Genomic DNA, 72,089 nt, shown 5'->3' with positions numbered 1-72,089 from the left:
AAATCGACATATACAGGATCTTCAAGATGATGCATAGAAGTTTGTAGAAATGAGTAATTAGCAATTGTCCAGAAGCTCGAGTTACAAATGTGGCATTTTCGACAATACTGGTTGTCTTGAATTTTACACTTGCACATAGGTGGTAGTTGTGCCATGTCCACAAATAAGAGCTTTTTTTTTATGTCGAATGGTTGTAGCAAAGTTTGATTACAAGTTTTGCATAACTGTTTGAAATCATGTTTAGCATTTGGCAAGTCATCATCGAGATTTCATCAATAATGATGACATCTGCAGATTTGAGTTCTTGATAGCATTCATCTGTTACCAGAAGTGATGCACGAAACATGTCATGCTTCTTTGGAAGAGCGAGCTGATGATGTACTATAGTTGCTAAGCGGCTCGGTCTTAGTGCCGCTGCACCTATTGTAGCTATGAGAACAACTGATTTTCCTTGTTCTATGTACTTGTGAGTGATGTATTTGATCATCAAGGTCTTTCCTAATCCTACTGTACCACAAATCACATGAAGGCCTCCTGGTAATTTAGTAATTTTATCATAAACATCTTGTTGCTCACATGATAGAGTCACTTTCTCAAATTCCTTGAACTCGTCTATCATTCCAAGGATTGAGATTCAAGATCTATTGTCGATGTTGTTTCCTTCATCAAGATTTGTTGATGTTATACAATTTCCATTGAATGCACGTAATGGACTCTTTTGCAAAATTATATTTGTTAGTTGGTGGCGATTCTCATCAATAAGCATGTGCACCTTGGAATATTGTTCGACGATTGATTCAATGTCATCTTCTGTTTGTATGAGTTATCGTATATGGCATTCCAAGAAGTATGAGTTTGAGCGATTCGCCTGGGAAATGGGCTCATTTTCATTTATGAATGATGTGCTTCAATAGCATATTATAGAAAATTTCATCAAAATGATGAGCAGGGTAGTAATTTGTGAAGTGTACAATGTGTGTGGAGGGATATAGATAGTTACCAAAAGAATCCTTAATGATTTGATTTGAATTGTTTTTGTGCTTGCCTTTTTGAATCTCATATTTCTTCTAGAATCTGAAGAATGTGAGGTTTTCCATGATCTTTGGTCGACCATAATACGTATCTATTGGATGCATTGTTGTCACACAGTACTCTCGAAGATATCATTGGCGCAACAATGGTAGAGATGAGTCTATAAAGTATATAGCCTCGTTTCTTTGTATAGTAGGAATTTGTAAGCATGATAGTGCTGCCTCTATTGGTGATGTTGGCTTTGATAAAATACATGCAGCTATCATTTTCAACTTCAAAGGATCTAGATTGTCAAGTCCAAGAAGCTTGGCATCCTCAATGTTCAAGTTCATATGTCCCATTGGCTCTATTTTCATAGCATACTTTAAGAGATAGTATGATATGCCTATATTTGTTATTCTTTGAATGTTCATGTGTGCTTGCCACAACAATAGTATGCTAGCATGATATGGTACAACATTTTGATGTTCAAGGGATGGGCAATAATAGAGCCATCTATGTGTAAGAGGATCCAATGTTGGTCTTGTTTCTGAATGGATACCAAATGGAAATCCATATTTGCATCTATGGTTGTTATCAGAATCCATCGAATTGCATGCTACTCAGCATGTATGAACTTTCTTTCTTTTCACTAAATCATGAAGCTTCTCTTCCAAGGAATTCTCAAGCAGTATGTTTGAGTCATTCAGGTACGGTATATGTGCATCAATTTGATTTGATATCATTTCGATATCATCCTCCTCAATCCACAATATTGTATGAGTGTGCATTGATCTACGATTCTAGATCTCGTATCTCACTATGTGATTCTTGACTCTTCCTAATAGTCCTTTGTAATTAGATATAACATATCTGGACAAGAATCTTTGTAGTCGAACATGAAATAGTACTGCGCACTCAACTAGACAATCTCTCCATGTGAAATTTCGATTGATTTGTCTTGCAATTGTTTCTATCTCATCGATCTCACACCATCTTGTGTTTGATACCTCATCTGCTGTGAGTGTAAGAAATATGTTAGGAAGTCCCCATGTTTCAACCATCGCCATTAGATCTTTTAAGTTTTGATGATGCCATGAAGGTAATCCGAGTATCGACCCTGGTACTTGAAACTTGATTACCTTTTTCATTATCGCATGTTCAGATATTCTTGGATTCTATCGTCTTTGTTGATCAATATCTCTTTGTAGAATTATTGTCTCTTTTGAGTTTGTAATAATAATTGATTGTCAAATTTGGTACATTAGTAGCAAGTATGGCTTGTAGAGTGTGAATACTGAGAAGAGACTAAGAATAGTGATCCTATTCTCATTTTTGAGTACACATTTAAGAATAGCTTACTTGTTAGAGCTATATATAGCTTGCCCTAACTCAGCCTAGTCCTTAACTATATATATGCCTATGATCTATGAATAGAATCACTTTCTTGGGAGCAACTCTTATGTCGGTCTCTCTCCTCTTTCTCTTCCTCTCAACACAACTCTTGTGTCCATCTCTCTCCTCTTTCTCTTTCTCTCAACATTACCATCATGGCTACCATGTCCAAAAGGGTACAAAAACAAACCTATTGCCAATGATGTAATTTCTTTAGAAATATTGAAAGATACATCAATGACTGACAACAGTTGCATTTAAAATATGTCAGCAATTAGCATATTTCTTATGTAGTCAGGATCATATGGAACTGAGTATAGTTTTCTAAAAGGAGACTTTATGCAAGCCTCACAAATCATTCTTGTTTTGTTTTCTTGAGAAATAGGATTCTTATTCTCAATATATACACTAAGCAAAGTATTTGATAAATCGTATGGAATGACCTCAGAATCTAGGGTGGTAGCAAGCTAAGGGTGTCCACTTCCGGACCACTTTCGGGTGAGTGTGACACCCGCTCGAGTGAAAATACAAAGGTTTTGCTTCGGTCTCCAATACCTCGATCGAGGTATAAGCTCCAATGAAAATCACACACGAGCACAACCGAGCCAAGCCAATACCTCGATCGAGGTACTGGGCTTTTTCACCGGACCGAGCCTCTACCTCGATCGAGGCTTGCTGGCAAGCCACCTATACATGCCACATCTACCTCGTTCGAGGTATCATGGCAATCCAGCTCAACCTCGATCGAGGTCAGGTGGCATGTCCAGCATACCTCGATCGAGGTATGTGCCATCCGACAGGGCAGCCAACAGGGCGGATGACATACCTCGATCGAGGTATGCTGGACACATGACTTGGCATCCCACTTCTGCCAACATACCACGATCGAGGTATCGTGGCATGTCAAAACCTCCATCGACGTGGATGTACCGAAATGTATGGGCATGTCACAATACCTCGATCGAGGTATTGTGGCATGGCAATACCTCAATCGAGGTAGATGTACCGAGATGTATGGGCATGTCTAGAATACCTCGATCGAGGTATCGTGGCATGCCAATACCTTGATCGAGGTAGATGTACCGAGATGTATGGGCATGTCACAATACCTCGATCGAGGTATCGTGGCATGCATGCAATATATCTCGATCTAGGTAGCTAAACCCTAATTTTTCTTATAAAAGGAGAGCGACCCCCCTCATTCCGCATACCTCGATCGAGCTCCTCCTCATCCACCGATTTCGGATTTGCGGGACTTCGACGGAATTGCGCGAGCGACGGAGAGCCAGCAACGGACATCGACGGAGATGGACGGAGCCGGAGCGGGAGAGTCCAGGTAGGGTTTTTTTTTATGTAGCATTTTCTTTTTGGTAGAATTTGATTAAATTTTAGTTTATAAGAAAAATTATAAAATGCATTTTAATGTTTTTCTGAAATTTATGAATTACGAGATTTTTTATTTAAAATGTGAAAATTAAATTTTTTTTAAAAAATAGAGCTATTTTTAGTAAATAAAAAAACGTTCATATTAATAATTATAAAATATTTATAAATTTGAAATGCATTTGTAAAAAAAAAAATTTTAATTTTAAATTACGACATTTATAATTTAAAATGTGAAAATTTTAAATTTAAAAAACGTATAATAAGGCATTTTTTATTCAAAATGTGAAAATGTTCAATATTTCTGTTTTTTTAATGTAGCATTTTCTTTTTGGTAGAATTTAATTAAATTTTAGGTTAAAAGAAAAATTATAAAAAAATTCTAAATTTCAAATGCAATATAATGTTTTTTTGAAATTTATGAATTACGACATTTTTTATTTAAAATGTGAAAATGAATTTTTTTTTAATAAATAGAGCTATTTTTAGTAAATAAAAAAACGTTCATATTAATAATTATAAAATATTTATAAATTTGAAATGCATTTGTAAATTTTTTTAAAATTTTTGAATTACAACATTTATAATTTAAAATGTGAAAATTTTAAATTTAAAAAACGTTTAATGAGGCATTTTTTATTCAAAATGTGAAAATGTTCTATATTTCTGTTTTTTTTATGTAGCATTTTCTTTTTGGTAGAATTTAATTAAATTTTAGTTTATAAGGAAAATTTTAAAAAATTTCTAAATTTCAAATGCGTTTTAATGTTTTTTTGAAATTTATGAATTACGACATTTTTTATTTAAAATGTGAAAATGAAAATTGTTTAAAAAAATAGAGCTATTTTTAGTAAATAAAAAAACGTTCATATTAATAATTATAAAATATTTATAAATTTGAAATGCATTTGTAAATTTTTTTTTAAATTTTTGAATTACAACATTTATAATTTAAAATGTGAAAATTTTAAATTTAAAAAACGTTTAATGAGGCATTTTTTATTCAAAATGTGAAAATGTTCTATATTTCTGTTTTTTTTATGTAGCATTTTCTTTTTGGTAGAATTTAATTAAATTTATGTTTATAAGAAAAATTTTAAAAATTTTCTAAATTTCAAATGCATTTTAATGTTTTTTTGAAATTTATAAATTACGACATTTTTTATTTAAAATGTGAAAATGAAATTTTTTGTTTTTAATAGAGCTATTTTTATTAAATAAAAAAACGTTCATAGGAATAATTATAAAGTATTTATAAATTTGAAATGCATTTGTAAATTTTTTTTTTAATTTTTGAATTACGACATTTATAATTTAAAATGTGAAAATTTTAAATTTAAAAAACGTTTAATGAGGCATTTTTTATTCAAAATGTGAAAATGTAAAAATTAGGTTTTTAAAAATCATCTTTGGAAAAAAAGAGATTAAAGTTATTTTTTTAAATTAGAGCTATTTTTATTGAAATAAAAAACGTTTAAATCTTAGTTTATAGGAATAATTCTAAAATATTAATAAAATTGAAATGCATTTGAAAGTTTTTTTAAATGATTTTTGGAATTACGTAATTATTTATTTAAAATGAGAAAATGTAAATATTTTGTTTTTAAAATCATCTTTTAAAAAAAAGAGATTAAAGTTTAAATTAGTGCTATTTTTATTAATATAAAGAAACGTTTAAATTTTAGTTTATAGGAATAATTATAAAATATTTTTAAATCTGAAATGCATTTTAAAGTTTTTTTAATTATTTTTGGAATTATTTTTAGTCTTCAAAACCATCTTTTAAAAAATCATCGTTTATGTGGAATATTATAGATTATATAGTTGGTTAAGAGTTGTTTCATAATTTAGGTAGAGTAAGCAGGCTGTATAAAACACCACATGGGCATTATCCCTAAAACACCACACCACATGGGCAAAGACCCCAACACTAGAGTGGTTAGATGCATAAGCATATGGCTAATTGGATCTTGTAAATGCACCAGCGCATCGAAAACACATACGTAATTTATGATTGTCCAAAGGTCTCCTCTCTCCCCAAGCATGGGAACCAAGTGATGATCTATAGGAATGGCCACTAGTTGAGGTGGATTGCCCAACCAAAATAGATAATATTGAAAAGGCTTAATTATTTTCTCAAAGTTTTCGCTTTAAAAGGTCTGTAGTGTGAACCCGCTCTCTTTTTTAATGTGTAGTCCGAGAAATACTAGATGCGCCTTGCTTGTGTATCGTTCAAAGTAATGTATTAGGTATCCTTCTATCTCCTCCATATCTATTGCAAACCCAAGGCAGTAAAGCATTCAAAGAAGGTCTAATTAACCAAACCTCTCCACTATCTGTCCTTAGTATAGGGGCCATAAGTGGACAATGTGGTCCTTACACCACATGTGGAAAAGTTTCATATTGGATAAAAAGTGAAAAAAGGGAAACATATAAGGAAAAAATATTTGAGACATCTAAGTTTAAAAATGCAACAACTAGAGTGAAAAAATTCTAATCAAAATTAAGAATTATTAATAATATTGATTAATATTGAGCCACACATTTGGCCCATCTACCTGTAGGTGCATAGGATCTACCTCATCAAGGAGTACGTACAAATAGTTTTCATTACGTAAATAGATTATAAGTCATATTGAATAGAATATTATTTTCATTACCCAAATAGAATATTAATTTCCATGTGTTTTTTTTGTGCATGCGCCAGCCAGCGCACAGGCTCTAGCACCACTATTCGTATGAAGATAGAGATGCTGAGAGCTGAGATGAGGGCACTGCAGGATGCGAGGGCAACCCCTCACTTGGTTGCGAGTCTGGATTCAGTTATTGAGGCTCTGAGTCGATTGGACACAGTTGAGGACGTTGTGGATAGCTTTCAGGCACAGGCTGAGGTGGAGATCACTGGTGGTGGCTTGGATTGGAGAGCCATTCGACAGTTGTTTGAGCGTGAGTCACATCACAGGGAGGCCTTGGAGGATATGTTTTGGGATGGTCACACCGAGGCGATGCGACCACGATCAGGGCTCCCCTTGCATATTTTACGTTGTAGGCACCCCATCATAGCAGCACACATTTATCCGAGATATCTCGCTGCGAATGGTGGTCGATTGCCTCACAACCGCCAGATAGCCAGGTCGTTTGCCATGCAACTTTACGCTGAGTTTGTCCTTGGTCATCGGGTGGACTACCTTAGTACCCGTCCAGGATCAGGAGCGGGACGTGGTAGGATGGGGCGTCAGGAGCGTCAGATTGCAGGTGTTCGGCGTCGACGCGAGGCACCAGAGTTGCACACCATCCCTGCACCGGGATTGTGAGCGGTGGGAGGACAGATTAGGGGGGATGTTCATTCAGTGGCATCATCCTTGCAGCACATGGTCTCTACCCTATCGAGATCTATTGCGATTCCACCTCCCCCACCTCGATCATCGATGGAGCATCCCACATCTACACCACCTCCCACATCTACGACGCCGCCTCAGCACGAGTTGGAGGCTCGAGACACACGGATTGCAGAGTTGGAGGCATTGTTGGCCGAGTCTAGGGACGAGAATAGTTATTTTGATTATGTTAGTTTATTTTTTTGTAGCGTGAAGTTTTTTGGTTAATTCTCACCATGTACGCGACATGTTTGCATTGCAGGCACATCTATTGCGTCAGGAGATGGAGTCTCGCGTACAACTGCAGACAGATTTGGAGGAGCAGAGGATTCGGACACGCATAGCATAACATCGCGCAGAGCACTATATTTTACAGTTGAGGCATATTAGTCGTGATCCATCGCGCCATAGGATCGACCCCAGCGTGGCCCTATACCCTGCTCCTCCTGTAGATGTGCAGTCATAGCAAGGCTTCCTACTGCCACTTGTGTCCTCTGCCACGAGGAGTTTGACACCGTAGGGTGGTTTGGACTAGGGTGCGGCCACATCGCACATCTCCATTGCATGACCCGCCACATGGTGGCACGTTCAGTGTGCCTTGTATGCTTTGCTGACATTGATGTGGCGACATACAGAGGATTGGGCATGGATGATCTATATCCTGGTCATCGTCAGACTGTTGATCCATTCGCCCGTGTAGTCTTGACAGAGCACTACAGGGAGGAGGCACAGAGAGCGTTGCTGATGCACGAGGGTGCTGATACATCGGTGGTTGCATCATGCATTCCACGACGCTTTTCGTATGGTGATTTCATGCCAGATGACGAGGCACGAGCGGAGGAGGCACGCCAGATTGAGCGAGAGGCAGAGCTGCAGACATCATTGCAGCAGTGGGTGGAGCAGCAGCTAGGGCGGGGCCGAGACCAGCGTCTTTCACATGTAGAGACGATTACTCGCGCTGGATTTGAGGCACGAGTATTCGCAGATGCACGGCTATGGGAGCTGAGATGCGCGTACATAGAGGAGGTGAGGGAGGCAGAGATGGCAGCAGTGGTGCGTGCAGCATGCCCTCCTCTTCATCAAGATGAGGCTGGCCCATCTCATGCAGGTGATGAGGCTGGCCCATCTGAGCTGGCTTTGCCTGAGGGCACACAGCGGACAGTTGGGCAGCGGGTCATACAGGAGCCACATCAGCGTTCCACTAGAGGATCATATGTAGAGTTATCAGATTCGGATTCAGATTGATTGTTTAGGCTTCACACGTTTCTTGTATAGGGATGCACTTTTGTAGCATGATGATGATGATGTACAGATTCATTTTGATACTTTCATGATATTGTTCCCACTTTTATGATGTATGAGCATTTTCGTACTTTCATGATGTTCTTCACACTTTGTTTATCTCAGTTTATCTCAGTTTATAGTTTGTTCAATACATAAGGTATTTAAAAAAGAATGCCATGTGAAGTAATTGTAAACATTAAGCATTGAAAAAGTGTTCAAGTTCCAACTTTATCATTTTGAATATCATATTGAATTTATCATATTGAATTTCGTATATATCAATGCTTGCAATTATTACACTAAACCTAAGAGCCGTGTGAAGTTTCATCCCCATGTGCGTATTTATAATTAAGAGTATGATTTTGAATTTCAAATATCTCAATTCACACATCTAATACATAATGTATTTTAAAAATAATGCCGTGTGTCGTAATTGTAAACATTAAGCATTGAAAAGGTGCTTGCAAAAATGCATGCACTTCGATGTTATACTTCACCCAATCCGTATCATGCACAATCTTCTTTACTACATGTGAGATTTTGGATGTCTCAAATGATAGCAACATGGGGAACTGGGTTGGGATTTTTGAAAGACCATCATGGAGGAGGGATTCCATTTAGAATCTATTTGAAAAAAAAGAACCAAATACACACATATAAAACACACATTACAAATCATATCAGGGCACTCATTCAAGATATGTTAAAGAATTCATGGTACAAACAAGCTACATTCACATTCACTTCTATTTAACAAGTCATATATATCGCACAAGAATTATATTCCTAAAAAGATAATTCTAGGAAACTTTAATGCATCCACTCTCCTTTATTCCACAATCTGCGTCAATCACATGATGGACACATTGATGTAATGGGGTGTACCTAGGGGTACAAGGTTTGTATGGGTGTGTGTCTCACCACATGGTGGTTAGTGTGACTAGGTTTGGTTGTAGAAGGTTCCATTAGGTGTGATTGATAGATTCATGGGCTTGATTGAGAAATCAGTGGAGTGATTTATGGATCTAGATGCTCTATTGAGCTCACATGTGATGTCACTCTTGGATGTAAAGTGTGCCTATATATGCAGGATATCTCTCATGAATAAAATCCTCCATTTTGCTTCATCTTTTGAATACTTCTTGCTACTCCAACATGTGGCATTAGAGCTATGTTCACCCTCCTTGAGCCCTCTTTGAGTGCCATGTCATCATCTTCTTCACAATGAAGGATTTCTCCCCTCTCTTCCCACGTTTTATCTTTAAGCTTGTTCTCCTCCATCTCTCAGCCATTTCACACAACCTCTGAGCCCAAGATTCCTTGTGATGGGGCAAATCCTTGGCTAGGAGGAAAGTGCTTGAGTCATGCCGGTGCCAACACGAATACAGTGCACCGAAGTTTCACATAATTGTGCTTGCTGGAGCCACCATTCATCAAATGCTCAGAGCTAAAGTTAGGCAACCTTATGAGCTAGTTGCTGATGAAGTTTGAAGCAAATGCTCTAGTAACTAAGACGTGGTGATGAAAAGCCCACTCAGCATTTGAGCTAGTAGGGTTTAGTCGTGCTAGTAGGGATTGCTTCTAGGTGGTGCAAACCAAATCAGTTGCAGACAAAATCTTGCGTGGATGTACGTCTAGGGTAGCCTAAGAGGCGTGTGAAGTTTCGTCCCCAACAGGGTTTAGGATTTAGGGTTCAGGGTTTAGGGTTTAGGGTTTAGTCGTGCTAGTAGGGATTGCTTCTACGTGGCGCAAACCAAATCAGTTGGAGACCAAATCTTGCGTGGATATACGTCTAGGGTAGCCTAAGAGGCATGTGAAGTTTTGTCCCCAACAGGGTTTAGGATTTAGGGTCCAGGGTTTAGGGTCTAGGGTTTAGGGTTTAGTCGTGCTAGTAGGGATTGCTTCTACGTGGCGCAAACCAAATCAGTTGGAGATCAAATCTTGCATGGATGTACGTCTAGGGTAGCCTAAGAGGCGTGTGAAGTTTCATCCCCAACAGGGTTTAGGATTTAGGGTTCAGGGTTTAGGGTTTAGGGTTTAGGGTTTAGTCGTGCTAGTAGGGATTGCTTCTACGTGGCGCAAACCAAATCAGTTGGAGACCAAATCTTGCGTGGATGTACGTCTAGGGTAGCCTAAGAGGCGTGTGAAGTTTCGTCCCCAACAGGGTTTAGGATTTAGGGTCCAAGGTTTAGGGTTTAGGGTTTAGGGTTTAGTCGTGCTAGTAGGGGTTGCTTCTACGTGGCGCAAACCAAATCAGTTGGAGACCAAATCTTGCGTGGATGTACGTCTAGGGTAGCCTAAGAGGCGTGTGAAGTTTTGTCCCCAACAGGGTTTAGGATTTAGGGTCCAGGGTTTAGGGTTTAGGGTTTAGGGTTTAGTCGTGCTAGTAGGGATTGCTTCTACGTGGCGCAAACCAAATCAGTTGGAGACCAAATCTTGCGTGGATGTACGTCTAGGGTAGCCTAAGAGGCGTGTGAAGTTTCGTCTCCAACAGGGTTTAGGATTTAGGGTCCAGGGTTTAGGGTTTAGGGTTTAGTCGTGCTAGTAGGGATTGCTTCTACGTGGCGCAAACCAAATCAGTTGGAGACCAAATCTTGCGTGGATGTACGTCTAGGGTAGCCTAAGAGGTGTGTGAAGTTTCGTGCCCAACAGGGTTTAGGATTTAGGGTTCAGAGTTTAGGGTTTAGGGTTTAGTCGTGCTAGTAGGGATTGTAAAAATGTATGCATTTGTCCTTCCACGTGGCGCATACCAAATTAGTTGGAGACCAAATCTTGCGTGGATGTACGTCTAGGGTAGCCTAAGAGGCGTGTGAAGTTTCGTCCCCAACAGATAAGTCCACGTGCGTATTTTATTAGTACGTGCGCCATTTTTCATACGTCGTGCTAGTAGGGATTGTAAAAATGTACGCAACTGTCCTTCCATGTGGCGCATACCAAATCAGTTGGGCACCAAATCTTGCGTGGATGTACGTCTATGGTAGCCTAAGAGTCGTGCAAAGTTTCATTCCCAACATATAAGTCCACACGCGTATTTCGTTAGTACATGCGCCATAGCTCATACGTAGTCGTGCTAGTAGGGATTGTAAAAATGTACACAGCTGTCCTTCCATGTGGCGCATACCAAATCAGTTGGGCACCAAATCTTGCGTGGATGTACGTCTACGGTAGCCTAAGAGCCGTGCAAAGTTTAATCTCCAACAGATAAGTCCACATGCATATTTGGTTAGTACGTGCGCCATTTTTCACACGTAGTCGTGCTAGTAGGGATTGTAAAAATGTACGCATTATACCTTCCACGTGGCGCATACCAAATAAGTTGGAGACCAAATCTTGCGTGGATGTATGTCTAGGGTGGCCTAAGAGTCGTGCGAAGTTTCATTCCCAACAGATAACTCCACACGCGCATTTCGTTAGTACATGCGCCATAGCTCTTACGTAGTCGTGCTAGTAGGGATTGTAAAAATGTACACAGCTGTCCTTCCATGTGGCGCATACCAAATCAGTTGGGCACCAAATCTTGCATGGATGTACGTCTACGGTAGCCTAAGAGTCGTGCAAAGTTTCATTCCCAATAGATAAGTCCACATTTGGTTAGTACATGCGCCATTTTTCACACGTAGTCGTGCTAGTAGGGATTGTAAAAATGTATGCATTATACCTTCCACGTGGTGCATACCAAATAAGTTGGAGACCAAATCTTGCGTGGATGTATGTCTAGGGTGGCCTAAGAGTCGTGCGAAGTTTCATTCCCAACAGATAAGTCCACATGCGTATTTCGTTAGTACATGCGCCATAGCTCATACGTAGTCGTGCTAGTAGGGATTGTAAAAATGTACACAGCTGTCCTTCCATGTGGCGCATACCAAATCAGTTGGGCACCAAATCTTGCGTGGATGTACGTCTACGGTAGCCTAAGAGCCGTGCAAAGTTTAATCTCCAACAGATAAGTCCACATGCATATTTGGTTAGTACGTGCGCCATTTTTCACACGTAGTCGTGCTAGTAGGGATTGTAAAAATGTACGCATTATACCTTCCACGTGGCGCATACCAAATAAGTTGGAGACCAAATCTCGCGTGGATGTATGTCTAGGGTGGCCTAAGAGTCGTGCGAAGTTTCATTCCCAACAGATAAGTCCACACGCGCATTTCATTAGTACATGCACCATAGCTCATACGTAGTCACGAGTGCTAGTAGGGATTGTAAAAATGTACGCATTGTACCTTCCACGTGGCGCATACCAAATCAATTCAGACCAAATCTCGCGTGGATGTATGTCTAGGGTGGCCTAAGAGTCGTGCGAAGTTTCATCCCCAACAAGCAAGTCCACACGCGTATTTCGTTAGTACGTGCGCGAATTTTCTTAGTCACATTTTTAAAATATCCTAAAGCACAAAACAAATTACAACATTACTACTAATAAACAATTTTTTGTATTACAAACACAACAAATCCCATTGAGAAGACATCGGACATCATGTTAAAAATAGAATCTAATACAATGATGTGTATGAACGTGTATACAGCCATCATAGTGAAATACAAAATATGAGTCCATGAAAATTACAATGGTACGGTCACACAGTGAGCCTATACATATCGAATACAAAAAAGTATAATCAACTAGTGATACCCAATAAAAATCAATCTGATCAACTGATGATCCCAAAAAATATGATATGTAATGTGCTACTCCTCAGGATCAGCTCTCATGCCAATAGTTGCAAGTATGCTCTCGTGATCCGCCACTGCAAGGCGCCATCGTGGAGTGGACGTCGCCTTGCGAGTGCGAACACGACTCAAAGTAATCTTGATCCCAACAACAAGATGAGAATACATGTATGCCTCCTGATCCGCCATGTACTCCTGGAACTCAATATAGCGACCACGCCTCTGTATCTGCTAAAAATAGTGGCCACCTACGATCATGCTATGAGCATTGAAGTGCATCCCATGCCCATCCACTGTATCCTCATTCAGCACACTCTTCAACATAGAGCATCGCAACAAGTAATAATCCACACCCTCCTCATTGCCCTCCGAAGCAATAACCGTGAAGATGTCACCAATACGCAAAATATCTGTAAGCTGGTCATAATCTCTAGAGGAACTGAATCCCGCATCCTGATCATCATGTATCTCCTCCCAAGGCTGGAAGGGAGAAAGCACTCGCCGTACCCATGGATCGGCCCATGGTATCATGGAGCACCCTCCCCAATCATCATCAATGCATGCAGAGCAAAAACATGCAAACCGTCGAGAAAAGATCGCGGGGTGAGACTCACCTACGCTCCTGATGGAATGGAAATCAAGAGTGCCAGGCACAGAACGACAATCAAAAGGCCTCGACCGATCAAGACTCCCAATGTCCACGCACCAAAAATACCGGCTCACCACCCTATCGTCACGCGACTGAAACGAGGATGTAGCACTAGTGAGTGCTGGCTGCACCACCGCACCACATCATGTGCATCCTTGAAGCGATCGGCACTGTGACGCAACTGGTATCGACGCAAAGCACGCTTCACACAAGCACCTGCACCATCGTGCTCTCCCTTACCGTGCCCTGTCTCGAAGTAGCTCCATGTAATCGGAATGCCTGTGTCACGGTGCCATCTGCAGAACCAATAAAACTGTCTAGCGGATTTGAACTGACCACCGCAACCGTTTGACCAGATCCAGCGCTGCTACCATGTGACACCATGATCCCTCAAGAAACTATCATGCAAAGTGAAGCAATGCTGCACAAAATGGGCATCATGCGATCGATCATCACTAATGTAGAAGTGATACTCTCGCACAATGATGCGTGAGTCCATGGTGCTATCAATGCCATCCACATGAGCCTGTGCATGACGATAGCTAATGTGCACAAATATAGCAACCTGCAATATGGCATTGAAAAAAAATATGACTATTGAAATAATTCAATATAATGAGGCGGGGAAAAAATCAATACTCAATCACACGTCACCTGTTCGGAGAAATAATACTCCGATTGGATCTCATGCTGTGGTGCAAAGGTGTAATTCTCCGCAAAGTCCACCACTGAGACAACCACCCCTATAGGAAATGTCCTCAAACATGCACGAAACTGACGATCCTCCCATTTCGTAGTGTGCGAGTGGCGTATGTAGCGGTACAGCTTCCCTCGAAAACAGTCAATGAATACAACACGTGGTGTCTCCTTCCCCACAAGCTGCAACCTCCTCGACTGTGCACCACCATCTAATGTCAAGGTACAGTACTCATACTGCTGCCAACGAACCATCTGCACATCACAAGTATCTAGTGCAACTCGTGGCACTCTAGCAAAGTCACCACACAAAGTACACGTGCCTTCCACACAATCAAGGGAGTGGAATAAAGCATCACTATCTCGTGTACACAATATGGAATGAATGAAGTCGCGAGGGCTAGTAGGAACCACTCCCCTATGACCATCAAGGGAACGGAATACGTCATACATCAATCCAAAATCCACATGGTAGCGACAACAGCATGTGTCACGCTCCTGAGAGCATCGCACAAACCATGGCCTACATCGCTCGAATGACCTCTGCCCAATCTTGAACACCGGGTGCGCCTCTACAAACTGAGTGTACAACTCAGTCTGGGTACACTCCAAAAAACATGCACCATGCTCAATGTACACACCGCGTGACACCCTCTTCCGCAATGCCTTCTTGAACACCGGGGATGCTCTCTGCAATGCTCCTCCCAAAACTATTGTATGAAGGACCTAGTGGAATCATCCAACAATCGATCGCTGCGAGGTGCACGACCACTCGAAGCCCAAAGAGCATCAATCTCACTATCCTCTAGACTCTGCCTCCTAATGATGCCTGCTCGCAATGTGCGCGGTGCAATCTGAAGAAGACGTGAAGCGGTACGCACATGGCCTATCATATGAGGTCTACTAATGGCAGCCACAATAGCACGACGTGCTGCCAAGGCATCACTGGAGTTCCTATGCTTAATAGAAGCATAGGAATGTCGAACACTGCTAAGGATCTCGCTAGATACAACCCTATCTCTACGTGCACCAAGACCAGCAAGCCTCCTACACTCTACCAAGTCAGGGTGATCAATCAGGGACGTAAGAAGAGAAGACTGCGAAGCTGGCGTGAGGTCACAAAAAAAAGACTGCACAATCTTGCTAGTACGACGACGGATAGTGGACTTCGGCAAGTCACGTCGTGAAGCAACACTGCTGCTGCAAGGTGGGGCAAGGGGATCAATGGGAGATGGTAGGGTGGACGGGGGAAGGGAGGCGCCAAGCGGAGCGGGGGGAGGGGGAGGGGGAGGGGGAGGGGGGAGGGTGGAGGGGCAAGAGGTAGAGGTGGAGGCGGAGGCCAAAATGTAGGTGGCTAGGGGAAGGGCGAAGGCTAGAGGTAGGGGAGCGGATGAGCATGGGGGGACAATGGAGGTGGGGGTGGGGGTGGAGGTGGGATGTAGAGGTAGAGCTAGAGGTGGATCAGTGGTGGCAGCGCGAGCGCGAGCTCGAGAGGCTCTCTTGCGCTCACGAGCCTTCCGCTTGCGCTCCTCGTCAATGAGATTTGGGGGGGGGTTCCTACATCTTTCACGTCTACTAGCTCTACGGCTTTGAGAACCCATTCTCAATAAAAGTAGGATGGAAGGTGTGACAAAGTGATGAGGAGGCAAGAATGGCTAAGAATGGGTGAAATGAACCAAAACGTGGTGTCTTATAGAGAGCCTCAACTCATCCACTAGATTGCTCTTAGATTGCTCTTCATTATTATTGGTGGAGAGGTGCTAAGATTGATACTAATTGGCTTAGTTTTGGTGGAGAGGTCTGCTATGCCCAGAGCCTCGATTATATACCTTGATCAGACCTTATACCTCGATCGAGGTATTCAGTGCATTACGCATGTATGTATGAACCTCGATCGAGGTATCTCTAGGTGTCCTCGGTCACATACCTCGAACGAGGTATTGTATGCCTCACCCAGGTTATATACCTCGATCGAGGTATTGTATGCCTCGCACATCGTCATGTGTATACATCTGGCTGATGTGGCACCATGCATGGTCATGATGTGGTAATATAGTCTCTTCCTGCATGGTCATGATGTGGTACTGGGCCTCTTCAATGACATTGCAAGGTGATGTGGCATGATGAGTTGGCATTCATGAGGTGGTAGATTGACATGGCAAATTGAGGTGGAGGGATTGGTGACGTGGCAAGGTTGAGGAGGTATGCCAAGGTGGCATTGTGTGATCACATGGCTGATGATGTGGAATGATGAGGTGGCACATGTGGCAACACGTGTGGCAATGTAAGGTGACATGGCAAGGAGTGATGTCACATCTGCTTGATGAGATGGCACCACGTGGTCTAACAACGTGGCATGGTTTTGATGACTCAGCCTTCCACATGGGCAGCATGCAGACTCCAAAGGCTTGCCACTAGGGTCAGTGATGCTCCTAGCCTACCTCACCAAGCCTAATACCAAGCCTACCTTGTCTTGGTATTAGGCTTGGGTGGCCCTTTTTCCCCCACAAAAGGGAGATTTAACTGTTGGAGGCCATATCGTACGTTTCCCTTACTCAAATTTAACCAAAATTTTTTCCTCTTATTCATCATGCAGAGGACTAAAAATATTGACATTTTTAAAATGTTTGGTTATGTTTGAGAATTACTAGATTTATTTTTAATATTCTTTATTGATCCTCTAAGGAGTAAAAGTAAAAATTAAACTTCAATCTTCCTAAATCTAACCGTTGGATTTGGGATTTGATGATTCAACCACACACCCTTATAGCCTACTAACCTTCCACCGAATTGGATTTGCTTAATTATTCAAAATACTAAAAAAATGTGGTGTGCTACTAAAATGCATGTATTTTATGACTTTATTTATTATAAATAATTATTTATAATTAGATAAATCATTCAAAAAATTACCAATAAATCAAGTTAAGCTCTACATAATGCAAAGAGACCACTTACAAAGTTTCAATAACATTTAATATAAAATGAGTGAGAAATTTAGAATTTAATATGACACTCTTTGTTTGTGACAAACGTGTGACCACCCTGGAACCATGCCGTGTGACACAAAGAAATTTTTTGTGTGTGCATCAAATTTTCGATCAGACTATACGATTGTGTGCACAATAGCAAGTGTGATGTTGTGTCAGAAGACTTCAAAGACTAGATCCATAGGGAAGTAGGTGAGTTTTGCATTTTTGTGTGCTAAAAAGCTTGTTTTTCCACCTCCTAAGGATTGGGGAGTGAACAAAAAGTGGACACCCTTAGCTTGCTACCACCCTCTAGTATAGATGGTATCGGTCATAACTTCGAGAATGAATTAGTAGCAAATTCTACTCTACCACAGTATACATAATATTCCATTTTTGTTATAAATTTAAAGCATGTAGTTTGCCATTCTTCTAAATGTGTATCCATGAATGGCCATGATGGAATACTAGGTTGTAATCGCCTTTTCTTATTTCGAATACTAATGTGATAAGCATATCTTCTTTTTTCTGTAAATGTTCATTTTATTTTTGTGAATGATACTAAATATATCAAAAAAGTACCCGGTCTTTAGATGTGCTTGTAGTTGATTGCTCATATCAATTGCTCGCTAATTGATGATAAGTCACGTCTTCACTCTACCTTACAAATGTAAACACTTGAAGTAGGATGACACGTGAAAATAAACAAAAACCAGAACATAGTTGAGAATGCATGAAAGAAATGTGTTTTAATTGATATATATAATCATGTAGCATTGTTCAAATCTTGCATACAATTGTACATTGATGTGGATATAAAGTAGATAGCAAGCTGGTAGTGTATGTAATCATATAATCATGTAAAAGCATGATCATCTTGCTATAAATTTTGTAATATATAACCACATGCTCGTGTAACTACAAGTTCATGTGGGGGGAGAGTTGGCACAATTTCTCTCCAAAAATTATAAGATCAAGAAATGTGCCATTCCTTGGGATCTTGGAAATTGCTAATGTATTTTGTACATATGCATAATATGGAATATGTCATTGCATATGATCTTGTATCTTGTATTTTGTAAGTCACATAATGTATGCTGCATATTGCATAATGTGTCTTTTTTCAAAGAATATTCTTGTTGTTTTTTTATTTTAATAAAGAATGTTACACAACAACACAAAGCAACTATAGACGCACTTGGTAGACGCACAAAATAGCGGGCGCATCTATAGGCGTTGCTTTAGTAGAGGAATTACGGGCGCGTCTAAATGCGTGTCTATAAGCTCGTCTATTTGCACGTAAATTATCACGTCTACGTGTGCGTCTAACCTGAGAAAATATGGGCCCGTCTAACATCATGTTTATTAGCGCGTCTATTTGCGCGTGTATTAGCGCGTTTATTTGCGCGTTTACACTTAGAATCAGACGCGCATTTAGATGCGTAGATAGACGCAAACTAGAGAATACAGAAAGTGAGATTTTGGTGTACATCATTGCTTTCCAAACATTGCCCATGATTACCAAAGCACATAATTTTTTGCAAGCCCACATATACAAGAATTAAGTGAGATGAGGAGAATGAGACAATATGTAAAATAGTTTTGTCAATATCAATTATGGGGCTACAATTCAATCTCATCCTCAATGAGATCAACCCTTGCCAAACTATCTACTTCAAAATCCAAACAAGTGTTTAGATCTACAAATACATTCAACCCACTACTACTTGTGCCACTCATGTGCTCATCGAAATCAGCATCTCGAATGGTAGGCTCGTCCTCACAGGTAATGGCCTCAATATCTGTATCTCCTATCTCATGATCATCCTCCTCTCTCGTATCATGGTCATCATCACGTCCATGGCCATGATCATCCTCCATACGCTCCATATTAGTAAATGTACTATACATCACTTTGGAACATGGCATAATAGGTATGACATGCCACCATCTATTATTATCCACCATTGGTTAATAGACAACCTAATTCAAACACAAATACAATCATGTTACTTTTCTTGCATCGAATATTTAAAAGCGAGTATTTTTATATGTGTGCACAGTACCAGTTCACATTGTTGCGGTAGTACTAGTGTGTCCTTCCTACTTTTCCAAAACTTTGTGGAGTCAATAGTTACAAAGCCACTTGCATGGTGTTTGATTGTTGCATTAGGGCCTCTTTCCACCATGTCCTTAAACCACTTTACATCCAAAACATACACAAAGAAGCGTCGAAAGTCAAGCATAATAATATCTTGGATTATGCCATAATAATCATCCATGGCTCCATTGGCTCCCTCAAAGCTAGCAATGACGCCACAATCTTGTGTGTTTCTCTTACCATCAATCCGTTGTGTTCGAAAATTCTTGCCCTCACACCATATAGCATTGAACATAGTGCACTACACCAAGAAAAAATCAATTAAATAAGCAATCTAAATTATAAAAAGCTCCTAACTTGTGCATAACATTCTATATACTGACCTTGCTCATGCATCCCCTAGCATACTCCCATTCTTCCATTGTGATATGCATCCCCTTGTCTTTCTCTGCTTTCTCCATTTCATCAAGTAGCCAATCCACATGAATATCCTTTGGAAGTGCTCTTAGATGCTGAGGGTATGGCACACGAGATCCGTGGTGTGTACGAAAGAGGGCCCTTTCTTCTTGTCTTCTTGCCTTTGCATCCTCGTATCTTGTCACCCATCTTTTCATCACATCACTAGTATTAAGCACGCAAAAGAGGTTGATACTATTATGCAACTCCGTGTCTATTACTTTGTTGCATCCATTCCCAGCTTGAGGCACAATAGAGGTCATCCTTAGGTCTTCATCATCTCTCCATAGTCGTAGGAGAGAGCTATCCACATCAACAAGAAACTCAGAAATATATACAAGTGACTCTTGTACCAACCAACCCTCGGCCATGCTACCTTCGGGTCTTGCATTTTGTCTCACGAAGCCCTTCAAGGTCTTCATGAAGCGCTCAAGGAAGAACAACCATCATGCATGTATAGTACCGCATATAGCAATCTCATCCACCAAATGCACTATGAGATGTAGTTGGCTTGTGAGAATAGAACGTGGAAATGTCTCCTCCACTAAACAAACCGCCTCCACTGACATAACTCGAGCATTCTCAAGCGTGGTGGGATCTATTTCCTTTGAGCTCACATACCTCACAAGCTCGCCCATCTTGTAAATACAATCTTTCACGTCCTTCGATGCAATACGTGAAATGCTAGTAGGTAGTATGAACTGAACCCGAGAGGAGGTGGTTGATTAGTTGCTTATAGCTATTCACTCACAAATTTGAAAAGAAAAAGATATTATGCACATAAAATACTTACTTGGAGCATCTTGTGCCAATCATGAGATTTCAAGCCATATAATTGCTCTACACCTCTTTTCTTGCTCTTTGTAAAGGCTCCCTTCAAACACCTCATGCATCCAGTGGGAGTACGAATTGTAGTAATAGTGCGCTTCACCGTCATCATCTTTAGCTTTGATAACATCCACGGTACACGAGGTAAAAAAACACGCCCATTTGGTCTCTCTTGAGGCCAAGCTTCACACATCCTCCCTGTGGTACGTAGATCCTTCCTTATGCCTGCTGAATCTCGTGTCTCATTCAAATGCTCCCAAATGGTAGATGCCACATTCTTGAAGATATGCATGGGATCAAGCAGGTGATTGATCTTGAGGTGGGACCAATATGGTAAACGATAAAAGATGGAGTATCTAAACAAAATAAAGTGTTAGCGTGCAATCTTTAATTTTAGCCAATCTAGCCAATCTTTACTTCCAGCCAATAGTTACAAATCCTTACCCAAGTGGTGGAGGAGTCGTGGAACCGTCCCAAATTCTCATCCAATCTCCCGCGGTGAGTGATTGTGGGAGGACTTCATTCCAAGGGGCAACATATCAGGTGGGAGAAATCGATGGTGATTCTCATAGATGACCTTATTCAATGCGTCTGCCCATGAGACAACTAGCGAAGGACCACAAACAGGACATGCATGGTAACCCGATGTAGTGAGACCTGAACAATAGATGCAATTAAGAGTGGAAGGTGGGTTTAGGGTGCCACATCCTTTGCCTATTCATAATTAAAAATGCAATGCTTACCTGAACACTCGCCATAGCCTGGGAAGTCATGCATCATCCACATCAAGACTGCCTTGCAGTTGAAGTCTCATGACGAGGGAGGCTTGCTCACATCATGCACCTCGATACCTCTCCAAAGTATCTCTAGCCCATCAATCAAAGGCTCCAAATAAACATCAAGGTTTTTGACTTTATGTTTCCCTGGAATTAGAAGGGACAGCATAGCATGTCCTTTCTTAATAGCCATAGAGGGTGGAAGATTGTAATTCACCAATACCACTGGCCATACACTGTAAGACGTGCTTTTGAGACCAAATGGGTTCACACCGTCCATACCCAATCCAAGTCTCAAGCTCCTAGGTTCTTCCTTGAAGCTTGGCCATGTGTCTTCAATATGCTTCCACGCAGGAGAGTCCGTGGGAGTTCTCCACTTGCCATCGGTTGATCGATGGGAGGAATGCCATGACATGAGCTCTGCAATAGATTTGCACTTGAACATATGTTAGATGCGAGGGATTATGGGAAAATGTCGCAATACCTTACGAGGCACGTCCAAGGTTTTGAGATCTACTCTATATCTTGCCTCTCCACAAGTAGGACACTCTCTTACATCCTTATGTAGTCCACGAAACAAAACGCAATCGTTGACACATGCATGGATGCGCTTGTAATCTAATCCTCCAAGAGAGGTCACATGTTGCCTTGCCATATCTCTTGAGGTCGGTAGTTTATTCTCCCTTGGAAGCATTTTACACAATAGCCTGCACGTGAAGACCATAAGTGAGGAAAAGCATTCGAGTAATTGACCCACTAGCATAATTCACCATGTTTGCAAAATCAACTTTAAAGCTTACTTGAGTAATGCATTCAAACTTGCATTGTTCCATCCATAGATGGTTTGCAAGTTTAGTAACTCAAGGGAGGCACGTAGAACAGAGAATGTGCACCCCTCAAACAGTGGAGTCGATGCTGGAGTAAAAAGATCATCCTGCTCCATGCTATTATCCCTCCCTTGATGGACATATAAATCCCGCACCATATCATCAAACACCTCCTCCTCCACAGCTTCATGAGATAATGGCGGAGGGCTACTATCACCATCACTCCATGCATCCGTAACAGTACCTCCTGAAGATCCCACCTCATATCACCGACGCTTCGCCTCCTCACGACGAGCATAGGGTAACATATGCGGGTGTGGCACTGCATCCTGTATCAAATTAAAACGGGATCATAACTCAAACATATGAACACCCATAGGTATCTCAATCAACCTTAACTTACAAACCCGCACCATATCATCAAACACCTCCTCTTCCACGGCTTCATGAGGTAATGGTGGAGGGCTACTATCACCATCACTCCATGCATCCATAACGGTACATCTTAAAGATCCCACCTCATATCGCCGACGCTTCGCCTCCTCACGACGAGCATAGGGTAACATATGTGGGTGTGGCACTGCATCCTGTATCAAATTAAAACGGGATCATAACTCAAACATATGAGCACCCATAGGTATCTCAATCAACCTTAACTTACAAACCCTTATCCTGTTTACGGTCACATCCCATTCTCCATACTTTGAGATATGATTGAGTGTAATCCTGCGTGCATGATACATGTTTCCTCGACATCGATCACACAAACATTTGATTTTTTGCTCCAACCACATTTCGCGATGGTGGATACGGAGGGATTCATCCTCATTGGAGCTACTTGTTGAAGATGAAGACATCCTACAAACAAACAACCCACCAAATTTGCTCTTTTTCAAATGTTTAATTTAAACTCTGTCACGCGTCTAAAGGCGCGTCTAAAAGTGCGTCTACAATCGCGTTTAAAAGCGCGTGTACTCTGTGTGTTTAGATGCGTCTATAGACGCGCTATTAGACGCGATTATAGATGCGGCTTTTAAACTTGCTTTTTAGCGCACTCGCTTTGCTTTTCTTCACATTACTTATACTTTGTGCGACTTGCTTCTTTCCTTATTAACAGATCCATAGTTTCGATGCTTAAGAGGAAGGCTCCCATACTTACTTCCAAGCTTACACTTAAGAGAAAGGCACCTACACTTACTTCTAAGCTTAAAGGAGAGGAGGACGAACAAGGAGGAGAAGCAACTTTGAAAAAGAAAGAAGAACCTTCCATACCTCTATCCAAGTAAGTCTTTTTGCAGTTGATCTTGTATCTGGGTATCAGTGTCACGTTTGTGTGTCGGGCGCAATGTCCTTTTCTACTTTTTAGGAATCTCGTCTGTCAAAGCGCATCTATAGGCGCATCTCAGAGCGCGTCTAAAAGGGCATCTACAGACGCGTCTAAACGCGCGTCTAGACTTTTGTAGACACAAACAAATGCATCGATAGACGCTTTCTTAGACGCTCTGTTAAACGCTTTTTAGACGCTCTGTTAGATGCTCTGTTAGACGCTCTGTTAGATGCTCTGTTAGACGCGTCTATAGATGCGAGAATCAGATGCGTCTATAGACGCGCTCTGACAGTAAGCCTCTCTTCCCTCCCCTTTCTTCTTAGCTTATCAGTAATAGATTTTTTTCCTTTTTTCCAGTACAACATTGGCCAGGAAGCGCTTCCAGCTCACCTGATCCTCGGGAATCTATTTAGAAGGACTTATATAACCTTTTAGGGCACCCTCCTACTCCTGCGGAGTTATATGGGTATATGACGGGTACTCTAAACACTCCCCAGGAGTCGGCACTACAGACTCCAAGCCACCCCACACCGCCTGAGATCACCCCAACAGAGTCAGCACAACCGTCTTATGCCCCTTCCCCCATACCGTCTTATGCTCCTTCCTCCATGCCGTCTTATGCCCCTTCTGCCATCCCGTCTTATGCCCCTTCCCCCATGCCGTCAAGAGGTCCTTCTGTCTCGCAGAGCCGTCGACGTACTCCTATGCCGTCGAGACTCAATTCTCCAGCTACGAGTGGTCAGCGTAGTCCCGTGTAGTCTCCAGCTACGAGTGGCCAGCGTACGAGCTCGACACGATAGGATAGCAAGCATAGTAGCAGGGAGAGCGGTGGGGGATGCATGGCATAGTGCTTTGGGCCATGTGGCAGTGGGGAGGATGATGATTCAGATGATTTAGACGTGCCTCTGGGTGATGGTACGATTTATTATGACATTACTCAGACAGGAGGCATCTTGATGGATGCGCGGGGGAAGGACGTCATGGCCTTCATGCGCTCTGTAATTGCTAACAATTACAGAGATTGCTTTATCTACTACAAAGACCACCCAAAGAGGTTAGCTGATGAGACCCTCGCTACTGTTTGCTCTAGGTATCCTAACCTCCTCAATCGCCAGTTCACAGATAAATGGGCCAAGTCAAAGATTATTACGATACTTAGCAATAAAAGATCTTCGCTTAAGAGGCAGGCACTAGCGGAGCTTGCCAGGCTTGAGGCAGGTCAACCACCAAGGGGCCCGCCCCACACCGCTCACAAGCATGAGTGGAAGAAGGCAATGAAGTCAGCGAGGAAGGACCCCAGTCTGCAGCACGTGGAGGCACGGAGGATTCAAATGGAGGAATATGGAAGCGCGTATTTTGGAGCAGGTGGTGTTGAATCATGGGAGGCCCAATTTATAAGTATCGATCTCAAATTATATTGCTTATATAGTTTATTAGGAGGTTGTTTCTTTATACTAATCCCTCCGCAAATTGTGTCGTCATGCAGCTTGAGATCGTGGGCAAATACCCTACTCCTGTGGAGACAGCCTACCACCACCACCATCGCAGAGGAGATACATGGAGGCACTTCTATGATGACGGGTTGATTACTGAGGAGCAGTATACCTGGTCTACTGGAGCGGCCCCCCAGGTATTTGAAAGTAATTAAATAATGCCAAAATTATAAGTAAAGATTTAATTTTTCATACATTGATATATGTTGTCCCTTGTTTACAGGCCCGTGCACAAGACGATGAGGAAGAGGAGGAAGGAGGCACAAAAGGGAGCACAGAAGGGAGCGTGGAAGGGAGTGAGGACCTGGAGAACATAGATTAGTCGTACAAGTAGTGCTAGCTACTCTTTTTTATACTTAAAGCCACTGGCTTGGCTTTGTGCCTCTTGTATATACACTCCTCTTATTTTTTGTACTTGAAGCCACATGACATGGCTTAGCTTTGTGCTATATGTATATACAAGCACTTTTTGACCTTTCAATTTTATTGCGTTTTGGAGTTGTAATGTTTTATTTGGAATTGTAATTAAAATGGGGTTGGCTGTAAGAATTGAATTACACAATGTGGATATGGGATTCTTGTAACTATATAGCATACACAACATACACAGCATTTTGTAAAATTTTAAAAAAAAAATAAAGCGCGTCTATCAGTGCGTTTAAAATCGCGTTTATGTACGTGTTTGTCTATTTGACTTGCGTCTATAAACGCGTTTATAAGCGCGTCTATTTATGCCTCTAACTACACGTCTATACGCGCGTGTGTTTGATATATAGACGTGCAATTAGACACGGGTCTCCAAATGCGAAAATAGACGCGCAAATAGACACGCCCGTAAGTTTTTTATTTAGTTCAGTAAACGCGTCTGTGCGCACGTCTATGGGTGCTTTGTCTTGTTGTGTTAGAAGAAATAGTAAAGGTACCTTTTTAATGAAGATCGAGTGAAGATCCTTGTATGAATTAATGATTTCCAGTTCCTCGAAGTACCTACAATGTGAATACTTACAAATGTTATGGAATTCAAAAATGATAAGCTGGCATCTCTTGATCTCCACAAACGATCATAGGAGGAGATGTATGTGGAACTTGCATTGTGCAAACCTGGCAGAATTGAGTCAAAATGTCATTAGAAGACAAAGACAATGAGGTTTAAGTGCAGGAGGAATCATCATTGTTTCAGTGCAGGAGGAATCAACAATTCGAGAGCCATTCACGACGACGGATGGAAATCTAGAGAGAGGATAGTTCTATTGGCATGTGCAATGGAGTTCGCTCTCTGTGATTTCAGTTTTCTTATCTTTTGCTACCTTGATTGAAATCATAGTACAGTTGGTCGATCGTCATCCCGCATCCTTGGTTTCGAGTTATAGACTCCGAATTGTCTCTGCAACAGCGGGAGTTCAAAAGAGACGACAAAGATCAGGTATATTGAGTAGACTGCTTCGAATTTCCTCTCTTGTGAGTAGAAGGACAAGCAAATGTCTGACCTTGGCAGAGGGATTCGTGCGGCTGAGTATTTGCAGCAGCTGCTCAAATCCATGCAGCCGACAAGGGTGCCAACGTTGGAGTAAAGGAAGCGATTGGCAAGAGGTCCATTGAGGAAGACAGTGGGGGAGAGGAAGAGGGAAGTTCGGAAGATGTGGCCATATTTCATAGATCGTATCCATCCTTACCTTCTTGCTTTTCTCATGTTTGAAGTTACGAGAAGTAAGGCACAGGAAGCAACGATACTTCAAACTACATGGCAGTCGCAGGCTACAAAAGCTTCTGTCTTCCGTCACAAGAAACATAACTCCCAAACTGTACTCAGGAAGTGAACTAAAAAAGGCTACGTTGAATTTCTCAGAGGAGAGGAGATTAGGGAGTGGTAGTTTTGGTACAAGGGCCATCCTCGCAAAGCTTCAGGCCATGCTATCCGAAATGGGGCACGTCAATGAGATCGGGGCTTCGCAAAAGGATGTGAATGTAGTCTTGAGCAAGTATGGAAAGTTGCTGTATAAGTTGTTCTGTACAGATATCGCCAGTCGTACAGGGAGGTCGAACCACGCGACCACCTTGTCAATCAGATCATTGCCATGCATTTTTACAGACAAGGCCTCTTTGACCTTGGCGATTGTTTCGTAAACGAAGCCCTAGATACAGGTGGTGGTCTGAAGGCACCCTTTTACGAGATGTACCGGGTATTGGAGGCCATGAAGGTGAGAAACTTGGAGCGTGCGCTAGCGTGGGCTAGTAGTAATTCATCGTCAACTTCTTCTACAGAAAGATTCGTCTCTGGAGTTTGAATTGCATCAGCTCCAGTTTTTGCAGCAGCTACACAAATTAAAGGCAAGCGTCCACAAGCTCTTGATTACGCTCGGAATAATTTCAGTCCTTTTTCCATCCAGCACATGCGCGAAATACAGCGGTTGATGTGATGCCTTCTGTGGGCAGACCGTCTGGAAGCTTCCTTTCTTCATCGCACTGGGAAATTATAACTCTGCAGTTCAGTCGAGAATGTTGCAATCTCTTGGGGCAATCTTATGAAAGCCCCTTGCATACAAGAGTTTCTGCAGGCTCCCAGGCTCTTCCGACGTTGCTAAAGATGGCGACAGTCTTGGCCAGCAAAAAGCAATATGGACGACGGTTCAGTTGTAGCGATCAAGAAGTCTAATTGTGTGCAATAGCTTGGGGAACCCGATCGATTTGTGAACGAGATCATCCTCCTATCCAGCGTCAACCATAGAAACATCGTTCGGCTGCTAGGTTGCTGCCTGGAAACACAAATTCCCCTACTTGAAGTGGATGCGCCAGGAGCTACACGCTGGGTATGGCTGCAGAATTCAACCTCTCGAATCCAAGTTGCCCGAGATTTTGCCTGTGGGTGAAACCACACCTAGGGGATTTCAGCTTTCGACGAGATTTGCCTCTGAGCAGGGAACGATACGCTGGAGATAGGATCAGCTTGGTTTGCAGATGAATACCGGCAGGCCAGACATAGGGTTCACAAACAGTTTTGCAAGGTATGATACTCAACACGATACGCAGGGAAATGAGAGGTTACCTGCACTAACAACAGAGCTCTTCGAATAAGATAGGCAGTCATCGGAGGGCATAAGGAACCATGGGTTCAGTGGGAATCGGCAACATGTGGGAGACGCAATGAGTAGCAGCAGAAGTTTTAGCAATAGTTCGCAGCGCTGCAGGGATGGAGAGGAGATACGGGATGGAGAGGGATCCGTGGTCTTTAGTTTAGCAGGCGGTCATTAGTTTACGGGCTCACAGTTGCCTCCCCCTATGGGCTCAATGACAACTAAAAAGGCTAACAAGCACGGCAAGCTCCCAGAAGAATAACGGATGAAGAATTTGCTGGCAATGAAGAATAAGGCAAGAAACGGTTATAGGAGGAGATTGGAAAGCAGGCAGGAAGGGGAACTCTAAACCTATTACTATATAGGAAAGCACACTATAACTAGTAAAGTTTGCGTGATTTGCTACTTAGAAATAGCAAAATTTGGCTCTCTAACTAGCTAATTCATTTTCCTACGTACCATAAGGCTTCTATATAGAAACTTGTTTGTCTAACTAGCAAAATCCATGGTTTTTCTATATAGTAATTGTTGCGAATCTAGGAAATTCTAAGTTTTCCTATATAACAATCCCCTTCCAAGTTTTTAGATCTAGGAAATTCTTCTTTTTGCTATATAGTGGTCAAGTTTCAAACTTTTGCACCTAGAAAATTATGTTTTTCGCTATATAGTAATTTTTCTTTTGGAAGAGGGTCTAAGAAAATTTCTTTTTGCTATATAGTAGTCCTTTTGCAATCTTTTGCATCTAGGAGATTATTTTTTTTCTATATAGTAATTTTATGACTTTAGCAAATACATCCTTTTGCTATGTAGTCCAAAATTTTTAATCTTGGAAATCGCATGTATATTAGCCAATGTTCCACTCATATCTACTAAATTCATGTTTTTGCTTTATATCAATCTTGTAATATATTGTGAATCACATTATCTATATGGTCTTTGTTCTCAATCTAAAAATTTTGGATTCAATGTAAGAAATTTCAAAAAGCGTTCAAGGGCTCTCTATCTAGGAATTTTGGGTTTATTCTAATTGGAGGTTTTTAACATGCTATTGGCATCATGGAAATTACCTCAATGCTAATGGAACATCCTATAATATTTTAAAATGGTTGCTTCATTTGTCAAAACTATCATTTTTGTAAAGCAATGTGTTTAATAGGGTGGTTGCAAGCCAAGGGTGTCCACTTTTGGTTCAGTGCCCGAACTTTGGGGGGAGGGGGGGGGGGGGAACAGGCCTTTTTGCACACAAATTTGGAAATCTAACCTACTTCTCTAGGGATTTAGTCAATACATCACACATGGTTTTTTGCACACAATGGTATGGTCTGATCGAAAATTGGAGATTCACAATGATAATTTTATTGTGGCGCAGTGCAGGTGCATAGGGGCCGTCACACTTTGTCACAAACAAACACCATCATATTAATTTCTTAATATCTCACTCATTATGCATCAGATGATAGTGAAACTTAATATGTATTCTCCTCACATAGTGTGAAACTTAAATTGATTTATTGGTAATTATTTGAATGCATTATATAATTATTATTAATTATTTATAAAATTTAAAGACCTAAAAAAGGCACATTTTGGTGCACACTGTATTTTTTGAGTATTGTCAAAAAATTGGTCAAATCCAATTTGGTAGAGGGTTAGTACACACATAAGGATATGTGGCGCAAGCATCAAATCCCAAATCCAACGGTTAGATTTTGTGAGCTGTCAGATTTACTTTTACTTTTACTTGTTAGAGGAGTAGTAAAGAAAATAAGAATTAATCTTGGTAATTTGTGCACATGAGTAAACATGCCAAAAATCACATATTTTGTAGTCCTCCACGTGATGAATAAGAGGACAAAATTTTGGTCAAATTTGAGTGAGGAAAGCATCAATTATGGCCTCCCTAGGTGAAATCCCCATGTTTTGGAAAAAAAGTGGCACCCTAGCCAAATACCAAGGCTAGATAGGCTTGGTATTAGGCTTGGAAGGGTAGGTTTGTGGCATCACCAAGCCTAGTGGTGGTAGCCATTAGGGCGTGGGCATCTTGCTCATGTGGATTGAACAACTCATTAATTTTGCCTCATCACCATGCCATGTGAGCCATCTTGACCATGTTTGACTTGCCACCTCACCCTGTGCCACCTCCCACTCACCCCCACTCATGGTGCCACATCAACCACGCCTGCCACCTCATGAAGCCACATCAGAGACACCCTAGGTGCCACATCATCACTCAAGTGCCACCTCATACCACCACCTCATCATTGCCAACTCATCACCACCACCTCATGCTACCACCTCACTTATCACTGCCACCTCATGCTGTCACATGAGGCTAGAGCATGAGACATCATCATCCCCATTGATGCCACATCATTAGCATGCTTGGTGTCACATTAGCCACGAGTTGCCACCATAATTAAAATGAAATAATAGCATTAGGATACGATATATGGTATATTGTTATGGCAAAACAAAAGTGAAATTATACATAAGAATATGTAACCACATTAGGTGATGCAAACATTATTGAACCAAATCATATTAACATTGGATTCCATAGTATATAATTTGATGTAAATTCAAGGGAACTACAAAAATTAGTCTAAAACAGAATGCCTTCAAATAAGAGGAGCCACTCATTCTATTCAAATCTCTACATCCACTCAATTTAATCAAATTGAATCCAATCAAAGCAAGGACATTGATATGTGACCTTATCCGATGGTTACCAAAATTGACAAGGGTCTTAAGGCAAGTGGGTTCCATGATCTTACCAAGTATGAAGTGCATCCGACATCGTATGTCCGGTCGAGAAGGTCAAATGCCCCAAATTCCATGTGCATGGTATGCACGTGAAGGAGAAATACGAATTGGCCTACGACATTGATATGTGAACTTGTCCGATTGGTACCAAACTTGACAAGGGTCTTAAGGCAAGTGGTGTCCATGATCTTGACAAGTATGAAGTTCATCCAAAATCGTATGTCTGGTCGGGAAGGTCAAATGCCCAAATTTCCATGTGCATGGTACGTACGTGAAGGAAAAATACGGATCAGCCTAAGACATTGGTATGTGAACTTATTTGATGGGTACCAAAAATGACAGGGGTCTTAAGGCAAGTGGTTTCCATGATCTTTCCAAGTATGAAGTTCATCCGGCACCGTATGTCTAGTCGAGAAGGTCAAATGCCCCAAATTCCATGTTCATAGTATACATCGTATGTCCGATTGGGAAGGTCAAATGCCCCAAATTCCATGTGCATGGTACATACCTGAAGGAAAAATATGGATCGGCCTAGGGTATTGATATGTGAACTTGTCTGATTTGTACCAAACTTGACAAGGGTCTTAAGTTAAGTGGTTTCCATGATCTTGACAAGTATGAAGTGCATCCAATGCCGTATGTCCGGTTGAGAAGGTCAAATGCCCAAATTTCCATGTGCATCGTATGTACGTGAAGGAAAAATGTGGATTGGCCAAGGACATTGGTATGTGAACTTGTCGAATGGGTACCAAACATGACTGGGGTCTTAAGGCAAGTGGTTTCCATGATCTTGCTAAGTATGAAGTTCATCCGACATCGTACATGTCTAGTCAGGAATGTCAAATGCCCCAAATTCCATGTGCATAGTATGTACGTGAAGGAAAAATACGGATCGGCCTACAACATTGATATGTGAACTTGTCCGATGGCTCGGGGGGGTCACTCATCATATGTAACCCTATCACGTGAGTTCAACAGAAGGATTTTTTTTATTTCTAAAATTTACAGAAATAAATATACATAAGGGATTATTTAAAATAGTTTTGGAAAAAATTTACAGATTTGTATAGAAAAGGGATACATTTTATTAATGAAATTTTTTACAGATAAGGGACTTTAAATATAGGCCTTGAACGCACGTGATATAGAGGGTTTATACATAGTGACCCCCCCGAGTCCGATGGGTGCCAAACTTGACGGGCATCTTAAGGCAAGTGGTTTCCATAATATGGTCAAGTATGAAGTGCATCCGACACCGTATGTTTTGTCGGTAAGGTCAAATGCCCAAATTTCCATGTGCATGGTACGCACGTGAAGGAAAAGTATGCGTTGAGCAAGGACATTCGTATGTGACCTTATCCGATTGGTACAAAAATTAACAAGGGACTTTAGGCAAGTAGTTTGCATGATCCTTCCAAGTATGAAGTAATGTCTGGTGGAGAAGGTCAAATGTCCAAATTCCATTTGCATGGTACGTATGTGAAGGAAAATTACGGATGGGCCAAGGACATTGGTATGTGAACTTTTCCAATGGGTACCAAAATTGACAGGGGTCTTAAGGCAAGTGGTTTCGATGATCTTGCAAAGTATGAAGTTCATCTGATAGTGTATGTCCGATCGGTAAGGTCAAATGCCCAAATTTCTATGTGCATGGTACGTACGTGTAGGAAAAATATGGATCGGCCAAGGATATTGGTATGTGAACTTGTCCGATGGGTACCAAAAATGATAGGGGTCTTAAGGCAATCGGTTTCCTTGATATTTTCAAGTATGAAGTTCATCCAAAATCATATGTCTAGTCAGTAGGGTCAAATGTCCCAAATTTCATGCACATAGTACATACGTGGAGGAAAAATACGGATTGGCCTATGACATTGATATGTGAACTTGTCCAATGGGTACAAAACTTGACTCCATGTGCATGGTATGCACATGAAGGAAAAATATACGTAAGTCAAGGACATTCATATGTGACTTTATCCGATTTGTACCAAACTTGACAAGGGTCTCAAGGCAAGTGTTTTCGATGATCTTGACAAGTATGAAGTTCATCAGACATTGTATGTCTAGTCGGGAAGGTCACATCCGATTTGTACCAAACTTGACAAGGGTCTTAAGGCAAGTGTTTTCGATGATCTTGACAAGTATGAAGTTCATCAGACATTGTATGTCTGTCGGGAAGTTCATATAACTAATTGCATTGACATGTAGCATGTTGTGCAATTAGTTATATGTTTTGATACCATTCCTAGTACTATTGGCCACATGAAGATGCAAGGGGTAAATCCATCATCATTTTGGATGTAAGAGAGATTTGGAAGCCACCCATGCCATAGCTAGCATGTTATTTGTCCATTTGGGCCATAGTAGGAACCATTTTGCATGTAAGCATGAATATTTTAGCTAGCTACCACCGAAGGTTTTAAGAAAAGGGTTGGAGCAAATAAAGGAGTATCCATTTTTAAAGGAAAAACATAGTTTGAGTATAACAAAACAATCATTCTAGACTATACCTTACAAAGATAGAAGATCTCAAACATTTACACCTTTATGAGAGGGAGAGAGCGAGAGGAGGGGCGGGGGTCAAGAGGGGTGGAGATAAGGTTGATGGATAATCCATGCAAGCAACTAGAAAGGATGCAAATGGTCTTGGGTTGTCGGTTAGTCATGAAAGGAAATGGTTATCTCGAAGGTAGTGTCCAAACCATCTGAAATATAGATGATTTATTGGAAATACCATTGCATTGCCATGTAGCATGGTGTGCAATTAGTTATATGTTTTGATGCCATCCATATTACTATAGGGCACTTGAAGATGCAATGGGTTATCCATCTTCTTATGTTTATTCTTTTTTATATGCTTTGATGCCATCCATATTACTATAGGGAACATGAAGATGTAAGGGGCAATCCATTTTCTTATGATAGAGGTTCTCAAACATTTACACCTTCATGAGACCAACTCCCTATTCAAGATGATCTATGATCGGATGCTCAGTTGTTAATTCTATAGGACTCTTCCTCTCTCATTGAAGGAAGCTCAGTGTGGTGTAGGGCTTAGTTCTAGCATGAAAAGTGTTTCTAGTTCTTACTTCAAATAGAGATACCTTTTACAATCAAAGTGACAGAGTGATGAAGAAGTGCCCCTCTTGCAATTAGTCAATCCCCTCTGCCATCCATATGTTTTGAAGGTAATGCACACACCATCTAAAATATAGATGTCCCACAGGAAATACCATCACATATGTTTTGACGCCATCCATATTACTAAATGGCACATGAAGATGCAAGGGGAAATCCATTTTCTTATGATAGAGGTTCTCGAACATTTACATCTTCTTCAGAGAGAGAGATTCTTGAAAATTAAAACCCTCATGAGACCAACTTCCTAGTCAAGATGATTTGTGATCGGATGCTCGCACCATAATTATCCACTTGCTTCAACACATTATTTCAAATATTAGAATGTAGCATGCAAACAATGCCTTGAATGATCTGATAGAGGCCGGTGCCCAATTGATTACATCGTTCTTTTGGGATCTAAAACACACATTTGGGCTCTTTTAGACACATGGTTTAGAATATCCCCAACCTTTTCCATACCTTTTCACTCTTTTAAACTTGTATCCATAGCATACTAGGCATTGGTATACATGGCCTAATACACCTGTTTTGAGTTTAAGCTAAAACAAACACTTTGTATGAATGTGTAGGCTTTCATATAGCATGGATGCCCTATAATCAAACTATCATATGTTCTATTATGATTTTGATTTTCAACAACTCACAATTAAAATGCATAGGAGATCCTTGTAATACAAATAATCCTATTTTATTTTGTATCCTTGAAGCATCTTTACTCGTAAAGGAGTATTTCTTTATTGTTAAAAGAAGAAAATCATAGGTGACAAGTTGTCTTCACACGAGTGCTCTCTTTCACCTCCATGTTAGGGGTTGGTGATCATAGTAGCAATATTAATTGGTGTCTCCTAACAATAGTAACAAAATTGGGTGGCGGCAAAACTCCCGCCCAACGTCTCTCTCATCCTCTAGTCTTTGGTCTTTCCTCTCCCCTGCAACTTCCTAGTCTTCACTCGATCCTCCCTGCCTTCCCCTTGCTCCCTGATCTGGTGCACTCTCCTGCAACCCTCATGTCCTTCGATTCCTGTAAGCTCCAGCCTCAAACTAACTAGAGACGTGGAGAAGATACGAGTTCAGCCTTCTCAGATACAGGTTTAGCTGTAAACAATCTGAGCCCATATCGAAGGCTTCTTGGATGACCCATGATCAGAAGCCCAGCCAAAAGCCTCGCTTACTCCTACGCACACCACGGTACGCGGCATCTTCGTCTTCAGCTTTCCTTCTGCAGAATATCGGCTTACCTTGAGCTACACACTAGACTGTGGACTCTATCATGCCAGAGCCTTTCTGTTGATTGAATAACCATCGTACTTTACTGCTTGTTGTTGCTTCTACCATGGCTCGTACCAAGCGCACAGACCGCTCGTAAATCTACAGGAGGAAAGGCTCCCCGTAAGCAGCTCGCCACCAAGGTATCCTCCTTCCTTCCCCTCTTTGAAAATCCTTGCAAACCGCCCCTCCATGCTTCCTTTCCTGCAAAAATCTGAAGCATCACGGAGGTTTCCTTTGTAGTTCGATCTTCACCACTTGTTGCGAAGCTTTTCAAGCTCGTAGGCAGGGAATATGTAGGAGACGCAGCAGAATAGAAAGGAAGCCACTGACGTAAGAGACAGAGAGTGGGAGGGAACCGGCATGGTGGAACCTCATTCAGCTATTGATTAGTGGTTGCGCTACGAGGACCACTCTATCTCGTTTGATCTACTAATCCTCCAGGTTGGACAAATGCTTTATCTCCTTACTTGCGTTGCAATGTAGATTTAATTTATTTCTTGATTATCTTGTAAAGATTTAATTTGTTTCTTGATTATCTCTAAAATAAATATGTATAGATCTTGTATTTTTTTGTTACCTTCTTGAAGAAAGAAACAAATTAGGGAGTATGAGTTGGTTCTTATATTATGCTATGATGTACTATTCTTAAGTTCTTCGCATTATGCTATGATTATGTTATAATTGTGTTCTTCTATTACGCTTATATACTTGTGTTATATTATGCCATGCTATGTTACTTATCTATAAGTTTTTGCTATGTAGGTCAAATGCAAGTGGGGTTTAGGATTTGCTTTATGCTTGTATTATGTCTTACATATTGTATCATGTCTAAACACATTATCTATGTGTTAGCTGTGTTTCTTCCTCTAATGGTGTCTCATCCGTATGTTAGCCCTATGTATGTTAGCTAAGTTATATATCTTGGTCTCTACTCTATCTAAGTTAGCTCCATCATATACCTTGTGCCACATAAGCAAGAGTTGTCGGTTGTTAATAGGTTATAGATGCTTGCATGGCTCATGCACTTCTACTCTATGCTTCAATGCTTACATATCCATGCTCTATTCTTCAATGTCATGTTTCATCCTCTAATGGTGTTACATCCTTTGATTGAGTTTCAGATGGCAAGTTCCTCAAGCAATTTGAGAAGGTGTACTTGCAACTATAGGTGTGCCCATACCCCTCAAGGGTGGTAGCTTATTAGTAGAAGCACCTACTATGAGGATTGCAACCATGACTTATCTGGAAATGTGCATCCGATTCAGCAAAGAGAAGTTCAAATTGAGAGTGAAGAGCGGATGCCATCTCATGTAGAACAAGCAAGGGAGATGAATACGTCTTCTAGGGTGATGGAACGAAGAAGGGTTTTTTGTAGTTGTCTCACATATTGTCAGGGTGGACGACATGTGGCTCCGTCAACTTATGTTTTACACCAACAATTGAGGCATAGATACGAAGGCTTGGGTACGCACTTGGGGTTCCTCGAACAAGGTGATACAAATGAAAATGTATCACAAGATCTTCATGATGAGCCTAATGAAAATGAATTGCATGACCTCAATGATGAGCCGATTGACCCCCCTATAGTCTTTGCTAGTGTTGATGAATTGCAAGGACCCTCGCTATTATGCAATCAAATACTAGAGAAGATAATTGAGTTCCAAGCTTTATGGGATGAGCATCAAATACCAATCAAGGCCCAAGATAAAATGCTTGAGCTCTTGTTTGGAGACATGGGTGGAAGAAGAGTAGGTAGAAGTGGAAAATGCAAGAAACCAAGCTTGAGTAAACTCTTGGTACAACTACCAAAATCATGGGATGGCACCCTTGATGGAATAAGAGTTCCTGCTTGTTGGGAGCAACTAAACTCTATGTTCAATGGACTTGGTATGATTCAATCCTCATTCAATCTCAACGCTACAGACTATGTATCGGTCCAGATGATAATCGACATGATATTGAGCTTCTTCAACCTAGTGAAGAGGATGTGTATGCTGGAAATGCAATACTATGTTCTTGTCACGAGAATGCAAGGAAGAGAATCTTTAAACGTGATTGTTCTACATGTTGTGAGAAGTGTAAAAAATGTAATAAGCCAAGGAAGGAGATGCTAGCATTTGACTACTTGCCTATCGGTAAGCAACTAGAGCTCCTAGTCAAGAGTAAAACAAATTGTCATGATTTACTAAATATGTGGCGTAGAAAGGAAAGGTGGTTGGGAGAGGAAATAAATGCACAACCAGATAGTATATGTGAATTTTGGGACGGATCAAAATGTCGTGAGGTGCAAGACTTTTGGAATCCGAATGCTGAATATGAGCTGCCAATGGTTTGTGGAAACCCCAAATGCAACAAAGTGTATACCACATATCCAACATCATGTTTCTCAGAGGTTTTAAAAAGAGGATGGAATGAAGGGACACAAGAGTACGAGCTTGTATGTAAGCAGTGCCGCTTTTCCAACAAGTGCAAAAAGAAATCATGCAAGGTATGCATTTCTTTATAAAACGAATATAACTGTGCTCTCTTTGTCATATGTATTAAAAGATATTATACTAACAAGTATTTTAATCACAGGGTGATCCTCGAAACTTTGCACTTCTTCTCCATTGGGATGGTTTTCAAGCTTCTCGAACCACCCAAAAGGATTGTGGTGCTGTTGAAATTATGGTTTTAAATGGTGGAAAGAGCTCCATAATTGGAGTTCTACCAGTATTGTTTATACCATTTAGTTGCAAGAAAATAATTCGAAACTCAAGTGATACCTTTAGCACATTCTTGCGGCCTCTTATTGATGAACTAGAACAACTTTTCATCAAGGGGATTGATGTGTTTTACAACTATCCCGTGGAACAAATATTTGATGTTTCCTTTGGTAAGACTAAACTATGCAATCTTCGTGCAATGTTGATGATGTTTCCTTTTTGCTAAGCCTTATGGTTTTATTGAATTGTTGTTCAGGCTAGAGTTTATTATGTCTTCTCCCGATGTACCGAAGTTGGAATCCTTATTGGAAACTATCTCTCAACTACAAAAGACAGTAGAGCAGCTAAAGGGAAATAATACTAGCTCTTCAAAAAGATTGCATGTGGTAAGCTCCATGAGTAGAGAGATGTCCAAAATGCCTCAACGATGCACAATGCAAACAAATAGTGGTGATGTATCTTTGCTAGAGATTCCTACTTATGATCAAATTTTTCGACCCCCAAAGTTGGTAGATCGTGAGTGTGGCATGCTCTATGGAAGGGATTTTTGCAGGGATAACCAAAATGTGACTTACTGTAAAAACCATCGTACAGTGCAGTTGTGGGTCAAAAATAATGAGATTATTATGGATTTACGGCACAATAAAGATGAACAACAAAAAATCAAGGATTTTATTCAAGATAACTATGATCAAATTTTGCCACTTAAGTTTCCCGGAGCTACATACTTTTGGAAGCAAGAAGATGTTTATATGTACTATGTTCGAACAATGCAAGCAAGCCGAAAGTACAAAAAAAGAAAAAGCATCACCTCTTCTGTGGGCTCTTCAGTGGGATCTTCTATGGTAATATCTTTCTTCATAATGCAAATTGTCTATTATGTTCTTCTTTTATATTTAAATAAATTCACTATATTATAATTATTGCAGGAAACAATTGGTGCATTATTTGAGAAAGAAGAACAAGTTTTGCAGGGATATGTAAGTTTGATGATTTATTTTCAAATTTGTACTTCCCTTCTATACGTTTAAGTCATTATACATGTGTTAATTCTTGAGCATTTTATTATAATGATGATAGGAGGAAGAACAACTTATAGTAGCTGCATCTATAGAGGATCATGCTCCATGTCAATATGACTTGGAACACGGTAGTGAAATGTTGGTTCAGGTTTGTATCACATATTTCATATACATTGTAATTTATACTTATTTTCTTGTGAATTTGTTTATAAGAATTATGTAAACTTTGTTAGGTAGGAGAAGGTGTTTATTGCCCAGAAATGCCACAAGAGTTAGCAACGACTGAAGATCATCATTTTTCAGCATCTAAATCTTTCATGGAGTTATTGCAAGAGACAGAACAAGTTGGAAAATTGATTATCGTTGCCATTTTATATTATATCAGTTGAGTTTAATATGGATATCTAATTAGTATTTTTTAATGATTTAGGTTGAGGATTTGAATCAAACTTGCATTCATGAGACTTCGTTAAATCGTGAGGATATGTCGATTGCAAGAAAGAGCAAGCGCACACCAAAGGTATACATTATACCTCTTTATAACGGGTTTGTCTCACATGGGAATCTAGAACTTAATATTTATTCTTCTTTAAAGTGGAGTGAGAAGATGAAAAAAAACATGCAAAAAATGAAGGCAAGTAAAGCTGCTAAAAAGCAACAAAGACTGAAGGTATTTATTATTTTAGTTTTTCTACTTTAAATCATATATCTTACATGTAAAATCATGCATACATATTTGGTAGTTGGTTTACATTTTACGTTATATAAAAGATTACTCTTTACTACTTGTTTTCCTTTCATAGGAGCTTAATGCCATCCATGTCGAGAAGGACCTCGATTTTTGTGTTGATATGTCTTCTCAAGTAAGCTCTTTTTTTAAATATGATGCATTCTTCTTTTTATAAATTAGTAAACAAGGATTACAATATATTTTTATTGCTTCTTTCAGGTTGATGAATTTTGTGAAGAGGATCAAGAGACAATTCTCTTGAAGTTTTTAGAGATACATACTATTAATGAAATGTATGCGTCTCTAAAGACTAACTACAACATTATCAAAAGAGACCCTACTTTCCATGGACACAAAACTGAGCATAGCTTGCCTGCAATGAGGAAAGCTATAGTGGATTGGCTAGTTTTAGAAAAAAAAGTTATTGTAAAGAAGCATGAAGACCACATTTTGAGTCTTGATGATGTACATGTATCGGAATGACATGTGTGCATTTAGAACAATTGGATGAACTCTATTTTTGGATGAACAATTGGATGCATTTTGAACAATTGGATGAATAATTCAGTCTTAATGATGTACATGTATCGGAATGATACATGTGCTTTTTGAACAATTGGATGAACTCTATTTTTGTTTCTTGATGTCCAATAAGTATGCAAGTATTCATGTTGTTTAATATTTTTATAAAGTTTCTTAGTAACTAGTTGTTTCTTTCTTTCTTTGAAGATGAGTTTGCATTCTACATCTTGATTATGCAGTTATCTTTAATTCATTCTAAATGTCACTTTACATTTTTTAATACGATGTATATGGAAATTTAATTGTGTGAGTAAAAATTGATTTTGTAATATATAAAATTTATCAATCTCAGCTTTTACTACATAGATAGAGTTACTATAGTGAATCTATTAAATAGTAACATTCTAAAGTAAATTTGCTAGTCTATATGAAAAATGCTTGGTTTTACTATATTGCTAAATTTACTAGAATTAGTCTTACTAGTAAACTTAGAATATAGATTTGCTATATAGTAAAAACTTAACTATATAGTAAATTCTTGTCTATATGGAAAATGCTTGGTTTTACTATATTGCTAAATTTACTAGAATTAGTCTTACTAGTAAACTTATAATATAGATTCGCTATATATTAAAATATTATCTACATAGATACTCCTTGGTTTTCCTATATACAAATTTACTAGATATAGTATATCTAGCAAATTAATGTTAATCATTTGCTATATAATAAATTACTTACTATATAGACAATCTAGTAAATGTTCAGAATTTACTATTCTGGAATTTTGCTAGATACGTTCATTTGTATCTAGCAAAATACCTTTTTTTTACTATATAGACAAAGGTTTAGAGTTCCTTGTGTATAAGGAGAAGATGGCGACAGCTGATAAGAAGGAACGCGAAAACAGTAGGTGCAGTTCAAGTCTTGAAGACGATGAATAATGAAGCAGAAAAGAAGGACAAAGTAGAGACGTTGAGAATGAACCTTAGAGCTCGGCCAGTCCCGATTCGATCTCAAGCAAGGTGACAGACCTTGGCGGATAGAGAAGAACTAAGGAGGCCCAGACAGAAGCTTCCTTTGCTTTTTACAGAAGCTTGACCACTCCTTGAATTAGGATGACACTTGGCGCATCCACAGCTTGAATTTTGAATTGATCTTGTTAGGCTGCGTGCCTAATAAAGGGATATCCTCATTAATCCTTTCCACCACTCCCTTCCGATCTTTTCCATTAATTAATACATTTTGGAATTCTTTTTTAATTGGGCGCACCTTTTTAAGGTCCAATATCAATAATAATGAATGAAAAATATTTCTAAGGAATTCTCTCAAGTTTGACTATAAATTCAAGATACTTCAATGGATGAATTTTTTAATTTTTTTTGATACAAATGGTCATTCATAATTAGATATTACGTTGAAATCTTGGCGATCTAATTTATGACTAGATGCTCCCAAATCTATGAACCAATCATCACTAAACTAAGGCTCGTGCATGATGCTCATACTAAAGAGGTGAGTGCCATATCCATGCTCATGTGCATACTCTCTTCCACTAGCATAATGATTGTATTGTGGTCTAGAAAATTGGCATGTAACACTTGTATGTTTTGAGTATGATATTCAAAATTAGGAGACTATATAACTGAATTCCTTCATTAGTTTGCTCATGTATACTTTCCTTTGAAAGGTCATTAATTTCAACAAAATATTTCACATATAATTATCATCAAGAGAAATTTAACCTAAGTCCTTCATTAGATTACTCATTTATAGTTTCCATCTACCAAATCTAAATGCTCTTAATCTCAACAAAGTATTAGTCCTTCATTAGATTACTCATCTATAGTTTCCATCTACCAAATCTAAATGCTCTTAATCTCAACAAAGTATTTTATACCTGTTACTTAGCCAAAGGAGAAGCTTTATTGCAAAGACCTTATTTTTCAATTAAGAAATTCAATTGATTTCTTATGTGTAAATCTCGTATAAAGATGGAGTATCTAGATTAAGCTAAGCTCAAAGGGATAGCTTTAAAATTTAAGGCAAAAGGGGGATGTTAAGTTCTTAAGAAGTCCATTAATTACTCACAAGAACCTACCACTAGGTAACATGAAGATGAAGTGAAGAAATGGAGTAAAAGGATCTAAGGTCTTAAGTAATTGATCTCCTCTTTACCCCCTCCTTGCCTTTCCACCCTCCCCTTCTCCATAATGTTGAATTCTTTTCAATTGGGGGCCTATTTAGAAGCCTTGGATATTATTTGGGTGCACAAACTAACAAGTGGAAATGTAATGAGTATGAAAGAAACTCGTTGCAATTGGAAAGTAAATGTGGAATTTGAAAAAGAGCATGATTCAAAGCATGAGAAGTGAGGCATTGCACGATGGCACTCCGAAAGTAAATGTGGAATTTGAAAAAGAGCATGATTCAAAGCATGAGAAGTGAGGCATTGGACGATGGCACTCAGTGACATGCTTGCCCAAGGATTGAGGGGCTTGGAGGAGAAGTTATAGATTTGGAGGAGTGTTCACCAAAAAGTGAGGTTTCGTGTGAGATGAATCAGAAAAAACCTTGAAATTTTGGAGCGTTTTCTAAATTTTAATTAAATTGAGGCCGTTTTAGTTATATTTTAATGGGAAACGTCCAAAAACCTTCAAAAAAGTTGAAGGTTTTTATATTGGCACCCAAGATGCACGTCGTCGCCTTGAGCGAGCACGCCCGGCAATTAATAAAATAGAACTTGCGTGGTTGATTATATCTAGAACCGACTACGAGAGTATCCGCAAGGTGTGGACGCGTGAGCATTTGCGGAGGCGAAAGAAGTGAGAGAGAAAGAGAGAGAGAGAGAGACAGGCAGAGAGTACGACGATGAGAGGGAGCCAAGAGTGTGAGTGAGGGATGAGAGAGAGACAAGCAGAGCGAGAGGGAGAGACAGATCGAGAGAGAGCGCGACGATGAGGGAGCCAAGAGTGTGAGTGAGAGATGAGAGAGAGACAAGCAGAGAGGACGAAGAGGCAGAGAGAAAGGCGAGGGGGCGAGGAAGGTAAAAGGAAGGGGAGGGATTGAGGCGAGGGGAGGAAGAAAAAAAGGGGGAGGAGGAGGAGGAGGAGGAGGGATGGGGACGAGGCAGTGGAGGGACGAAGGTGGTGGCGATGGAGGAGGGACGAAGGTGGTGGAGATGGAGAAGGTGATGGAGAAGAAGCAGAGGGCGATGAGGAGCAAGGAAGGGTGGGGGGAACAACGAGAGGTGGCGATGGTGGTGAGCAGCAGGGTGGCGAGCGAGCTACGGTGCAGATGGGTGATGGCGAGCGCAGCTATGGCGATAGCATTGCAGTTACCATTGCTCTTCATTCTATTACAGTTCATAGAGCCGTCGCTCATAGCAAAGCTACGTGCAACTTCATTATCGTCTTCATTATCATCATCCTCTTTGGCTTCGTCAACACTATCGTCTTCTTCTCTATCACCATCTAATTCTTCGTCAACTTCATCTTCTTCGCCACCTCCACCGCCATCTTTATCTCCCCCTCTCCTTCAGCCTTTCGGTATCCCTCACTTCTCCTTCGTCCTCATGAACTCTTACCGTTCCTCCCCTAACTCCTTCCTCGTCGTCGGTATCACCTCCGTCCTCCTCCGCCGCTCCTCCCCCTCCCCCTCCTCCTCCTGCCATTGGCACCCCAATAACGCATCCCATGACCTCCCCCATCCCCTCACCAACCAGTCGCTCTTCTCCTCCACCGACGCCCAGACCCTCTACATCTCTTACGACGAGAACGGTGAGCTCTACGTCCCCGCCATCATCAACTGTACCTTCCACCACGACGTCGGCGTTGATGGCTTCGGTGGCCTCCTCACGATCTCCGTCTTCGTCGGTGGGAGATACCTCAAGGAAACCACCGTCGTTGTTAAACGAGAGCAGCGCCGCGAGATCGAGATCCTCTCCCGCCCTCCCCCCTTCGAGTACGCCTTCTGCGGCCCTCCCATCCACAATAGCGTCCGTCCCTACTGGTTCCTCCACTGGCTCGTCTACCATCACTTCATCTTCGAAGGGAAGGCCCACTTCTTCTTCTACAACGTCGGCGGGGTCGGAGAGGAAGATCGCCGGGCTATGGCGCCCTTTGTGAACGCGGGCCTCCTCACCATCATCGACGTGCTCGACCAGAAGGTGTATCTGTCCTGGTACTTCAATCAGCTACTGCTCATCAACGATTGTTTGCAGAGATCCAAGTCCATGGCCAAATGGGTTGCCTTCCATGACTTCGACGAGTTTCTGGACGTGCAGCCTCCCAAAACACTGCGCACGCTACTGGAGGAGCATCGCGAGACGCCATGGATTACCTATGGGAGCATCCCTTCCTCCACAGGGCACTGCAGGCTCGCCAAAAATGACCAAGAATGGCCCTTAGAACGCGTGATGTGTAGGAACACCGAGCCTGAGTGCATGGACAGGGAGGCCAATCCATGGACCTGCCTCGAGTCGCGAGGAAGACGCAAGTACATAGCCAGCACCACCAAGGTGATTACCACCGGGGTGCACAAGGTCGCCATTCCTTCCGAGGGAGGAGTAAATCTGAACACCTCCATAGCCAGAGTCTACCACTACCGAGGCGCTCTCTCTGCGTCCGTGAATCCCTGCGGCTTGCCCGTGAACCTCTCCCTGCCCGACGACCACTTGCGAAGGTCCGTCCCTGGCTACGATCGTTGCAACCGCGACGATTCCTTTGCACAGCGCATGCATCAGGCCAGAGAATTCTCCGCAAATCTGCTTCAATCATCGTCCTAAAGCTAGATGGATTATTACAGGTGATAATTCTTAGCTGCTTCTCGGCCTCTAATTCCTGACTCGAAAGTAAATACGGCAATACGTAATTTGGAGGCTGTCACGTCCGCTGTTGCAGTCACAAGGGCATTATAGCATGTAGGCCCCTGGCCGTATGCTTTGAGTGTTCTTTGGCCGGAGACAGCTTGAGCTGTACTCTGCAATGTGTGATACTTTTATACGAATAGACTTGGTGACCAGTTGCCCGCAATTTGGCCTTATCATCTTTCTCGTGGGTAAACAAGATGCTCATTTGCTTCTGACAAAATCTTCATTTTTCAAGTGTGCATTACATCACAAATCAAATTTGAATTTGGAAATGCTTGTCGCGTGAAGTGTGATATTCAAGTAGGTACATTCAAGTTGTTTACGGGGCCGGCAGTCTTTGCATTTGGCAAAAGGCCCGATTATTGGGATTACGAAGAAGCAAGAAAATGAGATTGCGTTAAGAGCATAAAGAATGAAGCAGAAGGCTTTGGCGAACGGTAAAACCGCCCTTATCGATATAGCCAGTGTTTGGACGAATTGGCAGAAGCCCAGAATTACCAGATAAGAACAATCTAAGTTATCTAACACAGCAGGGTCTGCGGAGAAAATTACGGTCACGTCACAAGGGCATTATAGCATGTAGGCCCCTGGCCGTATGGTTTGAGTGTTCTTTGGCCGGAGACAGCTTGAGCTGTACTGTGCAATGTGTAATACTTTTATACGAATAGACTTGGTGACCAGTTGCCCACAATTTGACCTTATCATCTTCTGATTTTATGCCAAGGCGCACTGCTGCTTTGGTTTTCCGATTGGCAAGCTGTTTCTATGCATCTTCGATGGCTCACTTCTACGGTAGCTTTGCCATTAATCTCTCATTCATTTCCCCAAATTCCCGACGTAGCTCCTTAACAATTGCCACCGCCTAGACTCGAGTCTTGAAAATCTTCTATCCTTCCCATAATTTTCTCCGCAGACTCTGCTGTGTTAGATAACTTGGATTGTTCTTATCTGGTAATTCTGGGCTTCTGCCAATTCGTCCAAACACTGGCTATATCGATAAGGGCGATTTTACCGTTTGCCAAAGCCTTCTACTCCATTCTTTATGCTCTTAACGCAATCTCATTTTGTTGCTTCTTCGTAATCCCACTGATCGGGCCTTTTGCCAAATGCAAAGACTGCCGGCCCCGTAAACAACTCGAATGTACCTACTTGAATATCACACTTCACGCGACAAGCATTTCCAAATTCAAATCTGATTTGTGATGTAATGCACACTTGGAAAAATGAAGATTTTGTGAGAAGCAATGAGCATCTTGTTTACCCACGAGAAATATAAAGCAGCAAACTCACTAACTATCTCTAAAAATCTGGTTATGTTGCTTTAGTTCCAACCAGAAAATTAGTATTGTCATCTGCAAAAAATTGTGAACAGAATAGAGAACCATCTAATTGTGAACAGAACAGAGAATCATCTGGAAGCTTCATACCCCTTATGCTTCCACTATTGAGGTGCCTATCTATCTGTAGCAGCAAAGGTTTTGTAGCAATGGCAAATAACAGAGGTGCCAATGGGCAGCCCTAACATATTGACCTTTTCAGTTGAAACTTCTGATATTGATAGCCGTTTGTTAAGACTGAGGCCCAAGCGTTTGTGAACAGCATGCTTACCATCCTGGAAAACCCTCTTCCAAAGCCAAGCGCTTCCAGGCATCCAAGCACAAAATCCCAGCTCACTCTATCATATGCCTTCCGAGGCATATCAGCCAGGAATGATTTCATCCTAGTTCCATAATTTGCTTGTTTGTTACAGGGAGAACCTGAGACCCTTCACAGGTGTTGCACAAACACTTCCGCGATTCCTTCGTCACTTGTGATCAGGTTACTGTCATCATCTTTGATCATCGCTAAGGCCTCCCTTTGTCTCTCCTCAAGCCATCTAAGTCTTGAATGAACACGGGCTGCTGTGCTAGTCTACGGCGCTCTTGCTCTCTGAAGAACAGGTCCGTGGCATTGAGCATCGTCGTCAGATGACTCTCTCGGATTCTCTTACAAAGCCTGAAGAAGTGCCCCTCTTGCCATGCTGGCATTAGCCTCTGCAAGTCTATTGCATCTTGCTCTATTTCTGCCATAGCTTTTTGCTGCTGTCACTACTGCCTGAATGCACCTATTCCAGTCCCCAACCGGGTGGGGGCTTGAGCTTGCAGTCTCTCTCCAAGCCGTGCAAATCAAATCGTCGAACCTTTTCTTCCCTATATGGGATGAGTTCCACTTAAAAGGCATCAGCCCTCTGTTAGGTGCTTTAGCCGCATGAAGATCAAAACAGAAAATGATTAGAGGTGATTGAGTCTGACAACACACACCCATGCAACCGAGGCTTAATCCACCAGGCTCCCTGTGTGAAGTAAATCATGTCTAGGCGGGCCGCTCTCCAAGTTTCACCAACCTGCTTATTGTGCCAAGTGAAAACCTGAATGTTCTTGAGGTTGTCGAAGGTGACCCAGTCTACCAAGTCACAACACCTCTCCAAATTTTGCCAGGCATCCAGTTCTCTTACTGAGATTTCAGCACCTTTGTGCGAGCGGTCGCGTGAGCAGAGGGCATTGTTCCAATCGCCTAGGAGTACAGCCTGCTTGTCTTCCACAATATTTTTGAGCCTTCCCCAAAGGTTTGCCCTTCCAGCCGAAGAGTTTGGGGCATAGAGTGACATAATCAAAAACTTAGTATCGTAAATCCCGACCTCTGCAACAACAAGAAACTCACCTTCATCTCCATTGATAACAGAGAGGACCGAGAGCTGCTCGTCTCGCGGCAATCCCTCCCTTCTCCTCCTGTGGGCAATTGCTAAGGCATCTATATCCATGCACTTGCAGACCTTCCGTGTTCTCCGATCCCGTCTTCAGCTCTTGTAGAGCCAAAACTGTCGGTTTATGTATACTGAGCAACCTCCTTACAGCTTTCTGTTTCCATGCAGCACATGCACCCCTGATGTTCCAGGAGATGAAGGCCAGCGATGGCCTTCTGGTCTCTGCTTCAAACTTCGTCATCGTCATCATCGTCCCGTTCCATTTCGTCCGCCAAAGGTGCGTAGATGTTGATAAACGCTCCTTTTCTTGCCCTGCTCTTGATGTCTCTAAGGGACTCAATCCTTTTGGGGCTCGTTTCTTTGGGGTTTGCATCTCCCTGGCAGCCTTCCTACATCTCTCTCCATTCATTCTTTCTCCTCTAAGCACCGTCCGTTTGGGTCTTGCTAGCGTCACCTCTCCTTTCCGAAGCCATCTCACTGTGCTTGTTCTTCTGTAAGTGGCTAGCATCCATTTCCTCCTGCTGTTTTTCCAGAGGAGCATCGCCACTCCACGGTAATGCCCGCACCTCTTGGCTGTGCTTGTTTCCTTCCACCCTAGCATCGTTTGTCTCCTTTCTCTCTATTTCTTCAGGAGAGTCCGTTGCTCTCGTCTTCTCAGACGCACGTTCAGGGCATTCTCTAGCAAAATGGCTGCTCTTTTTGTAGAAGTAGCATGCGTCGGGGAAGATTCCAAACTGCACCTTGACGAACAAGTTCTACCCATTAGGCATCTTCGCTCCAAAGCCTCTGGTAACTCCTTCCTTTTGTCCCACAGGAGACAAACTTTGAGGGAAGCTTTTTTTGGCTACATAGGAGGAAGGTAGAGAACCTTTCCAAAAGAGGACGCCACAGTGACCAGCTGCGGAATGAGCAGCTCGTTAATGGTAGGGAAGTGAACCCATACAGGGCACTCGTACTGAAGGACCTCTTCTGGGGTTAAGGATGCACTCCAAGGATTTGCATACACAAGATTCCCCTTGTATCCAACGGAGCTAGAGATAAGCCACTCGCGTTCTCCCACAGACTGCACCATTGCTTGAAAGAAGCCTTTTTTTACGAATCTATAGTCCACCGGAGTGACATTTTTTGGTAGGCTGAGGCAACCCACCTTGGGAATTCGTCTTCAGACAGGACACGACCAAGGAATAGGAGAAAGACTCCACAGTCCAGTAACCTACTGTATTCTCGGCGCAAGGTTTCTGGCTTAATGTCAACTTGTAAGCGAACCACCTTCCTCGAGGGACCCTCTCCGCTCTAAAAACCATCATGTTTCCTAAGATTAATGTGTTGCAAGTCTTGTTCCAAACAAGCAAGCTCAATAGCTTCAGTAGTTGCTGAATCCGAGATAACTGCCTCGGCATATGAGCCTGACTCTTCGCTCGGACCACCTTTCTCATCACTCAGTTTCTGCACTTTTCTGACAACATCTGCAGGGGACTGTGACCTTTGTACCTCAGGGGGTCTTCTTTTGTCAGAGAGCATGACTCAGACTTCTAGAGCTCACAGGAGCTCCAACCCTAACCCGTTTCCTTCGCCTCTGTCAGAGCTAGGTTTCCCAAAGTTAGGCTCGGCCGTTGCATAGAAGTGAAAGTTTCTCACAACAAATACAAAAGTTTCCCAAAGTCAAGAGTTAAATAGGGGCTTAGCACATGGGAAGAAATAGGATGGGAATGGGAAAAGATGGTCCCAAGTGGTTCCATGCATATTTCTATCCTACTGGCACCAAGGAAATAGGATGGGAATGGGAAAAGGTGGTCCCAAGTTGTCCCAAGTGGTCCCATGCAGAGTCAAGAGTTACATAGGGGCTTAGCACATGGGAAGACATAGGATGGGAATAGGAAAAGGTGGTCCTATGCATATTTCTATCCTATTCCCATCCTACCATGTGCTAACAAAAAAAGAACTAGGGATGGGATTAGGTAGAAGAGGACACATGGCATCAATTCATGTGTTTAGGAGGTGGGGACCACCACCTGGGGACAAAGACCTCCCATGTTTTAGCATCCCTAAAAAAGGGGAACCCATTTTGGTTGCCAAGGTCTTGAGGCGAGGTCCAAGATGGGAGAAAAAGTGGCTAGTCTCATTCTAAATCCATCCTAGACCGTTTGGTATAGGATGGGTGTAATGATGACGAAAAGATTCCCATCCTAAACACATGCTAGACCCATCCATGTGCTAAGGCCCATAGAAGTGCTCACAAAACAAGGTGCTACTCTTGCCAAACTAGATGTTACAAGTTCTTACAACCTCACCTATAGATTAGGAGATCTGACAACCCTTAAATCTCCTCACACTTTATCCTTCCATGATAGCATTCATTAAGGCCCTTGCACAATCCCCATAGATAGAAAACGGCAAAAGAAACTCTTAGGCATTTGCCTTTTGCATGCCAAAAAGTTTCACAACAAATACAAAAACCTTTAGCATCCAAATTTTTAGGCTAGTTATAGATTGTCCATCACCCGCCCAAGTGAGAAAAGGAGATAAGCAGGTTGGGTTACACACCAAACTCAAAGAATAAGTAAAAGGATGAAGTCCATTGTTACATGCAAATGTGAATGGCTTACATGGTGTAAGCTAATTGTTTTGTGATTGAAAGTTGTGAGTTCAAGCTCACAACAACACAATGCATCCATAGACACGTGTACAGATGCATTTTTTGAATTTAAAAAAAAGTGATGGACGTGTCTATTAGTGCACCTATAGACGCGCTAATATATGCTCTTGAAAATTTTAAAAAAATAGAAAGACACGCTAATAGACGTGCTTATAGATGCTCTGTAGAATTTTTTAATTAAATAATAGAATTCTGTGAGGTTGAACAGAATGTTGTGTATGCTGTGTGGTTGCAGGAATCCCATTTCTTTAGTGTGCAATTCAATTCTTACAACCAACTGCATTTTAATTTGCATGATTCCACACACATCTATATCTGATGATTACAATTCCAAATAAAACATTACAACTCCAAAACATTTAGATCACAAAGCATTCATTGATAGAACATTGCATAAGGAAATTGAATGCCAAAAAAATAAGAGGAGTATATATTAACTCATAGCCCAAAAAGTGCTTGTATATACATATAGCACGAAGCCAAGCCACTTGTGGCTTCAAGTATAAAAAATAAGAGGAGTGTTTATACAAGAGAGGCATGAAGCCAAGCCAATAGCTTCTAGCACAAAAAAGCGTAGCTAGCACTAATTCTAGCACTACTATGACTAATCCAAAGCATCCGCATCCTCGCTCCCATCTTCATTGCCTTGCCACCTATGGCTTCAAGTACAAAAAATAAGAGCAGTCTTTATACAAGAGAGGCACAAAACCAAGCCAATAGCTTCAAATACAAAAAAGAGTAGGTAGCACTAATTCTAGCACTACTTCTATGACTAATCCAAGGCATCCACGTCCTCCCTCCCATCATCATTGCCTTCTTCATCACCCTCTTCATTGCCTTCTTCCTCATCAGTATCGTCGCCTTCTACCTTCTCGGTATCCCCAAGGGCCTGTAAATGAGGGATAACACATATCAATGTATGAAAAATCAAATCTTTATTTACAACATCGACATTTTTTAAGTACTTTTAAATATTTGTAAGGGCGCTCCAGTAGCCCGGATATACTGTTACTCAGTAATTAACCCCTCACCATAGAAGTGTCTCCATGTATGTCACCTGCGATGTCCACGATGGTAGGTTGTCTCAGCAGGAGTAGGGTATCTAACCACAATATCAAGCTACAACATGACACAATTTGCAGAGGGGTTAGTGTTGAGAGACCACGCTTAACATAATGTGATTAGATGTGAATAGCAAGTCTAACACGTATAGAGTGCTATGAAGGAAAGGATTAAATGCCCTAACCCTAACCCTAAATGGGTTTGTATATATTCTATATTTTCAACTAAATCTAGTGTACAATTAGTCATTTGTGGTGTGCTCTCTAGCTATGCCCTCTCTTCTTATCTCCACTCTTCTCCTCTCCCCTCTTCATATTTTGTCATGGTATCAGAGCTCCCTTGCCTTCCACTGACGCATTGCAAAATCAGTATACGTAAGAGTATGAGAGAGTGTGATAGTTTGAGAGATTCAGAGATCGAGTTTTCTCTTCCGTGAGAGAAAAATCCATTCATTGAAAGAAAATTTTCGTCCATTTGAGAGGAATTTCCGTTCTACCATTGAGAGATGTGTGAGCAAGACAAGCTCAATTTTTTGAGATAGGAGAGAAGTTTCGCTTCTTTCTCTGTTTTCCTCTTAGTCTCGTGTTTCTTTAATGAGAAAAGACTAGGTTCTCGTGCTGAGAGAGAGAGAGAGAGAGAGAGAGAGATTGTCACTCTGAGATGCCTCCCTATATTCTGAAGAATGGAGAGACTCTATAGCGAGGTTTCTTGTCTCCTTCACTACCAGTAGCTCCAACCATATAGCCTACTTGACTAGCTCCTTGCTCGACTCTCCAGCTCTAATGGATTGAATGGCTGTAAATTGGTGAGCCCACTCCCCAACAGCAACTGCTCCTAAGCTATAGCAATGTGATCTCCTAAGCTACACGGACCTCCCGACTGCTCCTAAGCTACACCTCAAGCCACCCAACCTGGCTCTTGGCTCATCGAATGACCAACTGCTCAAAGGAGCCCGTAAAAGAGAGATCTCTAGAGGCAAGCTTCTCCATCGACTCTCTACATATGGCAGACAAACTCTGCACAACCCTTCAACTCCAGAGTGCTATAAAGGGGTGTGCCTACCAAGCGATTGTGCCTGTGGAGCACTAAGTGAGGTGGCAGGTAGGTGCACATGTAGTGTGTGCACAGTGTCAAAGCTGATGTGACATGCTGATTTGGTAAAAGTGATGATGTGGCATAGTTGATGTGGATGATGATGTGGCCTGGTTATGTGGCTTGATGACATGGCCTAATGATGTCGCTTGCCACCATGGCAAATGACATGGCAAGATAAGGGTGACGTGGTGGATAAGGTTGATGATGTGGCACCTAACCAACCATTGATGATGTGGTAGTGTCGATAGGGTGCCACGTGGCTATCACATCACCAAACCTTAGGGTGTGGTGACCTTGGTATAGGGTCTGTGCCACATGTCGATTTTGTGGCCAAGCCTCAAGGATGGCTTTACGCTACCACGTGTCACTCTCCAGATAACCAAAATCTTTGGAGATTCCATCCGTCAGTTTGAAGATGCCAACAGAATCAATGAGGTTGCACCTTTCGTTGGAATGGTGAGTGCCGCAAGTACAGCCCGCCATTGGAGAGGAGGCATCGATGCTAGAGGCTATTTGGGAAGCTAGTGGAGTTGTCCCATGAAGGAGCGCGTGAAGGAGCCCGTGATGGCATAGGGCTATGGAGGCTCTTATAAGCATGTAGGAGCTTGTTGCAAAGGGACCTGTAGATTTTTCGTCATCTGCAGGAGCTAGTATGTAGTCTAGTTATCGGCTATTGTTATCTGAGGTGTATGGAGGCCGGGCTAGTTGGAGGCATCAGTGCTCTGTTTGGAGGAGGTGTAGTTGGACTAGCCTATAGTGGTTGTAGGAGGTTAGAGAGCCCATCAGGTGAAAGGCTATTGAAGGAAACTGCTCATCATTTGAGCACCTTGTGAGCAGTCGTCCGCTCCACGATCCCTAGCATAGGAGAGGTTGTTGCTCTTCCACAACCCAAGCTTCATGGCTCATGGCTAGTAATGCCTTCATAGGCACAGTGATGCCATAGTTGTCTACACTCCAACATCTACACTCCAACACTGGTGACAAGCTCCTTTAGCAAGGGTCCTCAACATCGGCTTATCGACCTCGCCATCCAACTGCATACAATGCACCTCAACCCAACACCACAAACGACTACCAACGAGCAACACGTGGCACAAACCTTATCATCAAGGTTACTACACCGAGGTTGGTCTAAAAGTGGCCATGTGGCATTGTGCCACATCATCAAGCCTATCCATGCTGCCATGTCAGCAATACCTTATCCACAAGGTCCACATCAGTAACCATAGCTCATCTGCCATGCCATTTGACACGTGTTTTCACTTGTCACAATCAGTGTTTTGCAGTTGATTCAGACGAGATTTAGATAGTGATTTTCATGACACTTTGAGTACATTTCTTGCACCATGTCTACATCTAGCAATCTCAATCTGGAGGCATCTGCTAAGCTAGACAACTCCAATTATAGCACATGGAAATACCGAATGGAGACCATTCTTGTACTTATGACAAATGGGAGCATGTCGATGGATCTACACCTAGACCATAGGACGGTCCAGCCAGCAATAGCTCTACTCCACCTGTTGTCATAGCACCAGCAGTAGGATCTACAGCAAGATCTCCAACTACACTAGTAGTTTTCACACCTGTAGCAGATCCTACCATTGCCCGAGCATAGGCAGAATGGGATAAGAAAGATAAGTGTGCATATCATCTGATCAAGCATGGCTATAGCTCTACTCCACCTGTTGTCATAGCACTAGCAGCAGGATCTACAGCAGGATCTCCAACTACACCAGTAGTTTCCGCACCTGTAGCAGATCCTACCATTGCCCGAGCACAGGCAGAATGGGATAAGAAAGATAAGTGTGCATATCATCTGATCAAGTAGAAGCTGCAAGATGTCATGCTAGGACAACTCAACACCATCAAGACATCAAAAGAGGCATGGGATATGTTTGCAACTCTCTAGGAGTCCAAGAACACTCCAGAATTTTCACAGTGAGAAACCAAATCAACCAGAGTTTTCACAACAGCAGTGAAACCGGTCATGCTTATGTACTCTGGATCAAAGACTACAACAATCAACTCACAACAGCAGGAGAGACCATGAATCCAACAGAAATGGTTCAAGTCATCCTGAATGAGAGGGATACGAGAATCTAGTCTAGAGTATTTCCATTCAATGGCAAATTCTAACACTGGAAGAACTGAACCCAGGACGCAAGCCATTCATGCACGCAAAGGTCATTCTAATGATCAGGCATTCACAACTTCATATAGAAGCAGAGGTAGAGGTAGAGGTAGATCATTCCAGAGAAGTGGTCATCATCAGCAACAAAATCATCATCAAAGTCAGAATCAACATCATCTTCATCAACATCAGCATCAACAAAGAGGAAATCATTCCAATCAAGGAAGATTTCAAGGACGAGGGAATACATCCACCAACGTGTCAACAATTGAGTGCATATACTACCATAAGCTCGGACACTATGCTCACACTATGAAAGAGATTGCTACAAGAAGCAGTACGACCAAGGCAGGCAATCCAGTAGCAATCGAGGGAATTTTCACGGTAGAGGAAATCATTGTGGTAGACATTCTAGTCACAGTCATTATGCAAATGAACATGAGAATATGTTTCTTACAAATGAGGAAATGCAGAAGACTGATACAATGTAGCTAGACAATGTAGCTAGACACTGATTGCAATCCAAAAGAGGATTCCAGCTATCAAGTCGACCAAGCAGATCAAGATCCTTAGTACATTGATAGTGGTACATCATCTCATATGACAAATTATTAGGAATGGTTCACAAAGATGAAACCATTAGAAGGTCAGAAAAATGTCTACGCAGCAGTAGATAATACAATGAATCCAGTTCAAGGGACAGGCGTTATCCCTATGAACAATTTCACTGGTACAAAAGGATTGGTGAAAGATGTACTCTATGTTCTAAAGCTCAGCAAGAACCTCTTGTCAGTAGGTCAACTGACATAACACAACTATCGAGTCATCTTTGACGGCGATGAATGCACTATCAGAGACAAATCCAAAAGATTTTAGCTAGTAGGAAAAGGAGTCAAGGAAGGATGCTTGTACAAAATGCTAGCTACAGTACCAGATTTGCATGCCACATCAGCTTAACTGCAACAGATGCCACTATCCGCAAAATGGCACAAAAGATATGGACATGTCAATTTCAAGAGCTTGATAGATCTTAGGAATTAGGATATGGCAATTGGGATTCCTAAGCTACAGTTTCTTGGAAAATTTTGCGAAGCATGCTGCTTCGGCAAACAAAAGCGAACAACCTTCGACAGAAGCACCTCTCGAGCAAGAGGTATTCTTAATTTGATACATACAGATGTATGGGGTTATGCCCAGACCCACAGCTACTAATGGTTCACTTTACTACTTGACTTTCATCGACGACTACAACAAATATTGTTGGTCTATTTTCTGAAAGAGAAATCTTAAGTGTTTTCCAAATTTCAAGAATTCAAAGCCATGGTAGAAAACTAGACAGGCAAAAAGATCAAAGTCATGAGATCAGATAGAGGAGGTGAATACATGTCTTCAGCATTCATGAACTTTTGCAGAAGTCAAGGCATTCAAAGACAATTCACTTGTGCAGATACTCCTCAGCAGAATGCAAGAGCTGAAAGGAAGAATGACACTTTAGCAGACAGTGCTAGAGAAATGCTTAGTGAGAAGCATCTTCCAAATCAATATCGGGCAAAAGCAATACTTGCTTAATCGGCTTCCGACCAAACCGATCTAGGGTATGACACCTTATGAAGCATTCACTGGACATAAGCCACACATTGGGCATCTTCTCATATTTGGTTGCATAGCATATTCCCACATACATGATCATCACAGGAAATTGGATGCGACATCATGTAAATGCATCATGGTTGGCTACAGTGAAGAAAGCAAAGCATACAAGTTGTATGATCCCATCAACCGCAAGGTCATTATCTCCAGAGATGTAATCTTTGATGAGGAATCAGAATGGAAAACCTCAAATACACAGGAGATAGACGCATCGATTTCATAGTCATCTACAGAAAAGGTTGATGAAGAAGAGCAAGAATTGCCAAAAACACCCCAAGCAGAGCCACAACAACTCAGACGGTCTACTAAGGAAAGCAGACCTCCATCTAGATTGACATATGCTAAAAAAGGCAAAGCAATTCAGGTCGAAACCATCAACTATGCTCTTATGACTACCATCATGGCAACAGAAGAGCCAGTGTACTTCGAAGATGTAGTAGATAAGCCAGAATGGCAAACTGCTATAAATGAAGAAATGGATGCTTTGTATAAGAATAATACTTGGGAATTATGCAATCTCCACTACAAAAGAAGGCCATAGCAACCAAATGGGTATACAAAGTGAAGTACAATCCAAATGGCAACATTCAAAGATACAAAGCGAGACTAGTTGCAAAAGGATTTGCATAGCAATATGGTCAAGACTATGATGAGACTTATGTTCCAGTAGCAAAGATGGATTCCATATGGTTCTTGATATCACTAGCAACACTCAGTAGATGGAATGTGTATCAGCTTGATGTCAAGAATGCATTTCTCAATGGCTACCTAGACAAGGAAGTCTACATGCAACAACCAATAGGTCATGTTGAACCAAGAAAGGAGAATCAGGTTTGTCATCTCAAAAAGAGTCTCTACGGCGTAATGCAAGCACCTAAAAGTTGGTAAAACAGAATCGATAAGTATTTTTCTGATCTGGGATACATGAAGTCCAATGCAAGTTATACTCTCTACTACAAAGTTCAAGAGGAAGACATTACTATTGCACTTTTGTATAAGGAAGACATTACTATTGCACTTTTGTATGTAGATGATCTGATTGTGGCCGGAAGCAAGGATAGCTTCATCAGAAAGCTAAAGCAAGACTTATCTGCAGAGTTTGACATGAAAGATCTTGGACCTATGCACTATTGTCTTGGAATTGAGTTCTACAGAGATTCAGATAGCACCTTTATGAGTCAGCTCAAGTATGTTGATAGTCTCTTGAAGAAGTTTCATATGGTAGATTGCGAAATTGCAACCACTCCCATGGAATAGAGTTTGAAACTGACAAAAGACTCAAAAAAGCCTACAGTCAATGACAGATACTATAGGTAGCTCATTGGATCTCTTATATATCTATCACACGACCAGATATTTGTTATGCAGTAAGTTCACTTGCACAGTTTATGAAAAATCCCAAATAAAATAGTCTCACTGGAATGCAACTAAAAGATTGTTGAGATACATCAGAGGTACGAGACAGTTTGGAATAGAATACAGAGGAAGTCATCCATGGTTGCATGAATACTGTGCTAGTGACTATGCCGGAGATCATGAGACCAAGAGATCCACACAGGGATATGCATTTTTCCTTGGTTAAGGTGCTACATCATGGTTGTCAAACGAACAACCAATTGTTTCTTTGTCTTTGACCAAAGTAGAATATAGGGCACTCACTATAGGTGCATCTGAGGCTATATGGCTCATAGAACTATTGTCAAAAACAGATTACTTTGATGAATCAAATCCAACAACAATATACTATGATAACCAATCGACTCAAGCATTGGCCAAGAATCCAATACACTACTCTAGTACAAAGTACATTGATGTTAGAGAGCACTTCATTAGAGAAAGAGTGTTACTTGATGACATCACACTGTAGCATTGTGATAGCAAAGAGAATATTGCAGGGACCTTTACCATACCACTCGGCAAAGAGATTTTCAAGAAACACCGATAAGCTCTTAGTTTGATGGAGAGGAAGGACATTCTCATTAAAGTGGTGTGATGGAATGTAATGTTCAGTCCTTCTTCAATTCCCCAGAATTATCATCTTGAGGGAAGGCCTACTTCATAATGTTGATCTTGAGGGAAGGTATTGAGAGACCATGCTCAACATCATGTGATTACATGTGAATAGCACTAACACATATAGAGTGCTATGAAGGAAAGGGTTAGTTTCCCTAACCCTAACCCTAAATGGTTTTCTATATTTTCTACATTTTCAACTAAATCTAGTGTATAGTTAGTCATTTGTGGTGTGCTCTCTAGCTGTGCCCTCTCTCCTCATCTCCACTCTTCTCCTCTCCCCTCTTCATATTTTAACAATTTTAGTACAAAGGAAGAACCTCCTAATAAACCAAGATGACTGCACAGGAGTATTCTGATGGCTCTGCAATCTAGAAGGGCCTCCTAATTGCAGGGGAGAAGAAAATCTAGACCGTAGGGGAGAAGGGCTCCTGATGATCAGGGAGAAGCATTAGGAAAAAAGAGAGCTCATTTTGGGGGTTTTTGGCCAAAATGAAAAAAATCTCTCAACCAATGGCCATAGAGCCAATGTAATGTGGAAAAACTTTAAAATTTTTGAATTGTATCTGGATTGTCAGAGCAAAAAATAATATTTTATTCAAGTACAACTATCAATAACAAATAAAAAATTTGGTCGAGCTATTGACACCATTCTACTATTGGACAATGTCTCGTTCAAAATACATTACCAATTGAAATGTGCTTTCCCTCCCAAACTAGTCTCCCCTCCTAAATTACTCTTCCTGCTCTCTCCCTCTCTCTCTCTCTCTCTCTCTCTCCCTCCCTCCCTCCCTCTCCCTCTCTCTCTCTCTCTCTCTCTCTCTCTCTCTCTCGCCTCCTCATATACATTCCTTCAACCTGTAGATTGGGTTTCCTTTTGCAAGTTTTGGGTGGCGATGGCAAACCCCAGTAACTCGAAGTACCTCTAGAGAAAGGTACAAGAGTGAGCTCTTTTCTTTGTCAATCTCTCTCTTTGAATCTAATCTATGATTGTGCAAAACTATGTGTTTATCAAAATGTTGCAGACTAGAATATAACTTTTGCAAGTTTTTCATGGGTATGGCAAAGCATTGATAGGACCTCGCTCTTTGAGAAGCTTTCTTTATCAAAATATCGAAGAGCAAGGTACAACAGCGAGCTCTTTGCTTTTTCAATATCTCTTTTAAGATTTAAGATGTGAAAGTATTAAGTTGGACAATATTCTTTTAGTTTTGGTGAACAAGAGTGTATTTATAAAGATGCTGCAGAATGGAATATAACTTTTGAAAGTTTTTCATGGGGACAACAACACAATGACTGGTCTTAGTTTTTCAAGAAGCTTTTTTTATCATAATATTGAAGTGCAAGGTACGAGAATGATGTCATTGCTTTATCAATCTCTCTTTTTGATAATATTCTTAAAGTTTTGAATAAGAAGATCATGCTTACGCAAGACTAGGGTACAATGTGTGCTCTTTGATATGTCCATTCAGTTTTTAGGTGTTTGAGTAAAAGTTTGGATACTAGTCTTAATGGCATGCATCAATAATCAGAACCCTTCTTATGCCAAACATCGTGTTGATCAAAATGTCGAGGACGAAGCTATAGACGTGAGCTCCCTCACTTGTCGAGCTCTTTCCTCTATATCTTCCATCAATGTTGCCAACAAGGTTACTGTGGATGGCTCTTAGCAAAGACTAATTGTATCAAAAGGAAGTTGGGTGCTCATGCAACCAAACAGCCACGTTCAAGTAATCTATTTTTGGCATCTTGGAAGGGTAGGGTGAAAGATTTTAGAACCAAGGAGGGGATGAAATCAATAAAGGAAATATTGGTTCAACATGTATACATGCATAGAGAGCTTGTGTTGCGAGAAAATTATCCACCTTATCTTCCAAAACACATACCAAATTATAAGTGACTTCATTGAGAATTTATATTTCATAATAAGAGAATTTCTTGAACCTCAATATCTTTATTTTTATTTTTAGATATATATCCTTCATCTTATGAGTAGTGGCAGCCTACCAAATGCATTTTAGGATTCATGGATGTGTTACATGAGTTTATAGGAGAGTTGCAATATTAAGGTAGAATGGCAACATAGTTAGCTCAGAAACTAGCTCTCCCAACATGGAATACCATTGATCGGCCAATTCCTCATGGTGCTATAACAGAGTCATATAGAGCCAAGTTGTTTTCAGAAGTACAATGATCCTTATGACCAAGGATTGCTAGTAGAATCAACAAAATAACTATTTGCATGCTAATAACAGTCTTTGTAGATCTATTCAATAAATTTTCTATCAAGATTTGCAAGACGATGCTCACTTATAATGCAAATGGTGCTGAAGGAATTCTTGACTTTTTGGATTATGGTTGGGACACGATAACATCCAACCAAGTATACTGTGAAGTTGTGCACAACTCCATTAAACATAAGTACATGATTGCCACTCAAATTTTCATATTAACATTTTACTATAAATGCAGTAGAATGATTGGGAACCAATTGGTTCTAATGGATCAAGATTTGAACTCTTTTGGTCATGAGAATGAAGCACTGGATATCACCATTAACGAGAATGACAATTTACTTGGAATTATATCACTCAGACAATGCTGCACACTCGCTCAATTATGTCAAGACATTCAAGTGGAGATGGAGGGTAGTGTTGCAGAAAGATTCTCATTCATTCTAAATAACAAGTAAACAAAGAGTTAAATATGACTCGATGTTTTTTATTTTTTCTTGAACGAATCATTGATTAACACATGTTGGCATGTATTGCAGTGAAGCACAAAACACAATAGTTTATTTTCATTCATTTTGGAGGACTATCCAGGCTGAGTACCTTGACATAAAAAAGAGAGATCTGGAGCATACATAGAGATGATTTAAAATGCATAATCTTCAAAGGATGCCTCATCTTGTGGAGGCTCTTCAACTGAAAGTAGATTTGCATTTTCTGTCTTTGCTTTGGCTCTGCAAAACTTCTCATTATGGTTGTTCTTGCCACAGTGCTTGCATGGATTAATTTTGAAGCAGTCCTTTGAAAGGTGATTTGTCTTTCCACAGTGATTGCAAGGGGTTTACTTGCCCTTCTGGACTTTTACAACATAAACAGTGTCATTGCCTTTCCTGAGCTCCATATGCCTTTCTTCTTCTTGGAGAGCAGAGATAATACCTTCAAGATTAGGATTAGGAAGATTTTTCAGAGTGGTAACTATGTGATCATAATCTTCAGGCATACTCTTAAGTAACACTGCCATAGCATCATCTGGAGTAATAGGAGAGTTGATAGAAGCTAATTGAGTCATAAGACTCCGCATATAGTTGACATGAGCTGCTAAAGTAGTACCACTAGCCATCTTCAATTCAAAGAAAGAGATTTTAAGTAATAGTTTAGAGATGTGAGAGCTAGCACCAAAAATCATGTCAAGCTTCTGCCAAGCTTCCGAAGGAGACTCCAAGTCAGAGATATGGTGAATATAATCATCTCCTAAAGCAAGAGCAATGATACCGTATGCTTTTTCTTCTCTAGCTGGACCCTTGCCGGTCGTGTCGGAGTTGAGGATTCTCCAGCATTGGAGGCCGTAGAAGAAGCGGTAGGAGTAGTCCCTCATCAATGCAAATTTCACCTTCATCTGCCATGTGTGGAAGCCCTTTCCATTGAACTTCTCGAGATTAAATAGGGTAGCCATGAGAGGGTCTAACCCAGATATTGGGCAGTGTCTATCTCTCTTACAAGGAAAAAATAACTGAAAGACTTCCAAAATATGAGCACTTGATGTAGCAAAGACTAGTGACCAATATTCAAACAATGATGCTTCTTCTTACATGCTTCATAGAAGTGGGTGAAATAAATACTTTCCAATCAAAACCAGGTCTAGTAATTCAAAACAAAACTGAAGCCACACTTGTACTGAAGTTATTGAAAGCTTCAAAAACCAGAAATGCTAGAGTAGCATTTTATGTAGCATCATCTTCAAAAACTTGTCCAAAACTGTCAAAACCAAAAGGCTGAACTTGGAGGGCTTGTAGCTCACTCTTCAAAGCAAGGAAAAGAGGGCTTTTTGAAGCAAAAGAAAGCTCATATACCAGAGAGGGTCCAGCATAGAGGTTGGACGAAATGGTGTGCACTTTTGCCCGGGAGAGTTGCTACAGACTGAAACTGAGTTTTGACAATTTCTCCCTCGTTACTGAACCAAATGACCTGAAAAATGGCTCAAAATCTTCGTCTTGAGGTCGCCCATCTACTCCTAAGAGGGCTCAGGCAATGGCAGAGCAGGCAGGGAGTATTGAGCAACAGAAGAAATTCGCTGTTTGGAGAATGGCAGCCACCACAGATGTTTTTTCTTCAATTGCTTGCAGGTGGAAGTTTGCCCATACTAGAGGAGTTTCCAGCTCAGAGGTTTTGGGCAATGGTCGTTTGTAGGTGGAGAACCAAGCTCTCAAAGATTTTGGGAAGAAAGAGGAAAATGGAGAAGAAGAAGATGATGATGTGGCAGAAATGGGGTCAAGGGGGATCAAAGGGCTCTGATACCATGTTGGAAAGCTGAAAGGAAAGCAAAGAGTGGACACAAACTCAAAATACTTGCATTACTTGCTTGTAGAATGAAGAAGAGTGAGGTCCTTAAGTAGGCACCTCATACATGCTCACTGACATCACTGATGACTTCAGAGCTCCACAATCATCTCCTCAATCTGCTCCTAGATTCTCTCAATCATCCTATGTGGCTCTCCACCACCTAACTGTGCTTGTGGGCACCTAACTGTGCCTCTAGCACTCACACATAGAAACATAAGGTGTGCCTGAGGCATACACCTTGAGATATCCCAACAGATATGGCCCTTGAGGTGTCCCCTTTAGGGGCAAGGGCCATATTGACATGCATTATACAATATCCAAGATGCCACTAGATAGATATGGCATGTTGATATGGCCCTTGCCCCTAAAGGGGACCCCTCAAGGGCCATATCATCAATTGCATTTTCCTTGGTTGCACAAGGAAATACATTTTCCTTGGTACACAAATTTAAAACTCCACGAACTAACGCGGTGGCTATCATAGTGTAGTGGTCATCATAGACCTCCTCCTGTAATGCGCAAAAATAGATAACGGATCTATAACTCCAAGAACCAACATCGAGGTCGCTCCAAGACAACCTTGAATTCTGGGCGATGACAAGTTGTCAGGCTAGAGATTGTGCTGAGGCGATGTTCAGAATAATAGATTATATCTCATTATTATGCCAAAAACTAGCACAGTGGCCTCTCCAAGCCAACCTATGATCTGCATGGGTGTGCTGCCTAGTGGCAGGTGGTAAACCTACGGCAAAAGGCTATGCGATGACAGGTGGTCAAATGAGAGACTGTGTTGTGGCAATGGTATTCGGAATGATAGATTGCATCTCATTATTATGCCAAGAGATAGTGCGATGGTCTCTCTAAGCTAACCTTGAATTTTAATGATCTGCATGGACGTGTTGCCAATGACATGTGGCAAAGCTACGATAAAAGGATGTGCGATGATAGCTGGTCACAGGCCAGAGACTACGGTGCATGAAGCAGTGCAAAGATGCACAATGTAGTGCAGAGCTACCGTGTGTTGAGCTTTGTTGAGCTTTGCAGTGTTCAGAATAAGTAGATTGCATCTCATTATTACACTAATGTGGCATAATGACATCAAGAAAATTTTTGGCGAGAGAGCACGAGTCCACCCAAAATTCAAAATTTCACCCACGAGTGCGTCACGTCATGGCCCCAAAATGGCCTCAAAAATAGTTTTGCAATTGGTTACACCCAAGCAAACATCGACCCCTAATCATAAAAGTAAGACCCTCTCATGGCTACCTTTAAAATAGACAAATTCAATGGCCAAGGCTTCTGTTGGGAATCAAGCTCTCGGTGATTGTTCCTGTTGTGTGAGTAGGCGAATAAGGTGAGTCACACCGACTCAACCATAGTTAGTTCTTATCTACTATGTATGGGTGTGACCTTAGCAGTGTTCAATTGTATTATGTGGGTGAATATGAGTTGATGGTGGAGGAGATTGTTGCTTCCTCCTAGCTGCTTCCTATATCTTTCTTCTTGTTTTTCTTAATATGGTATCAGAGCTACCGTTCCTTGCCTTCTTCTGGTTGCCCACTGCTTGTGGAAGCTTGCGGGAGTGCTTCTCCTACTTTGAAGCTTCGAAGTGATGAGAAGAGATCTCATTTTTTGGACTGAAGTAGTAATTTCCAGCTTCTATTTGGCTTGGGAGCTGTCCAATTGATGTCTTCTTACTAAGGGGAGATCGCTATTATCCATAGGTTGCTCGTAGGAGATGTAGACAAAGCACAACTCGTTTTTACTATTTGAGTGTGATAGAACGGAGCTGATCTCTTTTTCTAGGAAACTACTATTTGGTTTCATCCAAGCAAGAGGTATATACAGCAGTAAGAAGCAAAAACATCTCTCCAAACCTCATCGCCCAACTCTCTAGAGGTTGTTTGTAAAACGTCTCTCCAAACCTCATCGCCCAGCTCTCTAGAGGTTGTTAGTGGCTGGAAAAAACACTCCTACATCTCCTATCAAGTGAGGAGAACCTTCAGCTTGTAGATCTCGTTTTTTTGCTCCTGGATAGCTTTTGGAGACTTCAAAAGTGATATATGACTTGCTTTCTTCCTTTTCCAGCATGCCAAAGGTTTACTATATCCTCATACATCATTTATGTGGAGTCTTAGCCTCTCTGTGAGCTACCAGGACTCCCGTGTTCCTCCAAACACAAAGTGATGCTGCTGTTTTTTTGTTCAAAAGTGATCAAATTGTCATTTTCTAGACTGTTTATTTCTCAAACTATGTGGATTTGGATGTTAGTCTGAACTGACAAGTTGGAGGCAAGTGTACAAGCTCCAACTTTGCTTATGGAAGCAAGTTCATTTGGATTTACTGTCAAAAGTTATGAGCTTGGGAAAATCAAAAAAAGTCAGTTTACAATTTACTGTCAAATTGTCAAATGTTGCAGGCATGATATTGCAATGTTCATGGATATATGTGATGGTATTTGGATGCCCAATGGTTGGATGTTACTGTCAAGTAGCTTGACAGATGCTATGCCTTGTCAGTGATAGTAGCAAAGTGGCATTTTGAGTCCAGTTGATCCATTGAACTAGTAATTGGAAGTTTCCGGACTTTTGTCAAAAGTGTGCAGGTGCCTGTATTTAGTAGCAAATAACAGTAAAACCTTATGGAATTTGGACCTACACTAAACTCAAAAGTTGTAGACCTATGGATTGGCTACAATTTGTTAGTTGATAGTTTTTGCATTTGAGGTAACGTGCGGAAGTTATTGACTGTGCAAAACAGCAAAAAGTTTCAAAAATCTGCTGTTGGAAACCATTGCTAATGCTAGTGGCAGTGACAACATTACACGGATTGTTGGAGGGAAGTTGTGGGTGAATATGAGTTGATGGTGGAGGAGACTGTTGCTCCCTCCTGGTTGCTTCCTATATCTCTCTTCTTGTTTTTCTTAATAGCTTTCATACTTGGCAAATGAAAATTAAATTTGTGCTTATGAAGGAGAATTTATTGGATTTAGTCAAGCTAGGGAATCAATCGTCATAAGAGGGTGAATCCACCACTACCAAAGGAAAGGGGAAGGCAAGTGATTCTACTTCAACAACACCAGTAGATGCTAAAGGCTGCATCAGGTTTGGGAGATGATTATGTGCATCATATGTTAGATTTGGAATCTCCTTATGAGGCTTGGCATAAGTTAGATATGATATTTGGTGCTAGCTCTCATAACTCTGGCTTTGAAGATTAATTTCTTTGAACTAAAGATAGATGAAGACTTTGTTGAGTGAGACATGAAAATGAGATCGAAAACCTATGATTGAGGAACAGACAAAAGAAAAGGACTAAGAGACAATTGGAAAGGGTTAAAATTTTAAATTGAAAGGTCAAGGAAGTGTAAGAAAATAATACAACGTCTATGCTCAACAAATAACAGGATCTCGTACGCAAGATAGAAAACAAAACTAGAAAAGAAATCAAGGCATGAGGCTAGACGCTAGGCATGGCGATGGCGCTGCCTCCCAACCGTGCACTCCTATGAAAGAAGCTTCGATGGCATGCTGGAAACAGTAGAAGACGGAGGTTGGATGCTAAGGAATCAGGGTTGCTGTAGCCAGTGATGAAATGGGCTTCACGGGCTTGCTCTTATATAGCCGCCAGTCATAGTCAGTCAGGCTCAATTGGGTGACTGACCCAGTCTACCCAAAACGGTCGACTGGGGGTCGGTCTTGAAATAGGCCACCAACCATATGATAGCACAGGTGCGCAAAATAGAGCAATTAACCTACGGTCACTATTCTGCTCAGAGCCATCCGGGTCATCTAAGGCTCCAAACGGGCCTCGCAACCCGAGAGTGGGCTACCCTGAGAAATGCTCCATCTACCCTCAGTGCGGTCAGTCAAGGGATGCCTTCCTGCACTTGCATGTAGCCTAGTTGGCAGTGTGCCAACTCTATCTAAAGCGGTCCAGCCATCAGGCCACACATGGCTTCCATCTGGTGTCCAAACTAGGCCCTATCGGATAACCGAGCTACTCAAATGCCTTCTCCTCATATGGGGGGCTTACAAGTAGAGTTAGCTGGTTCTCGCGTAGTTACACAAGAGTGGAGCATTGATATCTAACACCCCTCCTCAATGTCCACCCGCAAGTGAACTTACTTTTTTGGCCCAATGCCAAGTCGATGAAAATGCCTCTCCAACAAGTCTCTTCCAAGAGCCTTCGTGAAGATGTCCGCAGCATTCTCTGTAGTGGGACAATATACCAAGTCGACCTCTCCATCCATGATGAGCTCGCATACAAAGTGATATTGAATCTCAATGTATTTTGTGTGAGCATGGAACACCGAGTTCTTTGCAATCGCCATGCAACTCTGATTGTCACATGATAACTACGTAGGCTTGTTCTGCACTGCACCCATGTCCCCCAAAGTCCTCCTCAACCACACTACCTCGCAAGAAGCAAAGCATGCAGATTTGTACTCAGCCTCGGTAGAAGAAAGAGCAACTATGGGTTGCTTCTCGCTGACCCATGACACAACTCCAGATCCAAGTGAGAAACAGTACCCTGTCACTGATCTCCCGCTATCCACATCTCCTACCCAATCAGAGTTACAAAATTTGGTCAAGATGTTGCCCTTGGTATAGATGATGCCATAATCAAGTGTGCCTTTGATGTATTTCAGCACCCGCATCCCTGCCCTCCAATGGTTCTCTGGGGGCTTATTGGAAAACCTGCTTAGTACACTAGTCACAAAATTGATGTCCGACCGTGTGTTGCACAGGTAAATCAAGCTGCCCACAAGCCTTCGGTACTTCGCTTCATCCACCAATGGTGATGAATCCTCGTTTGAGAGCTTCGCGTCAACCTCCATAGGGGTATCAACTGTCTTGCACTCAGCCATGCCAAATGCCTTCAGTATCTCTCCAGCATACTTCAGCTGTAAAATGAAGATCTATTTTGACTCCTGCCAAACTTCAATCCCCAAACAGAAATGCATCAGTCCGAGGTCTATCATTTCAAACTCTCTTCCTGGCAAATGCTTTGTCTATGAGATCTTCTCTTCATGGTTCCCTGTTATGACAAGGTCGTCCACATAAAGGACCACGATCATACACCTGCCTCCTTCTCTGAAGATATACAAATTTGCATCAGATGGGCTCCTCCTAAACCCATTTTGTAGAAAGTAGGCATCAATTTGCTGGTACCATGCTCGTGGGGACTGTTTTAGCCCGTAAAGTGTCCTCTTCAATTTGCAGACTTTACCTTCTGAACCGGGGATCTCAAAACCTGGTGGTTGTTCCACGTAGACCTCCTCCTTGAGATCTCCATTCAGAAAGGTGAATTTCACATCCATCTAAAACACGGGCCAACTTCCCTAGGCAGCTAAAGCCAAAACACTACAAATTATGGTTAGTCAAGCTGTGGGAGTAAAAGTATCTTGATAATCAAAACCATGTACCTGTGCAAATCCTTTTGCCACTAGCTGAGCCTTATATTTATCCAATGTGCCGTAGGACTTGTACTTGGTCTTGTACATCCACTTGGTTCCGATTACCTTGCGTTTTGGTAGTCAATCCACAAGGTCCCAAGTGTTATTCTTCATTATGGAGCCATACTCCGACTGCATAGTCTCCATCCACCTATCATCGCCCTGTGCCTCTTTAAGACACTTGGGTTCATCAGCACAGATCACTTCTGTCATCAAAGCATAGTTGACCAAGTGTTCCTGCGCCCTTCTTTGCTCCTCTAATCTCTTGGACTGGCGGTGTTTGAATGGTTCCTCCTCAATCGCTAAAGGTTCTTTGCCATCCAAAAGCTACTTTACCCACTTTGGGAATGGTTGTTGCCGTTGTGGTTCTATAGGCTCTTCTTCATCTTCTTTGTCTTGAATCCTCCAGGGGGAGTTCGGTCTACTATTGGTGGTGGTACTGGATGGATATCCTAGTCCTGGTTGTCTGGGAAGGAAGCATCCTCTTCCAATTGATGCGGCTGTTCTGAGAAGACCACATCGCGACTTACAATTACCTTCTTGGTGACAGGGTTATAGAGACGGTGACCCTTTGCCTCTTCACTGTAGCCCAAGAAAATACACTTCCGGCTCTTCGATTCGCATTTGGTCCTGGTAGCATCAGGGACATGCACAAAACAGTCACATCCAAAAACTGTGAAATGTGCAGCTGAAGGTTTCTTACCAGAAAAGGCTTGCAGTGGAGTCATCCCATTCATAGCCTTCGTGTAGCTCCGATTTAGGATGTAAACCACAGTGTTACATGCTTCAGCCCAGAAAGTCTTTGGCAAATCTTTCCCTTTCATCATACTCCGTCCCATTTCACAGATGACGTGCATCTTGCATTCTGCTACTCCATTTTGCTGTGATGTATGTGGCGGGGGTTTTTACCTCTTAATTCCGTGACTTTTGCAGTAACTTTCGAATTCAGTTGATGTGAACTCTCCACATCTGTCTGATCTCAACTTCTTCACCTTCCTCCCCATTTCTTTCTCGACCATTACATGCCATTCCTTGAACCTACTAAAAGCCTCATCTTTAGTCTTCAAGAAGTATATCCATATCCTTCTATTGTAGTCATCGATTAGCATCATGAACTAGTAGGAACCACCCAAAGCTTCTGTCTCCATCTTTCTGCAGAGGTTCATGTGAATGCGCTCTAGAGGAGCCTTTGCTCTACTGGCCTCTTTAGGAAAGGGCTGCCAATGCTGCTTGCCCATCATGCAAGCTTCACATACATCGGGCAGATCTGAAATTTCTGGTAGGTCTACAATCATTCCACTTTTATGCATCTCCTTCAAAGAACTAAGGTTTAGATGACCAAACCTCTCATGCCACAGCTTAGTGTTCTTCACATCCACTCGAGCACTGAAAGCTGAGAGTTCGTAAATGTTATTGCACCATGTACCTTTACCAATGACCTTTCCTTGAAGATCCAGAATCTGTGCACCATTCTTATCGAATTAAACTTTGAGGTCCCAATCTGTGATCGCAAAAACAGACAAGTTCCTCTTGATATCTGGCACATAAAGAACATCGAACAACTGTTTTACAACTCCATCTGACTTGAGAGCAATCGTACCTTTTCCTTTTGTTGGACATTTTGCATCATTGCTGACTGCTACTAGGATGTCATCCCCTTCCAGCTATAGAGAGGTATACCAATCCTTCCTACTGGTCATGTGGCGCGATGCACCACTGTCAATGATCCAAGGTTCATCCGTAGATACATGAACTGCCTCCGTGCAAATCTCCTCAATTGCTACGAATAGCTCTATTGGTGCTGCCTATGCGCTGTTGCCGAACTTTTTCTTTACTCCATCTGCAATCTTCTTTTGGCACTCATTCTACTTGTGCCCTGCCTTGTTGCAATAGAAGCATTTGATCTTCTTCTTTCTCTTTTTATCATCAAAAGAAGATGGGTTACTAGAGTCCTTACTCTTACCTTTCTTTGATCCGGTCCAAAAAGCCAAATCTTCTCCAGTCCTCATCTTTTGATGCATCTCCTCCTCCAGAAGCATCGCACTAAAATCCTCAAAGTTAAGGGGCAGATTTCTGTTCTACATATTCAGCACCGTAACAAGACCATCGTACTTTGGTGGGAGAATCTGTATGCACGTTCATGCTAGATTCTCGCTGGTGATGGTGATGCCAATTGCAGTCATCTGATCGCGCAAATTCTTCACCCTAGTGATGAACTTCTCTGCCGCTTCAGACTCAGACAACTTCTCGTTCGCAAGTTGAGTCTCTAGATTCTAAATCCGTGTCTGATTCGTGGCCTCGTACTGATTTTTCAAGACCGTCCATGCCTCCTCCGCTGTGGTGACATATTGAATTAATGCCATGATGGAATCACTAACACTACACACAATAGAACACAGCACATCTACATTTCTTCTTGTCCACGTGAGAATCTCATCTGCAGTTGATTATTGTAGAACTAATACAATAGATGGCGCTGCCTCCCAACCATGCGCTCCTGTGAAAGAAGCTTCGATGGCGTGCTGAAAACAGTAGAAGACGGAGGTTGGATGCTAAGGAATCAGGGTTGCTATAGCCAGTGATGAAATGGGCTTCACGAGCTTGCTCTTATATAGCCACCAGTCATAGTCAGGTTAGGCTCAATTGGGTGACTGACCCAATCTACCCAAAACAGTCGACTGGGGGTCGGTCCTAAAGTAGGCCACCGACCATACGATAGAACCGGTGCACAAAACAGAGCAACTAACCTACGATCACCGTTCGGCCCAAAGCCATTCGGGATCATCTGAGGCTCCAAACGGGCCCTGTAACTCGAGAGTGGGCTGCCTCGGGAAATGCTCCATCTACCCTCAATGTGGTCAGTCAAGCGATGCCTTCCCGCACTTGCATGTAGCCTAGTTGGCGGTGTGCCAACTCTATCTAAAGCCATCCAACCATCAAGCCACACATGGCCCCCATCTAGTGGCCAAACCAGGACCTATCGGATAACCAAGCTACTCAAATGCCTTCTCCTCATATGGGGGGCTTACAAGTAGAGTTAGCTAGTTCCCACATAGTTATATGAGAGTGGAGCATTGATATCTAACAGGAAGGGCTCATTCTCTAAAAAGTATTTTTTTTTCTAAAACGTATTGTCCTTTCTTCAAAGAATGGAAAATAAAAAATATGATACAATTCATATATGTTTAAATTTAGACTTCTTGCAAATTTCTTTTTGAAGCTTAGTATTTAATTTCAAATTTATTTCTTTTTAAAATGTATTGTTATTTTTTCCAAGAATGATACCTTTCCTAAGGAGAAGATTGTATGATTTGTATATGCAAAATTCTTAACTCCCCACATTTTTTTAAAAAAATGAATTTAATACT

This window comes from Dipteris shenzhenensis, chromosome 30, assembly GCF_047967505.1.
Source record: "Dipteris shenzhenensis isolate YYH24624 ecotype China chromosome 30, Dip_SZ_1.0, whole genome shotgun sequence".
In the NCBI taxonomy this organism is placed as follows: domain Eukaryota; kingdom Viridiplantae; phylum Streptophyta; class Polypodiopsida; order Gleicheniales; family Dipteridaceae; genus Dipteris; species Dipteris shenzhenensis.
Note: the sequence above shows the minus strand (reverse complement) of the source record.